Source organism: Wolffia australiana, chromosome 1 (genome assembly GCF_029677425.1).
Source record: "Wolffia australiana isolate 7733 chromosome 1, ASM2967742v1".
NCBI classification, from domain to species: domain Eukaryota; kingdom Viridiplantae; phylum Streptophyta; class Magnoliopsida; order Alismatales; family Araceae; genus Wolffia; species Wolffia australiana.
In genome coordinates, this window is record NC_135835.1 from 12,795,217 (window position 1) to 12,867,305 (window position 72,089).

General features: G+C 40.8%; 4 protein-coding genes and 1 long non-coding RNA gene across 11 annotated transcripts in view; 2 read left to right on the top strand and 3 right to left on the bottom strand.

Moving 5' to 3' along the window:
• Positions 1–2,539, top strand: part of LOC144707259 (TLC ATP/ADP transporter) — a 9,448-nt gene extending 6,909 nt beyond the window's left edge. For 2 of the 5 annotated variants that reach the window (XM_078580414.1, XM_078580416.1), the window contains 7 exons: positions 246–456; positions 545–676; positions 760–891; positions 983–1,063; positions 1,124–1,240; positions 1,332–1,442; positions 1,556–1,802. In XM_078580414.1, the coding sequence (XP_078436540.1) occupies positions 246–456; positions 545–676; positions 760–891; positions 983–1,063; positions 1,124–1,240; positions 1,332–1,418 (760 nt within the window). In that variant the 3' untranslated portion in view covers positions 1,419–1,442; positions 1,556–1,802. Of the gene's footprint in view, positions 1–245; positions 457–544; positions 677–759; positions 892–982; positions 1,064–1,123; positions 1,241–1,331; positions 1,443–1,555; positions 1,803–2,362 lie in introns of those variants that run through there. The other 3 variants (XR_013582435.1, XM_078580415.1, XR_013582451.1) reach the window with 3 other exon arrangements.
• Positions 2,540–16,427: 13,888 nt separating this feature from the next.
• On the bottom strand, positions 16,428–17,071 carry LOC144707378 (uncharacterized). 2 transcript variants are annotated; one of them, XR_013582470.1, is made up of 2 exons: positions 16,930–17,071; positions 16,428–16,704 (listed from the first exon to the last, which is right to left on the bottom strand). It is a non-coding gene; the product is annotated as an uncharacterized LOC144707378 (long non-coding RNA). The 2 variants fall into 2 exon arrangements; XR_013582469.1 differs by having other exon boundaries at positions 16,428–16,742; positions 16,930–17,016.
• LOC144707305 (uncharacterized) lies at positions 16,889–20,605 on the top strand. Its single transcript, XM_078580417.1, has 2 exons — positions 16,889–18,467; positions 18,930–20,605. Exons 1-2 carry the CDS (start codon positions 17,182–17,184, stop codon positions 20,380–20,382), a joined length of 2,739 nt encoding a protein of 912 aa, XP_078436543.1. The 5' UTR covers positions 16,889–17,181; the 3' UTR covers positions 20,383–20,605.
• LOC144707348 (elongation factor P (EF-P) family protein) lies at positions 20,600–23,108 on the bottom strand. 2 transcript variants are annotated; one of them, XM_078580459.1, is made up of 7 exons: positions 22,881–23,103; positions 22,720–22,797; positions 21,698–21,804; positions 21,448–21,525; positions 21,261–21,362; positions 20,879–20,960; positions 20,600–20,815 (listed from the first exon to the last, which is right to left on the bottom strand). In XM_078580459.1, exons 1-7 carry the CDS (start codon positions 23,014–23,016, stop codon positions 20,697–20,699), a joined length of 702 nt encoding a protein of 233 aa, XP_078436585.1. In that variant the 5' UTR covers positions 23,017–23,103; the 3' UTR covers positions 20,600–20,696. The 2 variants fall into 2 exon arrangements, with proteins under 2 accessions (XP_078436585.1, XP_078436579.1); XM_078580453.1 differs by having other exon boundaries at positions 20,600–20,960; positions 22,881–23,108.
• Positions 23,109–24,794: 1,686 nt separating this feature from the next.
• LOC144707333 (uncharacterized) lies at positions 24,795–26,967 on the bottom strand. The gene is made up of 7 exons (XM_078580429.1): positions 26,539–26,967; positions 26,369–26,453; positions 25,646–26,266; positions 25,506–25,568; positions 25,211–25,428; positions 25,032–25,138; positions 24,795–24,948 (listed from the first exon to the last, which is right to left on the bottom strand). Exons 1-7 carry the CDS (start codon positions 26,569–26,571, stop codon positions 24,837–24,839), a joined length of 1,239 nt encoding a protein of 412 aa, XP_078436555.1. The 5' UTR covers positions 26,572–26,967; the 3' UTR covers positions 24,795–24,836.
• Positions 26,968–72,089: the final 45,122 nt, after the last annotated feature.

Genomic DNA, 72,089 nt, shown 5'->3' on the forward strand with positions numbered 1-72,089 from the left:
AAACTACAAACAGATATAAGGCAGGCTCGACAATGAAATTTGTCTGTCTAATCATCTGGGGCTTCAGACCTTTGTTCTGTGAAGTTTTTGTTCTGTATTTTCTACAAGAACGGTTTTACTTCTGTATGAATATGTTTTCACTCAGGCTATTTATCACCTGAATACATCACTTCCCTCTATGCATTTGGTCAATAAATATACCTTTGTATCCAAGGTCATTTATATTTCTTTCCTTGCCCTTTCAGAGATGAGACGTCTGCTGTACATGTTGAGGCCAATGAAATTGAAACTCCTAGATCTAAAGCTAGCTCCTCTAATTCGCAGGAGTCAATGGTCAAACCACACATGTGTGTTATACTTGAAGGCCTGTATCTCATAATGAAATCAGCGTACCTGAGATACGTGTCCACGTTCCTGGGGCTGAGTGCTGTGATATCATCCTTCTTTTATTTCCAGGTAATTGAGCGAATCCATCATAATCCATTGGCGCATGCACTTCTTTCTCACTCCGGTAGTTCCTGGACGTGTTTTTGCTAAGTAAAAGGTTTATTTTCTCTGGAAGAAAGTGACAATTATTGCATCGAGCACGGCAAGTTCGCTTGGAAGAAGGAAATTATTTGCAGAGATCAACAGTCTTATTGCGGTTTTCATACTTGTCGGTCAACTTACATTAACTGTATGTCTTTATTCTTTCCCTGGCAACTATTTTTTCATTAATTTTTTTTTATCTCTCGTTTTTAAAGTACTTTTCAATTCCAGGCTCGCATCCTCACCTTTGCTGGTGTAACCACCGCCATCTGCGCCGCCCCAGTTGTTGCCTTTTCAAATTTGATTGTCATCGCTATCTGGCCAACGTGGATAGCCGTTGCGGTATCTGAGATTCTTAGAAAGGTTGGCCAAACTCAAATCCAGCCATTGACACATTCAGGTGGAGTATGATTCGAAAGGCTCATTTTCTCTGCATCTCCGTATATTCTTCCAGGTAAACACGTATGTTGTCACAAGACCAGGGAGGGAACTCCTTTTTACTGTTGTTTCAGAGGAAGAGAAGTACAAAGCCAAGGTGAGCGTCTTAGACTGAACTCATGGCCTAGGAAAGTCTTAGTGACATGAACTGGCCCAGATTTGCATAGACGTGATCGTTCAGCGGCTTGGGGATGCAACGGCAGCAGGGATGTTTAAGCTACTTTTCGGCACTCTAAAGGAGAGCGTTTCCATGATATCCCTGGCCATCTTGCCGGTATTTCCCCTATCCCTTTGCCCGCCCATTTCAGCCCATTTTCAAACAGCGTAATGGGCTCAATCAAAAAAAAAATGTTTCTTGTGTATAGTTTTGCGTTATATGGTTTTGCATAGCCTTTCACCTGGGGCAACGACAGTCTCATCTTGCCAAGGTTCTCTCTGGTTCCATCACATGAACTGCGCGAGTGACTGACCAGAAGGTTTCTCGTCTCTCTCTCTAGCTCTTCCTCTATTTATTTCTCAAAGAATTAGTGATTCTCTGAAAATTGGGTTTTCAGAGGTCGTTCAATCCTTGACTTTATGCTTATGCCAGTGCGCAGGCTAGAACTGATGCGGGTAGAGTCCTCCAGAAGACAACTATTAAAGGGCGCCAGGGTGACTCCTCCAGGGGCCATCCTTAAACATACGGTTAGTGGCTTCTCTGATCGTTTATGGATTTGATGTTGCTTAAATTATTCTTCAAAGCAGTCTACCATAACTAGCCTCATATGCTTCTTGGACGAAACCCTCAAATTTGAGTTTCTTGAGGATACAATTAGTTTTAACTGTTGATATGAGAATTATGACGTTCCATTTAAAACGAGTAAACTAAGGTTTGCGAAACACCTATTAGTCGGGGCTGATGTTTTTAAAAACAATTTTTCCATGAGATTGACTGTCACTTGAAGTACACATACTTAAACAAATATTCTTGATTTGATCAACTTGTGTTAATTTTATTCGGTTTTATTAACTGAGCGAATACAAACGAGATTTGAGAAAATATAAAAGAAGCCTTTTATAATATCGACTGCATAAATTTGAATCCATAAGATGCAAAATACTGTCTAACGTGTATTCTTCGCAAATTCAAGATGACAAACTAGAGCACTTGGTATCAGGCGTTTCCCCTTTGAGGATAAGGGGAACTAAAGCAGTGATCTAGAGGATGAACAGTGAAATTGACACTACATCTTTTATTGACTCTCATGAGAGATTTGTATAAATCCCATAAATAGGTATAAAAACAGGCAGTTTTTAGGCATCAAAACCACTATGTAGCGTAATCTTAAGCTTGAGATCGTCTATTTGTTGGCCATTGCATGGTTTGCCTAATGTCGGCCCTTTAATGAATGTGTAGGGTTGAGAGCAGCAAATCCGGCTGTTAAACCATTGGTAATGTTTTGAAGCCTAACAATGTTTTAAATTGATCTCAATTATCATGGATTTGACTTTCACACTGTACATGAATGTACTCTTGCAATACTTGAGTACTTGGAGAGCATGAATGTCTTGACTTTGGTTGTGATTGGTTGGATATCCATTTACTCTTGTTTGAAGCAGAAACTTGATGATTGCATAAATAAGTGGAAAAAATATGTGAATATATTCAGTTTAAGAGATTTAAGTATATAAGAATTAATACACACGAATCGTGGGATACACAATGTTACAAGTACCTTTTAGGATTTAATTATCTCAATTAATTGGACGAAAATAGTCCAATATCGAGCAATATAAATGTGCTATTTTTAGGGATGGGAAATTCCTTGTTTGGCGTCGAACAAAGGCTGTACGACAACAAACAAACAGAGGGAGGGAATACAGGTTTGTTCGTGAACCGTTCACGAACACTATTTTGTCCTCTCTTGTACTTGCTTTCCTCTCTTGTTCATGCTGATTGCTTAACAAGGGCATTGGAAATGTATAGGGCTAACAAGGGGTTGAACCTCGGAGTATGTGGTTTGAATACTGAACTATGTTGCCTTAGAGAGGAGGAAAATATTAGAAGACAAAAAATGTAGTGTAGCAAAGATGGAGAAGTGAAGAAAGGTTGGATTTAAATACAGTGTTGATGAGAGAATATCAAGGATGGAAGAGAAATAGGAATAGAAGAGCAAAATATCTAGAGATGAATTAGACAATGTTTGCGTTATTTTGTTGGTGTGAGGAAGATTAGGAGGTGCTTCTGGATTATCTGCTCTCACTAGGCTCGGCTCAGTATCTTTTAACAAAACATAAATTTTCCCCTCAATTTTTTTTCTGTATAATTTACTATTACTCCTATTTCATAGAAACCAGTTCATTTTATGGAGAGGATTTTAGAGTGTGATTTTCTTATCTGTTCACTGTGAACTTCAAGAAAATATTAAGTTCATCCTGTTCAAAATCATATTCTTCTATCCCTTAACAAAATTTCGTCAATGCCACTTGAAATCAGGAAGTTCTATACAAAAATTCAAGATCAACTTGTAGAAAGTATTTTTAGAATTATTTAAGACTTAATTCTAAAATTTAATTTAATTTCCATAAATAAATCAATGATTTCTATAGAAGCATTAAATTTAGTGAATATTATTATTTGAAATCAAAATTCTCCTAAATTCTAGAAAGTTTGAACTAGGCCGTCACCCTTCTTCCGTCACATAGTGGGAAACATTACTTTCAGAAATTTCTGAAATTTTTTTCTCAAAATTGTGAATGGAGTCATAATATATGTCTCTTTGACACATTCAAAATAAGGTTCAGCATGTCCCAGAGGGGATGGGCAACAAGTGACAAGGCAGATGAGGAGTGGCGCTGGACTGAGGGAAAAATATTTGAGTTGAATTAATTCATACTATAATGTTAGATCCCTTGAGGTTCAAGATTGAAATTTTCGTTTCTCTAACTTTTGGTACATTTGAAGGTTACCATTTACACTTAATACATTTATTATAGAAAGCGGATTAAAATTTTATCTTAGTAGATGTATTGAATGATAGTATTCATACAAATTACAATATGGCAATTTTTTAAATATTCATTGCAAAAGGAACTGGGAGATTAATTCAGAACAGAGAAAATTAAAAGGTTAATAGAGAATAATTTTAAATTCACAGAATCTGCAGCGAAAAATTGAAAATTTGTTTGGATTTTTTAGCATTGAAGTTGAACATTGAGAGTAGACTAATATGATTTGTAAGTTATCATATGGAAGGAAAATATTTCCTATTACCTATCTGATATTGGCGAGCAATTATTTTGTGATACGTTAATCATCATATAAAAGACATATGAATTCAACTAACATTGTGTCTGAGGTTTCAATATCATTTAAAAGGTGATTCAGAATTGGATCGATTCCATCTTTTACATAATAAAATTCACATTGTTTGAAGTATGTTGTAGGGTGCTACTATCATTAGCTGTCTGTAATATCCAATTTTCAATATCAGTGGTACCCATTATCTGAAATTTATGGAATGCAGATGATATCGGCTTCGGATATCAATAACGAATATCAATTTTTGATGCTGAACGGATAATGTTTGGTGGATACTGACATCAGATATTATATCATTTAGTGAATAGCAATAAAGGTTCTGATTATGATTCTGGAACAAACAGTGAATGCTGTGAGAAATATTGAATTGAGCACCAAAATAACTTAAAATTGGTAAAAATTATTTTGAGCCATTTTTAGGAGCATTTGTTTTAATAATATTTTTTGAGGATTATGAGGTTGTATTAGTAATCATAATATGTTTGAAAAAGCTTAAAATTACACGTTAATGGACTCTAGGTGTTGGGAGCATCAGCGCATCAGATAAAATGTTTTTGAGTTAATGATTGGAATATGATTAAGAATACTATATCAAAATTCTTTGACAGACACCTCGTGGCCATGGTTGTTCGACTGTTGATTTTATATATGGCAAGATTGGGAAAAAACATCCACTTGCAATTATAATCAATATTATTATACTAATATAATCAATATGATTATACTAGTACTATATTATTATACATCATCATCATATAGCTTATGCAAAACGTATGGTAGCATAAATATGTTTAGTGTATTTTATAATATTAATTAAGTTTAATGTAGATGACGTAATATTGTTGTTGTACATATGAAGGATACATTGGCGCCAGTTAAATATTTTTGCAGGAATTGAGATTCCAAACTAACTTCTGATGCTAAATAATGCCCCATGTTGAAGTTAATCTAGGAGACAATATACATAGAATCTTAAAGTAAAGATGGTAAGTAAATACAACGGGCGGGTTTTATCCCACAAGCTGTCTGTCACCATCGCAGTATTATTGCAATGAAGGAAGCAACCTACAAAGAGGCTGCGAGCAACTTGATTCAGCACAAAGGAAATCTTAGTAGAGAGAAAAGTTGTATCTTCTCAAATAGATGGGTTCAGTCCATGGGTTAGATTACGTATCATGACTAACTTAGATGTGTGGCTTGGCTGTGTGTTTAACTGAATTAAGGTGAAGTCTTGCAAGGATTCATTTTGTACTATCATGAATCTTGGCGACTTGCTCTGATGAGAATAGATGAGCATTGACTGTGGTGACTTCGTAAATTGATTCAGCCCTACCATTGTCGTTGTGTTCTGATTCACAATCTGAGCTGATCTTGAGGTTGCTTCGCTAGGGTCTATAGGAGCAGTTACACAATCTGGCATGGTATGCACCAAGATTGGGCTTTGGCTTCCTCAAGTGGGGGCATGACACGTGTCGTGTACTCCATGGTACCAGTAAAATTTGATCTAAGATTTCAAAAGAAAATGAAAAATTATTTTTTTTCTGGTAACAAATATCCTAGGCCTAAATAGTAACAAGTATTTTAATAATATTCTTGAGCAATACAATGAACAAAAGAGAATATTTTGCGACTACCTATGGATGACAGAAATTGCATATTAGAAACATTGTTGTGTCTCCAACATGAAGCTTCATGGACATATCCTTGTTCTCCCATTAAGCCATCGGGACATCTGAAATAATAGTGAAAATTTTGAAAAAAAAATAATTATTGTACAATCCATATGATGAACATAAACGATAGCTAAAGTTTACTAGTACCTGATTTTTATGGTTGGACATCAATGTCCCATGAAGAAAACTTTCATACTTTTTTTCATCTCGACACCAACGCTTAACACATAAAAGTTCCTTGACACTCAGACCCTCTAGTCGAGATCACTCATAGGTCACTACAGTCTGACTGGCTGTAAAATAACTATTAGTAATTTTTATTGAATCTTTGATAGTCCTGGGTAGACACGAGCACCTTTACTACCCTACTAGGTGCACGATTTCACCCCCTCCTTGGCATGTAGTTGATAAATGCAAACTTAGGGTTAAAATTACATCGTTGTATAATTGAGTGTAATCAATAATATTTATAAACCTATGCTCATAAATAATTTAATTAGCTAGTGATGAGTAAGGTCATCACCACCGGGAATGGATGTTAGGAAAGAAACTTTCTCAATTGGGCAAATTTAAGAAGAAAAACGAGTAGCGTGTTATTACTAGTAGTAAAAGGTAGAGTAAGATGAGAGGATGATGGTAGATGTGAGTGGTAGCATGAAATGAGGTTGTGAGATGAGACTAGAGTGAACGATAAGACGAGAGATGGCTAATTAGGATTTAATTATTTAGGATTTATGATAGATGAAGGTGGAGAGGTGAGATGGGATTATGACGGCGGCGTAGTGACGTGGACAGTAGTGGAGAGGCTAATGGAGGTAGTGAGAATGAAGTAGAATGATGGTAGAATTGAGAGAGGTGGTGATTTGTTTTTGCTTAAATGGGAAGGTGTGAGGTAGGTGAAGAGATCGTCACGGTGTAGGAGAAGATGTGAAATGAATGAGAGTGGATAATAATAGATGATGATGGATGTGGATGAATGATGGTGATGGATGAAGATGATGTGTGAAGATGGTGGATGGAGAAGATAATTAAACTAACTAAATGTGTTGGAGAAAACTCAATGTATGGAAAAAGGATAACCTTAAATCCCTAGATTCTGTCAGGATCAAGACATCTTCCTACTGCAGATCAACTTCATCACTTCTCTGTTGAACATCTCCAAGCACTAGAGACACTAAGGAACACTTGATGGACCTTCAAAACTTCACTTTCTTTCAATATGGATAGAGGACTGAAAGATGTTTTTTTTATAAACATCGGGGGATCAATTTTATGGATGGATAGAAGACTGAAAGACGAAGCTGACCTTAAAATTTCAGTTCAATCCAAATTCTGAATCTTCGGATATCAAGCCTGGAAGTTGGAATATCGATTCAGTGACCCACTTCATGACATCTTCCATGTGCCATGATAACGCATGTACCAAGAGGAGGATGTCTCTAATAACTAACTCTTTTGACAGGTTCAGATGATTTTTTGTGCATGCATATAGACCGAATAGGAAGGCAAACTCCTTGAGCAGCTCCCATTCTTTGTGCAAGATCTTCATCTAGCTCCCTCTTGATGTGAAGAATGTAACCCTAGCATCAATCCCATCTCGCTTTCCAATAGCTTCCTCTAGCATCTCATGTGTGCTACTCCAATGTGTGGAGAGTCCTTTGTCCACCCCTTAATCATTGTCATAGAGATCAAAATTCATGTCGAAATTGTTAATTTCATCAATTATGGGCACCTCAATAGGAATAACAAAAATCTTGAATGTCGGTAGAACAACAATGTTCACTATGTGTGCCACACATGGAACATGTCATCTTGCATCAACCCAGTTTCTTTCACATAATTTTCTCCCTAATATGTCCATCATTATTTTGCTACCTAATATGACCCAATTTCTATCACATCATTATTTTGTTATTGCACACACCAGCAATGGAAATTGTGTTATAGCAACACAACATCATCGGACATGCGTATTTATTTCATAACCTGGTTTCATTAATGGAAATTTTTTTATATAGTGAGGGTTACGAAGTAAATCATTATTGTTTAGGCAGTTTATATCATCCATACATAGTGTTTTAATCTAAGATGAAAATTCTTCCATGTTTCAGCAGTAGCATATTGTTCCATGGAGCTAAGGCGCGTAGCGCTAATCATTTATCAGAAATTAAAAAAAAAAAAAATTTCCACCCGCTCACTTAATCTCTTTTTCATGGCCACATATCGAGCTAAGGAATGGGAAAGATTTTTCCTGTTACATGAATGTTTCATCTGGGAAAAGTTTCTAAACAATGTCTTTGTCATTTGATCCAATAGCCTTCCGTTAGATAGGTTATTGATAAATAAATACTGAAAACTCTCGGATAGAGTATTAGAACAGAAAGATCTATTAGATAATGAACTATTGGTTTACGGCGATGAATCAACAATTCGAAGTGCTTTATCCGCTCCTAAAGTCGCGCACGCGCTTCGAACCTAAGATAGATGTAGTGTAGGAGGATTTTGATTTTTAAGTAATAAGCCCCTTTGACATCTCTTCATCTGCAAAGAATTCTCGACGTGAAAACACAGAGACTTTGGGCTTTTGAATAGGAAAAATAATTATTACATAACCGAAAGTTTTGAAAGCGCGAGGAGCGGAGCGGTTATCGTTCTTCAAGAAGTCAAGATAACAGAAGTCACTTATCGTTCTTCAAGAAGGTAACGTTATGTTTACATAAAGAAGTCAAAGAAATAAATCAGGTTCCGAAGGTTATCCGAAGGTTCAGCATTCATGAGTTTATGATGGACCGGATCTCGAAAGGTTATGAAATAAATACGTATGAGAAAGGTTCTGCTATCACGAAGTTATTGCACGATCCACCCGCTAAGCTAATAAATGCAGCATAAATAAGAGAGTGGGAGGCCGGCTCCTGCCTCGGAAGGAGGTGCACACCCATGATGGAATTCATTTACTTCGTAACGGTGGGTTCAATGGAGAACTCATTTGCTTCGTAACCTTTTATTGGTACCATTCTGTTATCGATCACAGCTGGTTGGTGAGTCACCCAAACGATAAAGGTCCCGCATATCTTTTTATATGATCAGCGGTCTCATTGTTGCTATGCCTGAAAAAGTAACGTGGAGAAGAGGAATCAACAAACAATCAAGGTTCCGACGAGGAATAACGAAGAAACGAAGAAGCTAATCAACGAAGGTTACGAAGTAAATGACCCCAAGAAGTAGAATACAGAGGGAAACCCTGTTACGAGTAAGCGGAGAGGAAAGATCTCCAGAGATTCCTATCTCATTCCATTCCAGTGGCTCGACCAGTAACCAATGGCGAAAACTAAAAAATCCATGGTTTCCCGGCTCATTTCGACCAAGAACCGGAAAAAAGAAGCGGTTTTTCGCACAGCTTGCTCATAGTGCGGGTCCTACTTGTACCTCGTATTTGACCGAAGAAGCATCGGACAGGTCGGAGTTCCTACCTTCTTGGGACTCCATGGACCAAGATCTACTTTCATTATATGGGTAATATCGATCTACTTTAGTAGATGATGCGGTACTAACCAATGCAACCGGGAAACCTTATCTCAATCTGAACTGGCATCCGAAGCTAGGAGGGAATGGCGGTACGCAAGCGCCTTGTATTGCTTGGATTAGGTGACGAAGTCAGGGCTTACACCATAACATAACTCGTTGATCTGATCTTCTATGCCGTCGATAGAGAGAGCTTCGGATCGAATGGAATCTCATCTCTAGAGGCTGCATCTTTATCTAGTTCCGCGCAATCCATGCGAATCCATTTGGTTCTTAAATCATTTTTTTGTAAGTAGCTGCTCCATGATGAAGCAATACACCTAATATTATTCACCATTGAGTCCAGGAAAAATTCCTCCGATATGTCAAAAAATTTTCTGGTATAGACTCCCCATCATTCTTCTCACAAAGCTTGTGAATGACAAGAAAAACCTCAATACAAATCAAATGATCATCAATTTAGTGAACATTTACACCCTAAAGTCCAAAACCATTCTCCACCTTCCACGCTTCTATTCTAACTGATATGCACTCAACATCGGATAGCATATGCGTAGAGTCCCCCTTCGCCCTCTCAAATAATTCATCATACACTGCATGATGCACTAGGAGAGGGAAACTCAACCTGGATCTGCATGTCCTTACTCACATTAATATCATCTCAACCTTGGTAACTCAGTGTGACAAACTGGCTGACTAATGTCGTCCTTTATCTCTTCTAGGATTTGACCCCTCAAGGGTCGGCTGCTGCTAAAGAGTCCTGACGTCCCATCATCCACGAACTTGTTTATAAAGCATTGTTTACAAGTGTTTGCCCTTTGACTTATGTTTTCTAGGTTGGACAAATCTGAAGTGATGCTAGGAGATACTTGTAATACTTTCTTCTGGTTGTTTCAAAAATGACTTTTGTCAAGTTATTGGCATGATAAATTTCACACTCTTATGTGAAATCCCCCTCGAGTATTAAATATGTTAGTCTTGGGGACCATTTGGCTTATCCACTCAGCTCTGACAGGTCACATGTATGCTCTCAGTGTAATTATTTGTAAGCTAAATCAGCCTCTATTTGGGGTAAGGCACTCTCTGTCATCAACATGCAGCAGGTTTGGTCAAGATTGTGTCCTATAGGTAATAAATATGATATAGTAAGAAATTGGGAAATGTGTAAATATACCCAAAATAAACTCTTTTTAGTAAGGATCATCTGAAACAAAATAACATGGTTAATGATAAAAATATCATATTAAACATACATCAAGAGAAAAATATCATTACTGAAAAATTGATCATTTTCACGAGCATGATACTATTATGACTTGGCCACATCATTAAAATCATCATCTTGGCCGGGAAAAGTGGTGTTGACACTGGCACCTTTAATCATGGACGCCAATGTAGGTGACTGAATGGATATGAAAAAAGTGCCATCATTATCCAAAACCTCATCATTGTCGTCAGCCCAAATGCATACATTAATTGTTTGTCATCATCAACATATCAAGCAATGGACAACACCACAGGAAAATGATGAGGCATCATTGTCATTGTCAACCTGGCGCTGAAAAATTATGAAGTGATGTCTTCTCTTCATTGCCCCATCATCATAGAGAATAACAAAATTGTACTCCATATGAAATACATAACCACAATTGAGAAAAAATTGAATGGAAGTATATAATCTACCATTATTATGTTGTCCCACATAGTCTTCATATCTGAATCCATTTACCTTGATTCATTGTATAAATGTAAGGATTATGACAAAGATTGAACACAAGTAATAGATAAAAGCACAGAGAAAGAAGAGAGGGCATTGTGACTAAAATTGATGCAAATCATGCAAGTTGTTCTTATATGTAAAGAGCGAGAGAGAATGTATATCTGCAAGCAATCTTGGTTGAGAAAGCCACATCTCTCTAGTATAAACGGAGTAGATGAAAGAATACTCACAACTTGGTCACCGTTGCACCTGTGTCACTAACTCGCCATCGTACCTCCATCTCACAGCTGGATCACTGATATATCTCTATCTCTGACTCACCATCACTCCTCCCTCTCATGATCAGGTCAGTATCTCACCTCCATCACTGACTCATTGTTGCACTTATGTCTCACCACCAGGTCCATTGCACCATCATAGCATTGTAAATAAGACCTAATAGGGCCTTAACTGATGGCCTTGAGCGTTTGATATGCATATTGTTCTAATTTTCATCCAAAAAGCATGTTGAACCAATAAACTCGAAAATATTTGCATGAGGTGTCTATAAATATATTATCGATATTCAATATGTATTGGATTATGTGCCTTGGTTCATCCATCGAAAACACGATGCCATGGATGTGGAAGCATGTTGATCGATTCATAATCGATCTTTAAAACAAACATTGAGTATACCTTGTGGGGAACTCGTTCCACCCTTGACTTTGCCGCTCAGAGATCGTTCTGAAGCCGTTAATGTGTTTGGCCTCTAGAAGTATCCACGTGATCACTCTGCGCTTGGATCTACACGTCTTCTTCTTGAACTCTTCTTGAAATCTAGAAGATATTCTCACCATGAAGACATTATCCTTGGATGAGTGGAGAAGAGAGTGGATAAAGGGAGGGGATCTCAAATCTGGTTGGCCTGGGTGCTTGAAATGAGAGCCCTTTCCGTCTTTATATTTCACTTAAGTTCTTATCAAAAACCCTACAAAGTAAAATATATCGACCAATGCCCTTATGACCTTGTGCTTGTGATCCTCTATGCCCATGTATCATTCTAGTTAATAACTTTAGTGGCCCAATAACAATTATTGACCAACCCTATTAATTAACTATATCGACATATAGATGAATTAACTAAGGATCGATTTAACCCAATCGATAGGTTATTGTCAATACCGAGTAGTGTTGAACTCTCTCATGGAACCTTTGTCTTCATCGGTTACCATATATATATAATCCATCATCCACGCAAGACTCTCGAAAGACTTAGGGTATGATTTATTGTCAAACCCTAATCCGTCATTCAATTAATACTGATGCGTTATGGGGATCATTCGATAACTCCTCCAATATCCTCACTACCCAAGCCAGGGATTTTTTGCATCGTCTTCCTTGAGTCGATCTCCTCTTATACCGAGGGTGGATGATCCTGTCTTGACCACAATCATCTCCGTGAGCTTCTTACAACATCCGAGCGTTGAATTTTTTGAATACCATGATTAGAGGCTCGTTAGGAATAGTCAAAATGTAATCGTCCATTCACAAGATGTCCTTGGTGTCTCAGGTCAGTGGATCACTTATACAACCATGACTTGAATCAACTTGATAGACATTTAGGTATAATACCATTCAGGGATTTTTACAGATCAATTCAGTGAACTCTTTCTCAAAAGATCACCCATTATCTGTCTTAGTGTCGCCGTACTAAAAGCCACATGATCAACTATACTAAGACAAATAATTCTTCTCCATATGGCTATTAGTACGCAGTAATAATATCTGTCTTAGTCCCATCCCGTCCATATTAAGCATACATAAATAATTCTTCTGCGTTTGTGTCAAAGCCCAGTCTCACCCAAGGAGAAATGTGTTCAAATAGGCCTAACATTGGGCAAACTTAAGGCTCATTCGATGACCCGAGGGGAGTTCTATGGTTTTCATATTGTAATAGGAGCTACCATATGAAAGAGACATGCTGGAATCTAGCCTTGAAAAATCAACATCAACCGAAGAAAGTTTTTCTAGCAGTTTTCCAAGAGCATGACCCAAGTAAACCATCTAAGTGTAAAGTGAAGGTGGAAGTTATGAAAACCCAAGTCTAAGAAGATGTGTGGAGAAAACTGAAGGAGTATTTTGACCAACTACAATGACTGATGCATTATATATCACTGGTGAAGTCAGGTGAGGGAACAAACATTTCTGAATTCAGTCAGAATCAGTGAATTGCGGAGTCTAGTGCAATTGATCAAGTGTATCCTACCAATATTTTTTTCTCTCAACTATTCACTTATTAATGAGCTGCACAAGGTAATTACAGCTGGTGGGGATCTATCACTAGTTCTATGAGTTGCTGAAATGGAATTAAATCATATTGGAGTGTTGAAAGTCATTCTCCATGTGTCACATTTGAGAACACACCTCTTATCTATACAAAAGTTATTCTATGATACTGGACGGAGGTTTGTCCTTGATGATCATAATTTATTTTTATATGAAAATGTATCTAATAAAAATTCTTTCTCTAGGAGAAATGGCAGCTTGCTACTTTCGGATGATAGTCCCATAAAGTGTTTCTCATCTGTGATGCTAGGTGGAATGGATGGGGAAAATATTTTATTGACACATCAACACATGGATCATCCTCTTGTTGATCTATCAAGGACAGGTTTCCGTATCTTTTTAAACAAGTGAGTGTAAAAAAAAATTCAAGTGAAGCATGTTAGTCGGCTAAAAACAAGTGTTCATCTGTTAAATATCCAAATGAATGGTGTTTGAACCTGTTTGATTGCATACATGGTGATGTGTGGGGACCATGTCTCGTTGTGATTTGGACTGTATGTTGGTGGTTTATAATATTTGTGGATGATTGTACATATGTAACATGACAAGATTGACTGAAATCAAAGGCACACGTGACTCTTTATACTGTTTTGTGATATGGTTAATAATCAGTTTGGAAATGGGAACAAGTGTTACAGATCTGATAATGCACGAGAGTTTCCCAACTCTCCAACAAAGTCATATTTCAGACAGAGAGGCAACATTCACAAGTCTCTATGTGCCAATACTCAACAGAAAAATCCAGCTGAGAGTATAATTGGCTATATTCTAGAAACAACCATTGTACTTTTGTTTCAAGCTCACATATCAAATACGCACTAGGGAGATGACATACTTAGATTAGCACATCTCATTTATTGACTTCGAATGATGATATTGAGGTTCTAATATTATGTCATATTTCCAAGGTCGGTGTATGGTAATAGTGGCTTAGTGATTTCATGATGAAATTGCCATGAGTCATAGAAGGAATAATTTTATGTGCCATTGTGGATTGTATTAAGTAGATAAAATGCATCTATAAATCCCGAGTCATGATAAATATGTTGAATACATGAATAGAGGTGACAGGAGAAATCCATACGGAGAATGTTAACTTGAGGATTTGAGATGAAAATAAGTGCATATAATGTGGACATTAAGGCTAGGACCAAAGAAGACCAATTGAAAAACAGAAAGATTGGGTGATGGAAGGTTTATAATGACCCAAGAACAAAGGAAAGATAAAATGGATAGTATAAAAGACAGATCAAACTATATACTAATATAAAATATATTGTAATTGAACTAATGGCAGAAGGGATAAACCATGAAAAAATAGCCTAAGTTTCCTCTGTAGAGTTGGCTAGATTTTTGTCAGCTCTCACCTAGGCAGCAATATTTTTCATGGAAGATCATTTTATTTAAGCTTTGATATCTTTCTGATATGTCCAGTTATTAACGTGATATTTTTCCAAAAGAATGACAAATATCCCTTATCTCCACATAATCAATAATGAACACTGAAATAGATGTACTGTTTCAGTCATTTGGGAATTTTTGGGTATGTGAATAATTTTAACAATGTTTGAAGGCCCTATTTATTGATCAGGGGCATTGATGGTAGAAGATATAAAGATAATTTACACCTCAAATTGGAGCACAAAACTTATAGACCCTTAGATATTGGATTAAGAAGTTAAAACAATATGGCCATTGATCTCTCCTTCAATCCATGTCAACGCTGCCAGATCATCTTAGATCATTGTGTCCTTGGTAGATATCAGACTTTTGTATATGCCCATGCATGGTGTTCCATGTATCATTGTCCTTGTTGATCAATTATGTATTTCATGTCCTGGCACACATAAAATAAATTAAATAATGAAACCATAATGATAATCTTTTTGGCAAAATGCAGCATGATAATGGTGTCCGTTTATCTATTTCTTGGCTTATCTCGTGTTTCACTTACATCATAAATAGGTAAGTTGCCACGCCAATTCCAATTGGAACTCTTCTGAAAATTTAAGTGATAACACTGTTATAGTATATAGTTAATCAAATGATGTCACAATTCTGATGAGGTTACTTGTACACAAGCCAATTTTTTCCCCTCCTATGCAATAACAAGCACACTTGAAAACTAAAAAAATATACATTTTATCATTCAACCGTCTCCCAATGAAAAAACTGTTCATTTCAAAATGGGAGAATTAGTCTTCATTGAGTAAGGTGCCAAAATCAAAAATGTTGGTGGCTAGACAAGTTGAATCTTGGAATAATCCATAAATCATTACACAGTATTAAAAACAATAGTATTGTTTGAATGCCTTTTATGGCTGCGGTAATTAATTCATCAATTGAATAAACACAAGAACATTCATGAAAATCACCAAAGCACCTATATAGTTTAATGCATAATATCTTCATATTCATCTGATACATAATATTTGATCTTGAATTATATTTAAATAATTTAAATTAAGAAATGATATTGTTATGTGCGACTAAATGCCATTTTATAAATGATGTCACAGAATAATGATAAATGGTGTGCAAATGCATCATAGGCATGTGGGTTACCAAAATTTACCATCCATAAGGATGTATACTGGGATTCAGATATCAGAATACTTGTCAAGTATTTCATATAAAAGAGAAGTGTATAGTTTCGGATCGCCCCGGACGTGGACGATGGACAGGATGGGATGAATTTTGTCCCGTCTGACGTCCGGATTCAGTACAAGGATGAAGGACGATATGAATTTTTTGTCCGACGGTACAAAAACCATCCCGTCCAGTCTTCCCCGGACAAATTTTCATCCCGTCCGGGAAGAAAACCGTTCCGTCCCTCGTCCCGGACGGGAAAAAACCCGTTTTACATTTTTAATATATCAATATAAATGTTTCTAAATTTTTAGGGAAATACAGAGGAGAGAGAATGCGAAGGAACATATGTACAATTATTTCTGAGCGGCGTCAGTTTGCGCACGCTTAAAAATACAAGGACTTTGATGCAAATTGTCATAGCGAGGCCACGTGGCTACATCTCAACCATCGGATATGAGTCTGGCAGTTTTTCGTCTAGATTAGTCTGCCAATCGTCCATGACCTCCGGGACAAATTTTTGCCCCGAATTTCGTCCATACCCTTGAATGGGACATTTTTTCGTCCCTGGACAAAAAATCGTCCCGTCCGCGTACCTGCACTAACTGAAGTGAATGGTTGGTTCTTGACAGTCATTTCATCCCTGAAAAAAACTTCAATCAGAAGCATCAGCAGAAATGGGCTATCTACCCTGGCCCTCAATTGAGGCCCAAAGGCCCAACAGGGCAGTCTCCCGGCTTCATCCTCGAGCAATGTGCACAGTGCGCAGTATACTAGAAATGTAGAGAGAGAGAGTGAGAGAGAGCTGGGCGGGCAGGCTTTGGTTTTACCTTTTTGGTTCTGAGACGGCAGGCCTCTGTTCTCTCTCCCTTAAACTGGTTCTGGGTCACTCTCCTCTCTTCTCCTCCTACTCTTCTTCTTCTTCTTCTTCATCTTCTTCCCATGGGCAAGGGTTCCGATTCGCAGCAGCCGCCAACCCCAACACCCTCTTTCCCAAAACCTTCGAGCTCGCTCTCAAACCATCGCTACTAAATCCTTCTCTTTCTCTCTACTCTACTCTCCCCTCCAACCTCTCTTTCAGAATGAGGGTTTCCCTGCTCTTTGCGCTGCTTCTTCCTGCCATGGCAATGGCAATGGCTTCTGAGCCGGCGCTCAACGACGATATCCTCGGGCTTATCGTCTTCAAGGCTGGCCTTCACGACCCAGAAGCCCGTCTGGCCTCCTGGAACGAAGACGCCGATAGCCCTTGCTATTGGGTCGGGGTGAAGTGCGATCTTCAGACGAAGCGCGTCGTCGAGCTCGCCCTCGATGGCTTCTCCCTCTCCGGCAAGATCGGCCGCGGCCTTCTTCAGCTTCAATCCCTTCAATCCCTCTCTCTTTCCAAGAACAACTTCTCCGGGGGCTTCACTCTCGACCTCTCTCATCTGGGCAGCCTTCAATCCTTGGATCTGAGCGAGAACGATCTCTCCGGCGAGATCCCCGACACCTTCTCCGCTCAATGCGCCTCGCTAAAATCGGTTTCTTTCGCGAGGAATCGGTTCTCCGGGGCGATTCCAGCCGGTTTTTCAGCGTGTTCTTCTCTCATTTCCTTGAATCTCTCCTCGAATCAGCTCACGGGGGGGTTGAATCCCTCGCTCTGGTCGTTGAGCTCTCTCAGATCGCTGGATCTCTCGTGCAATGGTCTCTCCGGCGAGATCCCGTTGGGGATAGAGAAGATGGTCAGTCTCAGGAGCATCTCTCTCAGAGAAAACCAGCTCACGGGGAGCGTTCCAGAGGGATTTGGAGGCTTGTCGCTGTTGAAATCCCTCGATTTGAGAGGGAATCTTCTCTCCGGCGAGCTCCCGGCGGCGATTCAGCGGCTCTCCGCCTGCGATTCTCTTCTCCTCGGCCGGAACGCCTTCTCCGGCGAGTTCCCTGCGTGGGTTTCTGAGATGGCCGCTCTCGAGACCTTGGATCTCTCCTTCAACAGGTTCACAGGCGAAGTTCCTTACAGTCTGGGCGACCTGCAAAGGCTGAAGCTTCTCGACCTCTCGGGCAATGGCTTCGGCGGTAGCTTGCCGAAGGTTTTGGGGCTGTCGGATCTGGATCTCAGCCGCAACGCTTTCTCCGGCGAGCTTCCTCTTTGGATCTTCGAGCAGGGGTTGCAGCGGGTGTCTATCTCGGATAACAAGCTCAGCGGCGCCATCAAATTCCCCAATTCTTCAACCCACTCTATCGTCGTCTTGGATTTATCGGGGAATTCCTTCTCCGGCGTCGTCCCGGCGGAGATCGGCAGCTTTCGCTCGTTGCAGAGCTTGAATCTCTCTCAAAATAAGCTCTCCGGCGGCATCCCGGCGGCGATCGGAAGCTGCTCCGCCCTCGAATTCTTGTGAGTTCTACCAAATTTCTTCTAACCATTACCGTCATCTTAACTAGGTTAACCAAGCGAGTAGACATGGTCGCTCTGTTCTTTTTGTGCGAATTTGTGCGAATTGTTTGTTCTGTTGGGTTTTCTGAACAGAACAAAAACAAATTCGAACAGAACAAGGCACATACCTGTGTGCGGTTCTTTTGTTCGCTTTGTGCGATTTTTGTTCTAGTTTTGTGCGGTTCTTTTGTTCACTTTGTGCGAATTTTGTTCTAGTTTTGTGCGAACGTCCGAATTTTGTCCGGTTTTGAGAAAAAAAAGCACAGAACAAAGAACAAGGTAAAGATCGCAGAACAAAGAACAAAGAACAAGCACAGAACAAGTTCTTTTGTGCGAATTTTTTGTTCGTTTAAAACGAACAGAACAGAACGACTTTTGTCTATCGCCATTACAGCATTGTCAAGTAAAGATCGCTTCTTTCAGGGTGCTGTCTGAGAACAACTTGACTGGCGAGCTGCCCTTGAGCTTGGCGAGCCTCGGTAACCTCCAGAGCGTTGACCTCTCTCAGAATCGCCTCTCCGGTGGCCTCCCCAGGCAGCTCGGCGAGCTCCCCCGCCTCCGCGTCTTCAACATCTCCCACAACCTCTTCTCCGGTGACCTTCCTTCGGGAAACTTCTTCAACACGATCTCCCCGTCGTCCGTCGCCGGCAACCCCTCGCTCTGCGGCGGCGCTGTCAACCGCTCCTGCCCCGGTGTCCTCCCCAAGCCCATCGTCCTCAACCCCAACTCGTCATCCGACACGTCGTCCCTGGACCCCTCCGCCCCCTCCCGGCACAAGAAGATCCTCCTCAGCATCTCCGCCGTCGTCGCCATCGCCGCCGCCGCCCTGATTGCGGCCGGCGTGGTCACGGTGACCGTCCTTAACCACAGAGTCCGGCGGCGGCATGCCGACCCGCCTCGCCTTGAGCCGGCCTTCTCCGCCTCGGACGGGTACCGGAGTGGGTCGCCAGAGAACAATTCCGGCAAGCTGGTCATGTTCTCCGGCGGCGAGTCCGGGTTTAGCGCCGGAGCACGCGCCGTGCTCAGCAAGGACAGCGAGCTGGGCCGCGGTGGGTTCGGGTGTGTGTACAAGACCAGGCTCGCCGACGGGCGGCCGGTGGCCATCAAGAAGCTCGCCGTCTCCGGCCTGGTGAAGTCCAGGGAGGAATTTGAGGCTGAGGTGAAGAAGCTGGGGAAGCTCCGCCACCCCAACCTCGTCGCGCTGGAGGGCTTCTACTGGACGCCGTCTCTGCAATTGCTCATCTACGAGTTCATCGGAGGGGGCAGCTTGCACCGGTGCCTCCACGAGGCGGCGGAGGCGCTGATGTGGCGGCAGCGGTTCCATATCATCCTGGGGGTGGCCAGGAGCCTGGCGGAGCTGCACCGGAGAGGGGTCATCCACTACAACATCAAGTCCAGCAATGTGCTCTTGGACAGCGACGGCGAGGCAAAGGTGGTGGATTACGGGCTGGCCAAGCTGCTGCCGGCCCTGGACCGGTATGTGCTGAGCGCCAAGGTGCAGAGCGCGCTGGGCTACATGGCGCCAGAGTTCGCATGCAGGACGGTCAAGGTGACGGAGAAGTGTGATGTGTATGGGTTTGGGGTGCTGGTGCTGGAGGTGGTGACGGGGAGGAGGCCGGTGGAGTACACAGAGGATGATGTGGCGGTGCTCTGCGACGCGGTCCGCGGCGCGCTGGAGGAGGGCGCGGTGGTCGGGTGCGTGGACCGGAGGCTCGCCGGCGGGTTCGAGCCGGAGGAGGCGGTGCCAGTCATCAAGCTGGGCCTCATCTGCACTTCACAGGTGCCATCTGCGAGGCCGGACATGGCCGAGGTGGTCAGCATTTTGGAGATGATCGGCTCCCCTCGCCAGAGCAGCGCAGGGGAAGACTTGGGTTGACTCCTCCCCTCTTTCCACTATCAATTCCGTTTTCCTTTTTGAGTCTTCTCCTATCGTCATCCTCGCTGGCGAGGGAGAATCCTGCTGGTTTGTGGCTCTGTTGTGCTTGCGAAGCTTGCCGGATTCCTCCTCTCCGGATCTTCCTTATTTTTCTGTATTTTATCTATTTCAAGTCACGGACCTGTTAAGACGATGCTTTGACTCCTGAGACTGTTAATGGGTTTCTCGAGGTGGGCAAGATTCAATTTTTAATTAAAATTCGAGGTGCCCAGAAAGCAGAAGTTCACCGCAAAACTTGGATTCAGAAGAGAGGCCTACGCCCGGCTCATGTACTGCCCGGTTCTCGTGTCCACCATTATCTCGTCGCCCACGTTCACAAAGAGAGGCACATTCACGACAGCTCCCGTGTCCAGCGTGGCTGGCTTCGACCCACCTGCCACGTCGGATCCAGAGTCAACGCTACGGGCCTCGGTCAAACAATCTCGGTCAAACGTACCTTGAGCGGTGTCTCCCCTTAGGCCGGGGTCCACTTCTACGACGGCCAGTTTGACTGTGATCGGCAGTTCGAAGTCGATGACCTGTTCATTGTTTAAAGCTTAATTCCTCGACCAGGGAAGCTCATAGTTCAAGTCTTGAGGACTAACCAAAATAATGAGAGAGGCTGGACAGAATTGGTGAAGGAATGGACAGGAGGACGGTTGTAAACTTAGCATAGATCATCGTGACCTGATGACGGAATGGAACGAAAGGCGTGAAAGCTTTCGTTCTGTTCTTGTTCCGAGATCAGGATGGATGACTGATGATGGTAAAGGACAGAACGGATGATGGACCTTCATCCGTCTACAAAGCTTATCGGCAGTAGAAAGACGAGGGCTTACCCGGCCGTTCCAGGAGAGGAGAATGCAGTCCATGCCCTCTTTCAGCCACTTCACCTTGTCCCCGACATCCTTCTCATTCAAACGAGCTTCTTCGTAGGATGACTGCACCCAAGAAATGGGTCATGTACCGCCATTGGATGAGCGTCGAGAGGGACAGCGAGACAAAGAGAGAGAGAGAAAGAGATACCAGATCCATGAAAACGAACTGATCTCCGTCTTTGTAAGTGTACTGCTTCGTTTCCTTCGACACGTTGGCTTCACTTAACTGAATGAAAATTAAGGAAAAGGATAATATTTTATTGAGAATTAACTTAACGAAAACAAGGAACCAGACGCAAGTTATGGACTAGTTTATACTTCAAGGATGATTAATCGTTCCTAGAAAATGGGAGCTGAAATTGTTAATCTGGGAGCAGTAGGCTGAGATGTGAGATTACCGTACTGCCAGCTCGAAACGTTTTCTCAACGACGTTGCCAGTAACGTAGTTGCGCATTTTTGTTCTCACAAAAGCAGCACCTTTTCCCGGCTTCACGTGTAGAAACTCTACAATCGTCACGCAGCAGCATAGCAATGAAGTGTGTCAAAACATTAAACTTATATATAAAACTTCTGCCCTGATATATCACCGAAAAAATTGGCATCGCTTAACGCATACAAATAAAGACCGACGAAAACCCTATGAAAATGGGAGGTTATGTAATTTTATTGATTATATGCTTCAGCAAAACGAGAGATAATACAAAGGAAATCTAGTACTTGATGTGGGGTCACCTGACACTTCCTTTGCTATTGCGGTCAAACATTCAGCTTAAGAGAAATCTCAAAAATATAATTTGTAAGGTCTTCTGGGGACTTTGGCACGCCAAAGTCAGATATTTGGCCGTGGGTACGATTTGGCGCGCCACTTAAACAAAATAACACTTAATGACGTTACAGTACCAATTGGCTGAAAGAAAGTGCATATACATCATTGCCTATTTCAATCTGGAAATGAAATATCAAGAATTCATGCGAGTGTTGACAAGGAGTCTTAACAAGTTTTGGAACCAAATATTTCCGATGGCCAAGACAGCTTCCGTATCAAATGTTTCAGGTCCCCAAAATTCAGCAGAAAACTATATATCCAGAGGTTTTATCTGATTCAATTATCTATCGAATGAAGAATAAGGTAAAGCAACAGGGCGTTTAGCCAGTTAGACATTGAGAAACGGTCATAACCAGCAACAAACATCAATAATGCAGGTTAAAAAAAATCAACATGTCAGTAGATCCCCTCACAGTATTTTCAATGCAGGTTATCCAGCAACATATGACCAAAAGAAAGAAACAATCATACAAGGGAGAATTATCCTCTTCTACATTCCTAAATTGCGTCCATAATAAAGCTAGAAAAATTATAATGCCACATCGTAGGAAAAAACTTGGGAGAAGAACGTCAAGCGAGAACAAGAAATGTACCTAAAACCCTCCACGGCGCCCCGTCAACTTCAACATTGACGCCAACCTTAATGTCATTGCTCGAAAGGGCATAAATCCCTGCATTGGGACACCACAACAAGAGGCAATTAAGGAATCGAGAATCAAAATCAGAGGTCGAAATCGGCGAAACAAGTACAAACTTGGGAATCTGGAGCGCGAGGGGAACCCAAAGTGCACGCGATTCGTCGTTGGGAGTCGCATGGGATTTAAGCTACTGGCGAAAGAGAAGCGCACGCGCGAGCTCGAGGTAGCCTGGAAAGAAGCGATTTCCGCCATCTCTTCTGTTCTCTTCTCTCCGAACAGGCGCAAAGCAGTCTGCGAGCTTCTTCGGGCCGAACCAGGTGATAAGGGACGGATAAACAAAGACGAGGGAGAGACGACGTGGCAGCGGCGGCGGGCAACTATATATTGGGCTTTAACGCAAATAAAATTTCCTGAAGGACAATTTGGTTATTTCTAAAATAACTTCCTAGTATGTATCAATTTATTGCCTTGATTTGTGCACCAAGTCAAACAGCTTTCACAGTTGCAACAAAAATCATTGAGCATATCAGAATTTGAGGATGGAGTAGCGGGGTTGGTCTAGCTACTATATTGCCAAAAGAATTTACACCAATGCGTCATGTACAGTTATAGTTCCGGATCATCCGGGACGTGGACGATGGACGGGACGGGATGAAGATCGTCCCGTCTGACATCCGAAATCAGTGCAGGGACGCGGACGGGACGGTTTTTTTGTCTGAGTGGACAAAAACTGTCCTGTCCGGAGGTCTTGGGACAAATTTCCGTCCCAATTATCGTCCAACCTCGCGGACGGGACGATTTTCTCGTCCTGGGCCAAAAAAATTGTCCCGTCCGCATCCCTGCACTATATGCACAATCTAGCACTTGGCCATTACATTAGTGACGGCGGGGAATACACTGAGCCTGATCATTGGCCGGGTTGGTCTCGCTGCTATATTGCCAAAAGAATTTACAGAGTCGGCTGCCCAAGGCTGCACTCTAATGAGTCATGTACAGTTATAGTTCCGGATCGTCCAGGAGGTGGACGATGGACGGGACGAGACGGAGATTGTCCTGTCCGACATCCGGAATCAGTGCAGGGACGCGGACGTGACTGTTTTTTCGTCCGAGTGGACGAAAACCGTCCCGTTCGGAGGCCTCGGGACGAATTTCCGTCCCGATTTTAGTCCAACCTCACGGACGGGACGATTTTCTTGAATTTGAGTACTTGAATTTCAAAATCGGAGTCTTGTTTCTAATCAAGCCTGGAATTCGCATGAATTAAGATCGGAGAGATGATAATGGTTTCGTCTCATGTGCGATGATTGATATTATCGCCTTATCCTGGACTGGTCTGATAAGACATGGATGCAAGCTATATATCGCTCCTTATTTTATTTTTCAGCCTTAGTGAACACTCTGGTCTCCTCGGATTGGCGGAGTAGACAAAAATCTGTGAGAATATGAAAGAAGTCTCTTCATTTAAACTTTTATCAGGGAAATCTATGAAAATAAATCAATTCGTTGCTTATCAGTCTCTACTCAGGGGTTGCGAATGATGAACGATTTGACCTTTTTGCGCGGTGATTTGAACCGTTTTATGAAGTTTCACGCCTAATCAATCGCCTGGTAGTATAAAGCGTGATCACGAGCAAATAAATTTAAGCCTTCAACTTCGCAGGGGAGGCCAGGTTCATGACATTTATTTTTTTCAATGACTTTTTGGGGTTTTAAAACGATCGCTTGACTGTTTTAATAATCTTCAACAACGCATTTTGAACTAAACCCTCGTCTCTCTGATTTTTCACTTTTCAAGCTCTTTTGCAAGTTGTCCGAATAAATCAGAGGCTTACTCGAACCAAAAAAAAGGTCATTTGCAAAAGGCTTGTTGGGACGCAGAATTGAATTTCGAAGTACAACGAGGATGATGAATGTATTTTATTCATCTAATCCTCAACTTAAAGAACCGTCCTTAAGATCAACCGTTAAGGGTGACGAGACACGGTTATGAAACACCTATTTTTACTCATACATGGGGGAAAACAGAGCAGTTTAAAGGTAGGAGACAATAACTGCTTCAATTAAGGAGACCCTTAAAAGCATGAAACGTTATCCGTCGTCAAAATAAAACTGCATACAGAATATAACGATGCAGCCGCAGCTCGCACCGCATAGTCTCCCTCCAAAGTAGCTTCCTGCTCAGACCTGCAAGCAGAAATAATTATGATAAATGAGAAAAATAGCAATTAGCTAAGCGAAGAAGTCGATAAAAAACTATGGTTTTATACCTGTTTTTTAACGAGGAACTGTTGCGCATTGATGACTCGTTTTTCACCAGTTGCAGTCCATTTTCGCATTTCATCTGCATTTCTCGCACCTGTGCGAGAAGCCGCTCCTGAAAAACAAGAACCCAGTCATTTAGCAATTCTTTTATTTCACATATTTATAAAACTTTTGTAATTCTTACAAGATGCTTTCCCTCCTCGGACAACGCCAAGTCCATATGATTAAAAAGATCCCTCCATTGATTCCCGTGGTCAGAACACGCCGCAAAGCTATCACAGCTTGTATCCGATTGCAGAAAGCAAGAGCTGTTCTCTTGACTAGACAAGGGCTCGGCCGACAGCAGGCTTGGCAGCTCCCTCTGAAGAACAAATCGCACTCTCTTCCTACTTCGTCTCAGGGCTGCAACAGACATTCAAAAAATCAATAAAAGCCATTAAGTTAAACATCTTGGATTATAACCTCAAGTCATTGATTACCTGCTAGACGACCTCGGGTATCCTGATACAGAAGCTCCAGCCATTGAGAAGCGACAGAGGCGGCTAAAACAACGAACACCCATTAACTCAAATGGATTTTCTGGAGTTTATCAATAATCTGAGGATTAAAAAAAACTTACCCTTGAAGGAAAGGAAGCCAAGATTATCTCCATTGGCAGGAACATCATCAGTAGACGAGCTGCCGACGTTCTCCGAAGCTCCTGCAGAGGACAACTTCAACGCTAGACTGTCATCTTCACTGTACAATTTGTTCGATGGGGGGTCGAGCTTTTGAGTCTCTCTCTCTTTTTCCTCTGCTTTCTCGGACTTGACCAGCGCTTCAATTATAGAATGAACTTGCTTGCTGTTCCTCACGTGGTTGATAATCCCGGGATTCAATCCAGAGAGAAGCCCGCTCGGGGATGTGACTTTGTGAAATCTACTGATTTGCTCTCTTTTGGTGGCCTCGAGCTTCTTCTTCTGCTCCTCTTCCTTTCTCCTCTTCGGAGGACGCCCACGCTGCTTTGGAATGGGAGGAATTCCGCCGTGTAATGAAGTTATGAAGCCGTTCTGCTTCATCTCTCTCCATCTTCTCAGCGGCTCGCTCTCTTCCGGAGGGCCCGTTGTGCTACCGCACTCTGAAAGGTCCGTGGATCGGGTCTGAATCGGGTTTCTGAAGGGATTGTGCTCGGTGGAATCGGAGTTGTCGGCCACGTTGAGGTCTAGATCGAGACGGATCGACGGCTTCCGGAGATCCCGTTCTGGTAGAGTGGGAGAACGATCGTCCCCGTTAGATGACAGGCGTTCTTCATCGCATTTAGAAATTTTGAATCCTGAATCACGAGTAGAAGAAGCGCACGAACCTTCGGAGCGGAGGATCGAGTCCAAGTCTCGCATTTTGACCTTTTTGGGTCGCATTTCCTCGACATTTTGTCGGTCCGCAGCGATCTGCGCAAGGACAGAAAAGGGGAAATTCCTGTGAGCGGAGGCGAAAGAGAAGAACACGCGCAGAGAGGAAATCACGATTCCGAACCTTGGAGCAAGATTTGAGGGGGCCGAAATCCATTTCTTTGGGCAAGAACCGGGCTTTTTCGATCCGGAAACTCGAAACGCGGCAGAGGACGAGGACGGAGAGGAAAAAGAAGGCGAGAGGGGAGAACAAGGGAGCGGAGGAAGAAGAATGCCGGAAGATCGCCAGTCTAGGGTTAGAGAGGGATGCGCCCTGCGAGGGCTTTACAATGCCGCGCCCTCTCTAGCTCTTGCTGTTCTTCTTCTTCTTCTTCTTCCCTCCCACGGCAGTCACGACGGGGATTGGGCTGGAATTCAAATTCGAAACACGGCGGAGAGCGCAGAGCAGGCGGATATTTGAATGCGGATCTGTCCGCTTCTATCCCGCCGTTTTAGAAGGAAACAAGTCGTGAGTCTTGACGTCAGTCTTCGTCGAACCGGCGCTCCTCCCTCCCAGATCCGACCGGCCGGTTCACTGAACCGGGCTCGCCATTCAACCGGCTATGGTGCAGGGACGCGGACGGGACGGTTTTTCCGTCCCAGGAAGAAAATTTTGTCCCGTCTTCGATATTGGACGAAAACCGAGATGGGAATTCGTCCCGGTACCAACGGACGGGACGGTTTTCCTGTTGTCGGACGAAAAAACCGTCCCGTCCAGAGGTCTCAAGCAAACAGATGGACGGTAAGGGACGGACAAAAATCTGTCGGATTCGCTTCCGACGGTTGAGATCTTGCCACGTGATATGCTTAATCAGTCCCTTGACATTTTGCATCAAAGTTCCTACTTTTTTCTGCGCGCGTTCAAACTGACGCCCCCCCAAAAGTAATTGTATATATCCCTAAGCTCTCTCTCTTCTCTATGTTTCCTTAAAAAACATAGAAAAGTATATTAGAAATTTAAAACGTGATTTTTTTTCGTTGGAGACGATGGACGGGACTATTATTCTTCGGATGGGACGCGGACGCGGACGCGGACGATTTTTTTCTTCAATGGACGAATCCCTGGATGGGATAGTTTGGAGGAAGTTGAAATATATGGATGTCGGACGTTATGTTTTTTTGAAATAAGCAAAAGATTCACACGAAAGAATTGCACAGGGCCTTGTTCTTTGTTCTCTTCTTTTTTTGTACGAAAATTAGAACAGCTTTTCCCACAATAAGAACAATTTGAACAAAATTCACACATTTCGAACAAAATTCACACAATTTGTAAAATTTGCACAAATTGCTTTAAATTCGCACAGAATGTGCATAATTTACAAAATTCTTAGAAATTCTAAGAAAAGAATGTTTAGAGTACTACTTCCTTACTAAGTGTGGATGTATTATTAAAGAAATAATCTTAGTTATTCAAATGATCCTAATAATAAGATTAAGGTAAGGCGATAAATCATTTATAAATGAATCGCTCAAATAATAGCATAGTAAATATAGTATACATACAATCAAATAAAAAAGGCAAAAAAATAAAAATTGACAAATTGAATACTAAAAATAAAAAAGTGAATAATCAAAAAAATAAATAATAAATAATAGAATAATCAAATAATTGATTTTGTTGTAGAATAATCCAATCTCATTTCACATTACCTAGTTACCCATAAAAAGTCAAGCACAAAGTAACACTATAGTAATTAATTAAACATGGATGATAAGAACAAAAACCTTAAATACTTTAAACTCATTGTCTAAATAAATGATGAGTGCAATACATCAACCAAGGAACTATATCTATGTCATTAGATGGAAAAAAATAACAGAGACTAAACGGTGGGTGCATCCTTATTATCGTCATTACAGTGACGGTTATGAATCAGTAGAAAAGAAGAAGAAATGAAGACTAATTTCTTTTTTTAATTTTGAAAAATAAATTAAAGAAGATTCATATCTTACCGTGATTCTTGAAAAATGAAGAGATGAAATTGTCTAGTCGCCAAGGGAGAGAGGAAATGGCCGAGGAACTGAGGAAGAGAGGAAATTGCTGAGCCGTCGAGTGAGAGAGGAAATTGTCGAGCGAGAGAGGAACCACCGAGGGAGAGCATCCTTCAAAAGTTTGAAACCTAACTAAGTAACAATTTGCATATGCATATTTTTTAATATGGTTTTAAAGAATAAACATATGTTTATTCTTTGAAAACATATTAGAAAAAATTCACACAAATTGAACAATTCAAACCGCACATGGGTGTGTGCAATGATCTGTGCCAATTTGTTAATGTTCTGTTCAAAAAACTGAACAGAACACACAAATCACACAGATTCGCACATAGTAAACCAAACAACCATGTCTATATACCGTGTTAGGCCCCTAACTAGGCGACATTCCTTCCTAGAGGCCTGTGTGCTTATTGGGAGTGAATGTTCGCATGTTAGACTCACGATATTTAATGATTGAGTCCTATTTAGTACAATTTTACAACACACTAAGGGTGGTGACACCCAACCTAAATCTTTCAGGCCATCGACCCTATAGTGGTAAGACGCTATGGATGCGTGCATGCCCATCGACGCTCGATGTGGCAGATCAGGGTGACCAGTGCGGGCTGGCAAGAACGCGCGTGCATGCGCAGGACGCGCAAGCCAAGTGGTAGTGTCACGGTTTGGCGTGGGGAACTGCAAAGATGCGCATGGGCATCGCGCTCATTGTGTGTGCGGGGTGGGGGCACAGCTGGGGGGGGGGGGGGAGGCGTCCAGCCAAGAGACTAAGGCAGTGGCGCACAATGAATGCTGAGCTGTCTTGGGACGTGTGGCGCCCCAACAAGATGCGTTGGGCACGCGGCGTCTAGCTTCATGCACCGAGCACGGTGACATCCAAGTGGACCGAGCGAAAGGTGTCAGCGCGGGTGCTGTGGCACGTGTGATCGCCCAAGGCTCAGGTAGCGTGTGAGATCACCACACCCACGAGTGCGCAATGCGTGGCCTGGAGGGCACGCATGTAGCGAAGGTGCCGACGGGTGTGCACGCAGGGATGTGGGCCTCATGGCGCAGGAGCGCCCTACCAAGGAGCGCAGCGCCTCATCTCATTACTTCGGTATCAACCCTGGTCTTCCCCCATGTAATGCTTGTGAAGACTATGTAACCCTTTGATGATTAGTACAAGGACCCCATTCGTCGACGGAGCTGCGTTCCCACCCTCTCCTCTAACCCCTTCTATGCGATCTTAAGCTATTGCAAAAGACTTCCACTACAAGAGATCAAGGACGCTCAATGTTCTGCTCCAAGCACTGATGCCGACACGTGCCAGATTCAAGCAATTGTCCTAGCTCGGAATTTGACTGCGCGACAATCGGTATCATAGCTAGGTTGTGTTCCTGAACCCACTTGGAGGAGAGATAGAGTTGTCAAGACACTCTAAGTTACTTAAAGAGAAATGACGCAAGGAGAAACAACATAGGCAAGAATTCCATCTACTGTAGAAGAGCTTATTGGGTTTGAAGATCCAAGTGGACACTAACAAGGATGAAGCAGATTTGAACTTCGAAGACTTGAGGACTTAGTTCAGGGAAAGAGAAGAGTACCTGCAAGGCATGGTACACAAGCTGACGGATAGGGTGATGTCTCTAAAGCTTGAAATGACAGAATTACGACAAACCGGGAGTCCCAAGACACATCCTAGCGGAGGAGGGGAAAAGATTATGCTGCCTCCACCAAAGTTTAATTGCGCCCGTCGGTAGGTAGATGTGGCTGATTTCTTGTACGATTGTGAAAGGTATTTTGAGATCTACGACACTCCAAAGGAAAAGAAGGTCCTCCATGCCAATTGTTTCCTCTCGGAGGATGCCAAGATGTTGTGGCGCCAACGTTTGGAGGTCAGAGATTGGCCACCAGATACGTTTGAGGAATTGGTACATGAGATTAAAGAGAGCTTCATGCTGCACAACACGACGTGGGTAGCAAGGGACGAGCTCGACAACCTCCGCATGTCTGGTACTCCAAGAGAATATGTAAACCAGTTTGTGTCTATAGTCAGGAGTGGGGTTCACCCAACTGATATCCATCCGTCATCTGTTATCAGACAACCGATATTCGATATCCGAGAAAAAATGGACGGTGCCAGATATCGGATATCGAATATTGGACGATATCCATCTCTAATGGGTAGACGAATATCAGTACCAGATACGGTAGGTAGAGGGACACGACGGATACCAGATGCCGGATATCGGTTTTTTATATCCGGATATCAGAATCAGTATTCGGATATCGGTACCGGTATCGACTGACAAAAATTAAGCTATCTATCTCATTCATTGGTTTATTTAAATCTAATGACTTACATTTTGATATTTTATCAACATCGATTAATATATACAGTGAAATATTTTTATTTTCTTCCATATGGGATAACATGATTTGCAGTTTACATTAAAATTCAAATCATGTTATCCCATATGGAAGATATTTTAAATCGTGTGCTGTATATTTTACACAAGGTATTTATATTAAATGAATTAATATTATATCGATAGATTTTCTTTATATTATAATCGACTTATATTTAATATATATTTATGATATTAATACTTCATCTAATAAATACATGCCGAAATTTCTTTTATCTTCCATAGGGATAAAGTATTCAGAGTTTTTTAATCTCGGAATCCTGCTGTTATCCCATATGGAAGGGAAAAAAGTTTGACTTGTATATATTACGGCGCCAATAAACAAATTAAAAGCTCTAAATACCCTCTACTGCAAGTTGATTCGCCTAATTGCTCTTTAATAATGAATGAAATATATTTTTTAAAAAATATATCGGTGTTGGATATCGAAAACCGATATCCACACCCGATATCTGATATCATCATCCTTCCCCCTGAGACAAAAACATATCTTGACATCGAGACAGATATTAGTATCCGATATTGGCACTATAGCAACCGATATCATATACCAATATCAGATATCTGGATATCAAAATGAACGGATATCAGAAATTACCTTTTCGGTATCCGATACAACATTTGTCCCGATACCGTCATTTGGTACTGGTATCTGGATGGGCGAATACTAGTCATGAGGATTACCGACATGTCCGAGGGGGACAAGCTCTGCCACTTCGATAAAAGGACTCCTGATGGGGGACCATCATGACGACATAGACTCGGGACGAGTTAAACTGCACCGAGCCGCTCACGTCGACGTTCGCAACCCCACCTTCAAGTATCCAACGTAGATGATTTCTTCATTTTGCATGTTATTTTGTTGTATTTTGTCTCGCTAAACTAGTGGACCGGGCCAGCGTGTTTGGGCCTTGTCCACGTAATTTTCGTTTTCTCGTTGTAACGGTTGTCTAGGCAAAGGACCTCATCTCGCGATGGTTTCTTCCCCTAGAGTCATTCACTTGGCACCTATCCCCCCCTATATAAGGGGATAGGGTGCCTTAGTGTAGGTAGGATTTTGAAAATTGAAAGTTGAAAGTTTCTTCTTCGTGTCTTTAGAGAGATTATGATGTAGGACGACGAGGAAATGGGCAACTGGAGGGATGGAGAAATGATCAGGACGGATGGAAGGTAATGGATGGATTGGGTAAGGGAGGGATAAAACAGACCATAGAAATCCACACGGTCGAATTCGGAGTTTAAAGCCGATGAAATACTGGTGGTGCAGCTCTGATCCTCGTCAAGGGCGGGAGTACTGTCTTCACCCACAGCGACGATGCCGAAGCACCAAAATCAATACCCGAATTCACGTCTCGATAGAAACTCTTGAAGAGAATGGTAGGAAAATCCAAATCAAATCAAATCTGATGACGGTGGAGACTTCTCGTGAAATACTGGATGGAGAACACTTCGACACCAAAGACTTCAGGCGTACCTCGGCACCGTAGTGCATAAGAGGCTATGGGGAATTCTGATCGTGACAAGTCTGGGTGAATCTGGGCGTTGAACGGCCTACTGGACGAAAGAGCTTGGGCATTCCGGGCGTTGTACGGCCCTAGTGGAAAGCAAAGCCGACGAATGCAGGCATGAACTAGACGGGCACGCTCAAACTGGCCGGGGACGACTGACCCAGGACGGGTAGCTTGGGCGGCCCTGGACGGGGGGGCCTGGGCGGCCTAGGGGCAGCCTGAAGGGCGGCCTGAGGCTGCCTAGGGTAGCCTTGGGCGGCTTGGGGCAGCCCTGGACGGGGTGACCTGGGGGCGGCTTTGGGCAGCCCTTGATGGGGTGGCTTGGGGCGGCCTTGGGGCAGCCCTAGAAGGGGCGAGCTGAGGCTGCCTATGGCCGGCCTTGGGCAGCCCTTGATGGGGCGGCCTGGGGCAGCCTTGGGCAGCCCTGGACGGGCAGCTTGGGGCAGCCTTGGGCAGCCCTTGATGGGGCGGCCTGGGACTGCCTGGGGGCGGCCTTGGGCAGCCCTTGATGGGGCGGCCTGGGGTGGCCTTGGGCAGCCCTGGATGGGGCAGCCTGGGCGCCCTAGGGCAACCTAGGGAGGGAGAGAGAGAGAGAGAGAGAGAGAGAGAGAGAGAGAGAGAGAGAGAGAGAGAGAGGGAGGGAGTGGGAGGGGAAGAACGGGGGGCAGGCCGGCAACGCGAGGCGGTGGCGGCGGCGGCGGAGGCGGCGGAGGTAAGGTTGAAGAAGGGATAGGGAGGCTTGGGCAGTCCTTCAAGAAGAGTTAAACAAAAACTCGATTCTTGAATAATGACTGCCTAACTATTTCTTGAAACAATGGCCTATACATATAGGCCTTGGAGGAAAGAGAAAATACAACTTAAAGACGAGAAATTAAAGACGTGAGACGTGCTTCGTGTCACGCCAAGGGGCAGTTGTTGATCTGCCGTTGGCGACGTGTCATGATGCGTGAAGGAGCGTACGTGCGTGGAGACGGTTGCAGCATGTCCGTGGCATAGGCGTTGACGTCGGTTGACTGTGGCGGTGTGTCCGTAGCGGAGATGTTGACTTCGGTTGGTGGTGGCGGCGAGTACGGTGTCGATGTGTTGGCGTCCACGCCACCAGCTTAGCTAGTAGTTAGAATTCTAGAGAGTGGAGGATGTGAGCCTTTGTTGTCGTCTACACCACCCACGTCGAGATCACTCTGTGGATCGCATCATCGCCAACCGGTCTCCTCCACGCCCCCGTTTCCTTGGAAGAACCACGATTCAAGAAACCATGGATTCTTGGTAGTTACTCGCCCAAGAATCCTCAAGAATCGAACAATCTGACTGAAACTTGAAGGGATTTCGATCAACGCTGCCGCCACCACCCGTGCATGCCACCCTCTGTGCGCCTCATCCATTGACGTACGTTGCATCTCAACGCACGGCGGTGCCCTTTGCGTGTCATGCCCCGCCCGCATGCCACTCTTGTCTGCCGCTGTTGCCACCCGTGCCTGTCGCCTCTTGTCCACTGACGTGTGCCGCGCCCTCCATGCGCCACGCCCTGGTGCGTGTCGTGCCCTGCCACGCACAGCGCGCACCACGCTTCGCCGCGTGCCATGCTCTGTCGTGCACCACGTCGTGCCATGCGCTGCACCCTCCGTGCATCATGCCCTACTGCGTGCCGTGCCCCATTGTGCACCGCGCTCACCGAGCGTCGTGCCTCGCCGCACATTGTGCCCCGTCACACGCTGTGCCCCTTCGTGTGCCACGCCCGCCACACGTCGAGCCCCATCGTGCCTGCCACCCTTGTCTGCACCCTCTGCCCTGAAGCACGCTGTGCCTGCCATTCTCAAGCCCCTTGCTGCAAACCGTGCCCTACCACGCACCAACCCATCCAGTCATTGTGCGTCGTGCTCTGCTGACACGTCATCGCACACCAATGAACCAACGGTTGACTTCTGCCAGGTCCTACCTCGTTGTGCCCCATTTTTAATTCAGTATTATTACATTTGTATTGTGCCGTCATCCCATATCATTTCCTCTGCCGCCATTACTCATAAGCTGGTCGGATAGGATAGCCACTGTTTGTTGAGAGGTAGGGTGTTCTGTTGAGGTAGAAGATTAGTTCTCTGACATAAAGGTGTGAACATCTTCGAGCCGTAAAATGCTCCTTGCAATCTAGGTGTCTAGTGATTTCAACGGTCATTGAGAGTCTATTTTGACCAATCTTTTCTTTCGAGAATCAACTGGATTGTTCACCTTAATCAGCCGTGCCTATATTGCTCAACTAAGAGTTTTCTGTAAACAATTGCACGTTCTCATTATTGTCATATCGTGGATTACCCTTACATCCTGTGTTGTAATACGAACCGTCGATCCGGGCATTCTTTGTATTACATCAACTCCACCATTGGACACAGACATATCTAGAGAGAAGGCACTATCGAGACCTTTAAGATGCTTATCAAATTGTGGAGGGAATGGTCAACCTTCACGCCAGCAAAGTTGCAAAACCAGAAGAGAAACCCTGGAAGTGGAACAATGATGGGGGACCATCGCGATGACATCAACATGGGATGCGTTCAATCACATCGAGCTGCTCGAGTTGATGTTCAAAATTCCAGCTTCAAGTATCCCGCCTAGATCTTATATGTAAGTGTCGCATATTATTTCTGTATTTTAATTTCCATGAACAATCAGATTGGGCAATCATGTTTTGGGCATCGTCCATTATTTTCTATTGTTTGTAATGTAAGTCAAGTGGAATATCATCTCGCTATGGTTTCTCCCCTCGTCGGTGACATGGGCAACCTCCCTCCCTATACAAAGGGAAGGCGTGTCCAAGGAAAGACAGGTTGTCAAATTGAAATTTTGAAAGGATTTGTTCTTAGTTTGCATTAGTTTCCTAGAGAGAAATTATAGGAGATAGATCATGTGAAGATCGTGGACCCCCTTCATCCTTCGTGCATGTTCAATTGCGTAGAGATCACTCTGAGGAGGTTCGTTGTCGATGACGACTCCATCTTCGATTATTGTGTGTTCTTGAATTGGAGCAGAATGATTAATTAACTATATCAAATAAATTGGCCTTTATTTGCCTTCCAATTAATATAACTATATCAACATATAGATTAATTAATATCAGATTGATTTAAACCAATCGATAGGTAGAGTCTCCAACACGTGGGGTATCAAGCTACACCTCGTGCTCTAAAAGATACAAAGGAGTGTGTATCGACTCACTTATGGAACTTGTTCGTCATTGGTTTGGTGTATGTATAATCCGTCATCAACTTGACACTCCTTGGATGACTCAGGGTATGGTCAACTATCAAACCTTAATCGGTCCTCCGAGTTATTGCTAATGCATTTGGAAATCATCAGAGAACTCTTCTCTAATATTTCACTATCTTGGCCAAGGACTTTATCGCATCGTCTTCCTTGAGCTGTCACCTCTTATATCAAGGGTGGACAATCCCATCTTGACCACTCAATCATCTTTGTGAACTTCTTGATGTTCCTGAACGTAGTCTGTTTGGAATCCCATGATTAGAGATTCGTAGGCCATAGTCAAAGTACAACCGTCCATCCACAAGGCGTCTTTGGTGTCTCAGGTCTAAGGACCACATACACAACCATGACATGAATCAACCTGATTAATAGTTTGGTATAACACCACTCAGGGATTCATACGGATCAATTTAGTGAACTCTTTCCACTAAAGAGCATCCACTATCTATCCTTAGTGTCTCCACACTAATGGCTACGTGACCGGACATACTCATCATATGAGTGATGCTAGATAATGTTGTTCTAGCAGGATATTTCGATGTCCTTCTCGCGTATCCTTTGAATAGGAATGTTTAGAACACATGCTTAAAGACTAGTGATCTCTGTATTACGATATCATCATAATTCACTAAGGTCAATGATATATTCATGGACTTCATTAAAAGCATTACACGTGCACTATAATAAATATGTTTTATTAATGAACATGGAACGAGATGTGGACGTGTGATTGGCTTGCCAGCCACATATATTTCCATTAGCTTTGACCCACTTCTCGGTCTGGAGCCATCCTCTAAGGAAAGGACGTGAACCCCTGTTATCGATCACACACACGACATCTCAATCGGACGTCGAACAACACCATTGCCCTCTCTGTGAGCAAGGCCCGCACACCGCGGGCACCGCGCAACACACACCACTCACACACCTAGCGATTGCTACACATCGCGATTATCGTGCGCTGCTCCTGCCGCGCACAAAACTTGCCGTGCACCGTGATGGCCGTGCACTATGTCATAGGTTGCCACTACTCAGACACACATCTACGTGTGACCACATCTCTGCACCCCCAACACAGTCTTTGTCACCAAATTACACAAAATTTTGCCTTTCCACAAATAATCTTCTTCGCGAATTGGACGATTATCAACGTTGTGATCACTCTTGGTTAACCGCGCCACACCAGGTTCTCCTCACCTCCTCCTATTTATTAGTATTATTATCTATTGCAGTGATGTCTCCTGTTATATGTTCCTCTGCCGCGATTGAAATATCTGCGCACAGGCTAGCCACCTCGTCGAGTGTTAGGACATTCTTGTGGTATAAGATTAATCATTTGATAACAAAGGTTGTGGACGCCTTTGGGCTGATAATCTCCTTGCAACTTAGGTATCTACTTGGTTTAACGGGTCATTAAGAGTCTGATTGTGACAAGTTTCTTCTCTGAATATAGGTGGATTCCCCTGCTGGTTTACAGTTGCTTTATTCATTCGCTAAGAGTTATTTTCCAATACGCATTCACATCATTTAGGAGTATTGTTACTACTTCCTTGTGTTGTAATACTTGCCGATCGATCCCAGCCACTACGTATTACATGAAACAAGCTGCACTAGGAATGCACTGAGACAGCGGCAACCCTAGCTAGTCAAGGGCATGCCTAAAGAGGAAGTTGAAACTGCGCCACGACAGGGGCCGCGACAAGGGCATGAGTGCAAGGTTGGGGAAGGCGACTCTAGGTGGTGGGGGTAACAAGTTGATCTGCTTTGCATGTGGAGGCCCCCACTTCATGAGGGATTGCCCGAGGGTTATAGGGGCGGCTACCAACGTAAATGCAATGGTCGTGCCCCACCAGGTTCTCCTCACCTCCTCTTTATTAGTATTATTATCTATTGCAGTGATGTCTCCTGTTATATGTTCCTCTGCCGCGATTGAAATATCTGCGCACAGGCTAGCCACCTCGTCGAGTGTTAGGATATTCTTGTGGTATAAGATTAATCATTTGATAACAAAGGTTGTGGACGCCTTTGGGCTGATAATCTCCCTGCGTCTTAGGTATCTAGTTGGTTTAACGGGTCATTAAGAGTCTGATTGTGACAAGTTTCTTATCGGAATATAGGTGGATTCCCCTGCTGGTTTATCCGTTGCTTTATTCATTCGCTAAGAGTTATTTTCCAATACGCATTCACATCATTTAGGAGTATTGTTACTACTTCCTTGTGTTGTACTACTTGCCGATCGATCCCAGCCACTACGTATTACATGAAACAAGCTGCACTAGGAATGCACTGAGACAGCGGCAACCCTAGCTAGTCAAGGGCATGCCTAAAGAGGAAGTTGAAACTGCGCCACGACAGGGGCCGCGACAAGGGCATGAGTGCAAGGTTGGGGAAGGCGACTCTAGGTGGTGGGGGTAACAAGTTGATCTGCTTTGCATGTGGAGGCCCCCACTTCATGAGGGATTGCCCGAGGGGTATAGGGGCGGCTACCAACGTAAATGCAATGGTCATGCCCCCTCCCCCATTTAGATGTTTCCACGGTTAGCAGTTCAATTACACTGAACCCTCTATAGTGCCTAGCGGCATTTTAGGGGGTGCCTCAGTCTGGTATGAATGTTTGGACCTCTTGCACGTCCTAGTACTGATCAATGGTCAACCCACCATGGCCATGATCAACACGAGGGTGATGCATAGCGTCTTGATGGAAAAGGAGGCAAAAAGAATGGGCTTGAAGCTCTCCCCAAGAACAGGGAAGATCAAGGTCGTCAACACAGAGGCGCAAGACATCGTTGGCCTGGCCAAGGGGATATTGCTGCAAGTGGGAACATGGGAGGGTCAGACCAACTTCATGGTGTCCCCTATGGATGACTTTGCAGTTGAGCCGGGTCTCTCCCTCGTAATGGGAGCCCATGTGGTTGTGTTCCCTCAATACCGCGGCATATTGTATCCAGAGGGATCTCACCCATGCTTCGTTAGAGACAAAGGGGTCCAGAAGCCGTGGAACACCGCTTTACTACCCGCAATGTAAGTCAAGGATGGCTTAAGGAAGAAGGACGAGACCTTCCTCATCACCATACGAGGGTTGACACTTCGGAAAAAGGGATGAAAGACAGGGATGTACATCATCCCAATTGGCTGCACTTAGTTGGGGTTATGACGATGACAATAACCCTGGTGCCGCCGCTGGTGGATTACCAGGGCTGATAGTGGAAGTGGTGTGGGAGTTTGAGGGGGTGATGCCTGCACAACTCCCATTGAAGGTACTGCCCTGGCAGGACGTGGACCACAAAATTGAATTACTCCCTGGTACGTGTCCGCCTACGCGTGCACCATACAAGATGCTGCCTGCCAACCTAGAGGAACTGCAAAAGCAACTAGAAGAATTGCTGGAGAGTGGATTGATCCGCCCATATCAGGCACCCTTCAACACACCAATCCTATTCAAGAAGATGAAGGATGGGTCGCTTTGACTTTGCGTGGATTACCAAGTGTTGAACAAGGTAACAAGGAAAAATAAATATCCTGTACCGAATGCTTAACAGTTGTTTGACAGGCTTGGGGATGCTCGATTCTTCTCACGGATGGACTTGAAGAGTGGTTACCACCAAGTGCAGATCAAGGAGGGGGATGAACCAAAGACGTCTTTCATGACGCGCTATGGATCCTTTGAATTCTATGTGATGCCTTTTGGGCACACGAATGCTCTGATGAAGGCGAAAATAGGGTGTAAATTTTGTCGTCGTTGTTATTTTTGCTTCGATCAAATAAAATTTAATAATTTGTAAACTTACTCAGGAATGTATAGTTGTGAGTAAGGTTGTCTCCACAGGGATTGGCACTTAGAAGTAGAATTAACTAATGAGTAGGAGAGTCAACAAACACCGCTAGGTGTTTGTTGTAATGTTTAAGAGAGAATAGGGAAGAATTTAATAATGATTTTTATAGAGGAAGTCATCCTTATAGATTTTATTTTGACCTCAGATTGTCTGTATAGGAAGAGGAAGTAGATTAGTGATTTGAGGATATTTTTCTAGAATTTTTAGAGGTCAAATTATGAAGTCAACGTGTTTGATGAAATGCTTAAAATAAGTTTTTGGATTTTTATGATTTTTTATAAGGAACGAGATAGAAATTTTAAGGTATTTTAACAGAATATGGATGTATATTAGGAAGTATATCTTCCTTGATTTATGGTATTTTTTAGATATTTTTAATTCGATCGAAAGTATTTAAAATGATTTTTAAAAAATTGATTTTAAAGACCGCACATGAAGTGTTTGAAGAAATGCCTGATAAAATGTTTTGTTCTGTTGATTATGTTTTGACTCGAAATCAAATTTCTTCAAATTCGAGAAATGGATTGAGGATAATTCATTAATACTTTCTTTTTACTAAATGAGCTATTGATTGAGATGAATGTAAAAATAACGTTATTACCAGATTTGGCAGAGGATGGAGGTTGCCGACGGCTTCAGAACTCAGTTCCGACCGCGTCTTCCTTCAGGTAAGGAACATTCACCTTTCTTTGAGTAGGTCCCTTCTTTTAGCTCTCTCTTTAGGTCGCGGACCTGTCACGACCGACGACTGAGAGCACAGGAAAGAGAGGAGGGGAAATTGGCGCTCCGCTGTGCAAACAGAAGTAGTTTTTATAGTTTTCAATTCTGCGGCAAACGATCACCTTTCAGACAACTTAGAGCAATTTTATAGGTCAAGAATGGTCGGATGACCTTCCTGACCGGTATGGGACTATTCCGACGATGTCTCCGGCGATGAATCAACAAAAATCTGCCTTCTCGTTGCTGAATTACCGTTGCCGGTGACTGTGACGGTGGTGGCACGAAGAGGACGATCGAAGGTCTTTCTGACCGTTCGATTTTCTATTTAGAGGGTCCAATGGCTACGATTAAATCATAGCCGTGGACCCCTTTAGTTCTGGTAGACCCTTGCTCCTTCAGCGGCGCCACGTCAGCTTCGACTGCCCGCGTGTTCTCCTCCAATTCTTCCACAACGACGCTTTAGGACTAGCTGTCGCCTGAAATAGAATAAAATATAAGGACAATCTTGACCGTTCAATCTTCATAAGGAAGATTGATGGTCAAGATTATAATGTGCTTTTAATGAAAGCCCCAACTGACATGGGCGTCGGGCCGGGTTGGCTCAAAGCCCAGTCTGGCTTTCTTTTATTTCACTTAAGATCATGGCCCAATGGGCCGCGATCAATCCCGTGCGATCTCTGGCCCGGCCCGCTCTCACCTGAGATATGGGGATTTTGCAATCCCATATTGCCCATCATAAAATGAAAGAAACATGCATTTTTATGTTAAATCCCACTTTTATGCAAAGATTCATTCATTATTTAAAATGTCACATTTTTAATAGGTTTTTGCGTTGATAAGGATAGAATTGAAATAACGCATACTTAACTTGGGCACTGAATGAGTGAATCCTTGGACTGCTTTGAGGTTCAGCTTGGGCTGTGCTTGTGCTGCGCATGCCCCCTACGGCTGCGGCCTTAATTGCGGCTGCAGGTGGTGCCTGCGGTGCGCTCGGCCTTGGCTAGCCTTGGTGGTACATAAAAGCCCCTTTTTATTTATTCTATTTATAGTATTAATATTCTTTTTCTGTTATTATTTTTTATTTGTTTATTTTATTTCTATTTAATAATCAAATTTCATACTATGCTTATCAATGGAAAAACCATTTAAAAATGTGACGTAATGAATGAATCTTTGCATAAAAGTGGGGTTTAACATAAAAATGCATGTTTATTTCATTTTATGACTTCATAAACTCCTAATGAATGTTGATTTACACACCTGATTTGTGACTCATCACGCTTCTACTACGTTTTGGTTTTTAATGAACAATATTTTCTGGATTATATCGATAATTTTGTGGTTGTGTACTTTGATGATATACTCATATACATCTGAAGTTGGATGACCATGTGAGGCACCTAAGGAAAGTGATGACTAAGTTGAAGGAGCATGAGCTCTACCTCAACCCGAAGAAGTGTGAGTTTGCCTTGCAGTAGATTGAATCCTCAAACACCTAATCGAGAAGGGAAGTGTACGCATGGATCCCTCTAAGGTGAAGGCCATCCGAGATTGCATCGCGCCGAAGTGAATACCCCAGTTGAGATCCTTTCTTGGGCTAGCCAATTACTATCGGAAATTTGTCAAAGGCTTTCCTTGACTAGCTGCTCTATTGACGGACTTATTGAGGGATTCAAAGTGGCAGTGGACAGACCATTTCCAAAGAGCATTCGATGAGTTAAAGAATGCAGTCTCTAGTGAGATGGTGCTCCGATTGCCCATATTCCACAAATCGTACAAGGTACACACTGATGCTTCTGACTTTGCACTTGGAGGTGTCTTGATGTAAGATGACCATCTTGTGGCTTATGAGAGCCAAAAGCTGAATGATGGGGAGAGAAGATATTTGGTACATGAGGAGGATATGACAACAATGGTACATTTCTTGAGAGTATGGCGCCACTATCTCCTTGGAGGTAAATTTGTGGTCTAAACTACAAATGTGGCCACCAGTTGCTTTGAGTCGTAGAAGAAGCTGACCTCGAAGTAGGCCAAATGGCAAGACTTCTTGGCGGAGTTTGATTTCAACTTGAAGTAAAAACCAGGGCATGTCAATCAAGTTGATGACGCCTTGAGCCACAACGAACCAGAAATTTTTGTGGCGGCACTTTCAACAATCTAGGGAAGAATCCTAGATGAAATTAAGCTGGCGCTGAAAGAAGATCTAGAAGTTGTTCGCCTTATGAAGCGTCATTGTTGTGGACGAGAAGAGGAGATTCTACATTGAAGGGGGTATAATTTATGCTAATGGGAATCAACCATATGTGCCGCGTGCGGGTGTGTTGTGCCGTAGGCTCCTCTACGAAACATACAACATGCCCCATGCCTAACACCTAGGACAAGCTCGCACGCTTGCTCTCCTGTCCAATGGCTATCAATGGTTGGGAATGGAACAGGATGTGGAAGCACACGTCTGTTCATGCCTGGTGTGTCAACAAGATAAAATTGATAAGGCTAAAACTGTAGGAATACCGGAACCTCTCCCAAGGGCGAGTAGATCGTGGGAGTCCATCTCAATGGATTTATCACCTATCTTCAATGCGCGGGTGGACATGATGTGATCTTGTTGGTCGTGGACCATTTTTCCAAGTATGCTACATTCATCCCTACCACAACGGAAGTGCATGCCGATGGCGTGGCTTGACTCTTTATGTCACAGGTGGCGAAGTACTAGGGTCTTCCATTGGACATCATTAGCTACCATGATACAAGATTCACGAGATGTTTATTGAAGTCAATGTTTTCAATGAGCTTCCATCCCCAAATTGATGGCCAAATGGAGCGTGTGAATGCTATGCTTGAAGAGTATCTATGACACTATGCCTTGGTCAATCAATATAATTAGGTGGAGTTGTTGGATGTAGTGCAATTTGCACAAAATATCAACTCGAGCTCAACTATGGGGCATTCGTCGTTCGAGATTGCGACAAGGAAGGAAGCCGCTAACCCCTCCAGAAGTGGTGAAGAGGAAAGGGAATGGTCATTTCCTCACGGCTCCACTTTGCACGTGACTATCATGCCCGCATTTAGGAAGCCCACAAGGCACTTGAACATGCTGGTCAAAGAATGAAGAAACATGCAAATCAACATAGAAGACATGTGGAGTTCCAAGGGGGTGATCTGGTTTGTTGAAGACAAATGCCCAAATGTTAAAGACAAAATAGGTGAAGCAAAGGCATAAGGGTCTGGTACCACGCTACCGTGGGCCTTTTGAGGTGGTAGCTAAGATCGGACGAGTTGCCTATCATCTCAACAAACCCTGTCGGCTAGTGATCCATTTGGTCTTCCATGAATCGATACTGAAAAAGTATATATCAGACCCTGAAGATGCAACAAGGAACCGGCCCCAATGAGCGGCGCCAAATTTGTAGGCGCATTTTGACCAAGAGGTAGGGGTGGTCCTCACAAAAAGAGAGATTGAATGGGGAGGACATCACGGTTGCTACCACAAGATTGAGTACCTCATCAAGTAGAAGAACAGACATGTTGAATCCGCGACACGGGAGCACGTCTCAGATTTGTGGCAACTCGAGGACCTACTATGTGTGTATGAAGCGGCACAACTAGCGTTAACATGGGTGTTGACAAGTTCAGGCGGTGGGGGTGTGTTAGGCCCCTAACTAGGTGGCATCCCTGACCAGAGGCCTACATGCTTTTTGGGAGGGCGTGTTCGCGTGCTATGCTCATGATGTTTAATGACTGAGTCCTATTTAGTGTGATTCTACAAAGCACTAAGGATGGTGACACCCAACCCTGATCTTTCAGGCCATCTCCCCTATAGTGGTAACACACTATGGATGGTGCGCGTGTCCGTTGGCGCTCAACATGGCGCATCAGGCTGACCCACACGCTCTAGATCGTGCGGATAGGCATGAGCGCGTGTGCTTGCGCGCCAAGCGCCGCATGCACACGGGGGATGCGCAGGCCAGGCAGTAGTACCACGGTTTGGCACGGGCAGCTGTGCGAAGAACGAGGCTGCGTGCGGGGCGAGGGAGGGGGGGCGATTAATGAGCCTAAAATTGCGTGTAAATATGTCTTTGATTTGATATTTAGACTTATACAATAAAATTTATAAATTCCCTTAATCACTAAATATAGAATATAGAGCAAGCAAGGGGTCGAACCATAGGGAGGCAGCAAGTAAGAATTTTTATCTATTTTTAATGAATTAATTAAAAGATGAATTAATTTTGCAATTAATAAACCTTAATTATGCTTAATAATGTTTCTAATTAATCAAAATCAAGTAAAAAACTTAATTTTGATTTTAAATATTTCGATCAAAAAGCTCAAGATAGAATTATTTCAATTATAAGATCAGATTAATTCGGATTATTAATTTCCCAAATATTATAAAATTTAAATAAAATTTTTATGAATTAAAATTGGGAATTTAATAATCAAGAAAGGGATTTTTAAATTGGACTTCAAGATGAATGAATTTTCGAATCAAATTTTTTATATATTAAATTAAATTTCCAAAAAATAAAAATTGAAATATAGAGAGAGAAACTAGATAAATTAACCTAGAGAGAGAAAGTGAAGAAATTGGGGAAAAGGTGAAATCCGACACTAAATTAAAAATCTAATAACACGAAAATGTTCAAAAGTGATGTAGAATTAAATATTAAAAACCGTACCGATCGCCTTCGACCTCTTACCCCGTCTGAGTGTTTTGGCAAGTTTATCCTCTCGCCAACTCGCTCTGTACGGAGCCCCATCCTCCCCATCACCATAGCTTACCTGCTATGGGAGATTTGGAAAGGGCAAAATTCCTCTCGTTTTGCAGGTACACCCATGCGTGCAGCGGACATCATGAGACGAGTTCAGTTGTGGCTTCGGCGGATTCATCCTCTTCTGCCCCCCGAGTCGGTCGATCAGAGTTCGCGTGTAGGCTCCTCCGCTCCATTGGGATCTTGGTGACCCCCGCTGTGACCCGCATCCAGTATCGAGTTATCCATTGGCATCCACCGTCCATAGACTACCTCAAACTAAATGTAGATGGTGCGGCGAAAGGGAACCCGGGGCCCACCGGAGGCGGAGGCATCCTCCGAGATCACACAAGGAGTTTCCTTTTTGCCTTCTCTTCCTTTTATGGTGTACAAACTAATACGGTAGCCGAGGCTATGGCGATACGTGACGGTCTCCTCCTCTGTGAGGAACGGAACCTTCATAATATCGTCGTGGAATCGGACTCACAGCTATTAGTTGATATGTTTCGTACAGGCATATGCTCTCAGTGGCGACTACATCGAGCGTGGAGAGACATCACGCGGTGCCGCTCGCGTATCGCGTGCTTTCGTCATCAGCTGAGAGAGGGCAACCAAACAGCTGATGCCCTCGCCAACCATGCGGTACAAGCTTGCACCCCCATTTCACTTTTCTATTCTTGGCAGGAGCTTCCACCCATGGCCCGAGGATGCCATCGGCTCGATCGTCTTGGCCTGCCCTCCCTTCGCACATGCTGCCTCTGCGTGAGGACAGGCCCGCGAGATTGGAGGATTGCCTGGAGCGCTGGCGTACGAGGCATGGACCGCGCCTGTCCCGACTAGAGCGTCACTGCGCACTACTTCCAGCACACATGACGACGGCCAAGACCCACCCCCACTAGAGCGCCGCCAAGCGCTACAACGACCTCGTGCAGCCGCCCTAGAGAGACGCCGACGTACACTCTTCCCCAAGCGTCCGTGAGGTACCACCTATGTATCTTTTCTTTTCCCTAACTATGGGCGTGGACGAGTGGGATCCGCGTGTAATTGGGATATATATACTCGATCCACGCCCACAAACATTGAAAAACACTACACTTTATAAATAAAATCTTCCTGGGTGTCATCTAGGGCACGGCTGGATCGGACTACGGGCACAACCCTAGGGTTGGCTGTACCCGGCACCGTGATTTTTGCTAAAAAAAAAAATATTAAAAACCAGATCTTGAATCAGAATCGAAATGCAGTGCTAATTTCATTCAAAACCACTTCTAAGGCATGTACATTTTGCCCATACCTTGGCATTTTTTAGAATCATTAAAGAAGAAGGTTGAAATAAAAATCAGAAACTTACAAATTTGAGTGCAGAATCAAGAACTGTTGACTTCCAAAGCAACTCTTGTGTCCTACCTGGCCAAATCCTTGGAGAGAGCTTCAAAAAGTGATTTTCTCCCTTTTCCTGACCTCTATTTAAAGATCCAACTGTAGGGATTGTAGAAGGGAAAAGACAAACATGCCCTCAAAATTTCAGCCCAATCGGATGGCTAGATCTCAAGAAATCATCGTTTTATTGTAGATTAATCTAGGCCGCTGGATCATTTCATTATATAAACAAAACCGAATTTTCTGATTGGCTGAGCCTCTTTTTCCTTGCTTTCACCACCGTTGGATCGCGTGTCGACACATGGTTGTCCGCGTCCGCCGCCCGCAATGATTGGGAAGCGATTCTTGTATTTAAATGTCTATAAAAATGCCACGTCACCCCCTTCTCTTTATTTTTCTAAAAAATCATAAAACGACAAAATCAGCTGCAATATTTGATTTTTTTTTCAACCCACGTGTGTCGGTTGGCGCGTGCATTAAATGCACGTGGCGAATCGACACTTGCATGTGCATGGAGTTACGTGTGTCGTTAGCGCGTACATTAAATGTACGCGCTAACGACTAAAATGTAATCATAAATGCACGAAAAAAAAACATACCTTTTCTTCTTTGACGGCGCCATGTCGTAACGGTTTTCTAACTAATGATTGGCTCGTTATGGCATCACGATTTGCGATGCCATAATTAGCCAATAATGCTCATTACTATTTCTCTCTCCTTATTATTTAAATAATATGCATCATTCATTCACCTGAATTTCGGGCGAATGATGTGGATGCCATTTAATATTTATGTAAAAAACTTTTTAAAATGTCATATAAATAAAATATGTATTATTTAAATAGGAAAAAATCATTTCTTGGCTAAATATTGGTCAGAAAATTATATAAAAATATGGAAAAACTCTAGAAAAATTATAAGAACCCTTACCAACCTTTAGGCAAGTATTTAAAGCCCTGTAAAAAATATTTCTTCAATAAAATGAGGTTAAATACCATGTAAAAAATAAAAAAATTAGAAATAATAGTAAAATCAAAGTGTAAGTCATTAATCTTCATTTTTATATGATAACATGCAAATATGGTCATTAAAACACATAAATATAATGTAAAATTCATCAATTAATCCTGTTAATTTGCAAGTTATCAGAGATATCCTTCCATGATTCTAAGGCATTGGCGCATAATGAGCCCTGAGCCGACTTGGGGTGTGTGGTGCCCCCGCAGGTAGCGCTAGGCACCTAGGGTCGAGCTAGAGGCACTGAGCATGGGGTGTCCGAGCGGACCAAGTGAAAGGTGTCAGCGCAGGTGCTGTGGCATGTTTGATCGCCCAAGGCTGGTGTGGCGTGTGTGATCGCCATGCCCACTAGCGCACAACGTTTGGCCCGAGGGCACATGTGTAGCGGTAGTGCCAATAGGCAAGCGCGGGGCTGCGGGCATCAAGGCACAGGAGCACCCCTACCAAGGTGCGCGGTACCTCATCTCGTTACTTTGGTGTCAACCCTGGTCTTCCCCCATGTAATGCTTGTGACGACTATGTAACCGTTTGATGATATGAATGCAATGACCCTATTCCTCTACGGGGCTGCGTCCCCACCCTCTCCTCTAACCCCTTCTATGCAATCTTAAGTTATTGCAAAAGACTTCCGCTGCAAGAGATCAAGACTGCTTAGTGTTCTACTCCAAGCACTAAGGCTAACACGCCCCAGATTCGAGCAATTTTCCTAGCTCGAAATTTGCCCGCGTGACAATCGTTGATAGATTATTTTATTCTATTTATTTTCATTATTTCCATATTTATATAATTTTAAAATTTTTCTTATTTTTTATTTTCTTTTATGATTAATATTTCTTATTTTAAGATCTTACATTTTACATTTCTTTATATTATTTATTCATTATTTAAAGTTTATCTGTCATTTTTTATATTTAGTTGTTATTTAATTTTTAAAATTTTATAGTTATTTATCTTTTCCTATCTATTTAATTTTATGAATTTATTTTAAAACTTAATATTAATTTTAATTTTTTACTTATTTTTACATCTATATTTTAATTGTATTTCTGTCTCGTATTCCTATTCTCGTTCAATATCTTTTTTTATATCTATCTTTGTATCTTTGAATCTCTATTTAAATAATAATTTGTATGTTTATTTATTGTAACTTTTATTGCCAATTTTATTTTTATTTTTAATTCAGCTGTTCACTCTATTTGTATTTTAATTTTATTGATATTATTTTTATTTTATTTAATTTTAAGTTTTATTTATATTTTTTTCATAATGATAACTATATTTAAGTCAATTTTCATTTTATATCTATTTTATTATTTATTTATATTTATATTCAGTTTTACATATACAAACAATTATTTTATTTATTTCTTTATCGAATATTATTTTAATATTTTTCCTTTTTTTTCATTTGGTTATATTTACTGTTTATTTATCATTTTTTGTTATTATTGTGATTTAGTTTACATTTTTATATTGTTATTAATGTTATATTTAAATATGATTATATTTAATTAATATTCCTTTTATTCCGTGTTGCATTTGTATTTCTTAATTTTTATAATTTTTTTATTTTTTTATTTCATTTTTTAAATTTTTTTTGTTTTTATTTTTATTTATTTATTTATTTATTTATATAATTATTTATTCATATCTTTTTAGATTTATATATATCTATTTTCTCGTTCAAGCTTGTATTTCATTTTTCAATTTCTCAAGCTTAGATTATGAGTTTTTTTCTGAAGCATGTGGATTGTATCTAACATGAAGAGGGATGAAGCCATGGATATCATGTCACATATATCTTCTCAATATAACACGTGGATGGAACAATTTTGTGCTTATTATAGATTTGTTGCCTTGAATGCATTCATAAAGAAGTTGGGAATTTTGTGGCCTGGAAGTCATCCATACTTTAATGATTTTGGTTTTTTATTGGATTAAACTTTTTTCATCACTCTTCATGAGTGATGTTTATGATCTTCATTAATACATAAAATTGTTGGGTTCGGTGCCTTGATTCATCCATGGAAAACATGTTCCATGGATGCGGAAGCATGTCGATCGATTCACAATTGATCTTTAAAACAAAATATTGAGATTACCTTTTGGGGAACTTATCCCACCCTTGACATGCTCACTTTGAGATCATTGTGAAGCCGTTCATACATCGGGCCGCTAGAAGTATCCACGCAATCACACGGTGCTTGGATTTCTGTCTCTTCCTCTTCAATGGATAGTCGAGACAAATATCGAATAATCCAAATAGAATAGCACCAGCTGATTTTAATTATACGATAAGTATAGTTGATATTGTGGCTATTAGTATGGCAACACTAAAGACAGATAGTGAGTGCTCTTTGGAGAAAGAGTTCACTAAATTGATCCGTATGAATCATTGAATGGTATTATACCCAAACGTCAATCAGGTTTATTCATGTCGTAGTTGTATAAGTGATCCACTGACCTGAGGCACCAAGGACGCCTCGTGAATGGGCAACTAAATTTTTACTACAACTTATGGGCCTCTAATCATGGGATTCAAACAAGTCATAGCTTGGATGTAGTAAGAAGCTCTTGGAGATGATTGAGTTGTCAAGACGGGATCATTCACCCTATGTATAAGAGGAGATTGACTCAAGAATGATGATGCAGAAAATCCCTGGTCAGGGTAGTGAGGATATTGTAGAAGAAGTACTCTAGTGATCCCCATTACACATCAGTACTAATTGAATGATGGCTCAGGGTTTGATGATAAACCATACCCCAAGTCATTCGAGACTCTCGCGCACATGACGGATTATACATATACGCTAATCGATGATAGTAAAGGTTCCGTGAGAGAGATCAAACGCTAGTTGGTATATCTTTTAGAGCACAAGGTGTAGCTTGGCACCCCACAGGCTTAAAAATTAACCTATCGATTGGGTTAAATCGATCCTTAGTTAACTAATCTATAAGTCGATATAGTTAGTAAATAAGGTTGGTCAATAATTTTTATTCGGCCACTAAAGTTATTAATATGGATGATACATGGGCCTAGAGGTTCACACCCATAAGGTCATAAGAGCATTGGTGGATTCATTTTACTTTGTAGGGTTTTTGAGAAAAACTTAAAATATAAATAGGTAAGGGGCACTCATTTCAAGAACCTAGGCCCGTCATAATTGAGAGCCCCTCCCTTTTTCCACTATTTTCTCCACTTAACCAAGGAGAGTGTCTTCATGGTGAGAAGATCTTCAAGATTTTCAAGAAGAGTTGAAGAAGAAGACGTGGAAATCCAAGTGCTGAGTGATCGTATGGATACTTTTAGAGGCTGGAAACGTGAACAGCTTCAGAATGATCTCAGGGCGGGAATGTCAAGGGTGGAAAAAGTTCCCCACGAGGTACATTCGATGTTTGATTTTAAAGATGGATTATGAATCAATTACCACACTTCCGCGTCCATGGAATCGTGTTTTCCATGGATGAACCAAGGCACCGAACCCAACAGAATTATCCCAAAAAAATAGTTTAAAATCATTTGAAGAAGTTTTTAGTTGGTACCCCCAAAAGATAAGTTCCCTCTACAAAGTACTTCCGTTGATTTAGTACTATCCGACTACATCGATATGAAAATTCAATCTCTAAGAAGTGTTTGGTTCTCTCAAATGTTTAATAGATACATAAAGTTGCAAATATGCCTTGGCCCAAGGAAAAAGAATTCCCTGATTATGTCATCTTTTGAAAAATTGTGGGATCCATAATGCAAGATAATATACTATACAATTGTGGGATCCATAATGTAAGAAAATATACTATCCCCTCATAATGTAAGTAAATGTATCAAAAAATGATAGATGAGTCTACTTTAGATGATAAATAACACATTTTAGCCAATATGCTTTAGAAGTCTCCCCTTGTGTGACAAAACCCATAGGTTGCTCCATAAAAACAGGCTCAATCAGGTAGCTGATAAAAAATTGTGGTGTTAATTTTAGTGTCGCTGTAAATTCATGTTTCCTAATTCAAATATTTTTTTTAAAGAAACTCACTCACAAATGTATAATGATGGTGTCGCCGTCACATGGACTGGCCTTTAGAGATATGTTTAATAATTAAGTTAAGGTTAGGGAAAAAATAATATAATAAGTGTAATAAAAGAAAATACTTAAAAGAGTTTAGTAAGATAAGGTATGGGATAAGAAGGAGAAGAAATTGATAATGGAGAGCTAAGAAAAAATAAGCGGTGATAGTTAAGAGAGAAATAAGGAAGATATATCTAAGGTATTTATAAGATAAGATATTAATTAAATTATTTTTTGAGTTAATTTTTTATCAATATTTCAGACAGTGAGTAACTGGAGAAGGAAGTTTATTTATATTATTATAATGAAGAAATATACTAATAATATGATTAATATTGATACTATTCTTAGTAGAATTTTTTTTTGAGTTACCATATATTTTTAACTCATATTTAGATTATATGTAAGCCTTGAGATAGATGGAGTAATGATGGATATTAAGATTTAGGTTGGTAGCGAATAAAGGATTTTGTTTTAGTGAGATATTATAGGAAGAAGAAATAGGAAATATGATACAAATTAGAATAGTAGGTGAAAGATATATATATTTTAATTTTTAGCAAAAAACACGGCGCTGGGTACGGCCAACCCTGTGGTTGTGCCCGTAGTCTGATCCAACCGTGCCCTCGACGCCACCTAGGGGGATTTTATATATAAAGTGGAGTGTTTATCATAGTTTATAGGCGTTGAGCGAGCATAAATATCCCAATTACACTCGGATCCTACTCGTCCATGCCAATGTGCATGAAAGGAAAAGATACATAAATGATACTTAGCAGGAGCTCGGAGAAGTTCTCGTGTGCCGACCTCACCCGTCCATGCTCCCTCCGAGTGAAAGTGGAGACAGAGAGTGCGATTGGCTGCGGAGCAGCCACGATGGTGGAAGTGTGCGCAGTCCACCCCGCCATTGTGAAAGTCGTCCAATCAGGCGAGAGGTTGGGCGCGCCCACCTCGAGTGTTCCACGCAATCCGCCACTCCTGCGGGCCCTCCTTCGGTAGTATCCCCGAGCTGAGGGACAAAGGGCCTGCCAAGAAAGAAAAGGAGAGGACGGGTGTCGTGTGTGTACCACATGGTTGGCCAAGGCATCTACTGTTTGATTGCCTTCTCGCAGCTGGTGACGTATACTTGTTGTGCGAGGGTGGTACCGCATGATGTCTTGCCATACGCGATGTAGGTGCCCCTGGGAACATGTACCTGCACGAAGCATTTCAACCAACACCTGTGAGTCTGATTCTACAACGACGTGGTGAAGGTTTCGTTCCTCGTAGAGGAGTAAACCATCACGTATCGCCATAGCTTCAACTACTGTATTAGTTTGTATACCATAGAAAGAGGAAAAAGCAAAGAGAATACTCCCTGTATGATCACGGGGGATACGACCTACCCCTGCTGGCCCCGGGTTCCCTTTGGCTGCACCATCTACATTCAGTTTGAGGATGCCGAGTGGCTGTGGAAGCCAACGCATGACCTATAGCTGAATGTGGACAGGGGTGATAACATGCATTTTTAGTGCCTTATATTATTATATTTATGCGTCTTTATGCATTAAATTACTCACATTTGCATGTTATCAACCTTAAAATGATTAAATCTATTTTTAGAACAAATTTCTGAATTTTCTATATTTTTAGGATTTTTCTGATAGTATATTCTAAAATAATATAATTTTTTGAGAAAGAATATGATTTTTTTGGAATTTTTGGATATTAAATTTGGAAAGATATGATTTTTCTGATTCAAAAAATATATTTATAGGTATTTTGTGGGCTTTTATTTGATTTAATATGAAATTTTAAGTATTTTGGTTTTTTTTATGGCATAGTGTGACGTGGTGTGCGGATGCGCCGCCACGTCAGCGTTGAGAAAGAGATTTTTTCTTTGTTTTTTGTCATTTTGACATGTACATGTGGCACGGAATATGAAAAGTCGCGGAATACAAAAAGCCACGGAATACGAAAAGCCATGGAATATGAAAAGCCACGGAATACAAAAAGGCATGGAATATGAAAAGCCACGGAATACGAAAAGCCACAGAATTTCAAGTGCTTTGACTTCTTAACAGGCACAAACTGATGACATTGATGAGGAGAGAGAAGATTTAAAGGCTAGGATTGCTTCAACTTCCAACGGCCATAACTTTTCATCTTCCCCTCCTCTTTCTATCCATACCCTCTAATCTATAAATAGAGGCCTGGATCATTGTAAAAACCATCTTGAACTTGCTTCCTACTTTTGTAGGCTGATTGAAAGAGAGTGAGTTTTGAGATCCATCAAGAGTGGTCTTGGTGTCTTGGGTGTGTGGGAAGAGACAAAAGAGAAGAGACATGATTAGAAATCTCAACACAATTGCTTGTATTAAATTCAACCAAATCTTCTTCAAAGCAGTCCTCATCTGATTCTTCAAAATTATATGAATATGGTCTAGCAAAACAAATCTCCAATTTTATCTTGTTAATTTTTCTTGTGAAATAAAATACCTCAATGTCACTGCATTCTTCGAACAATCTCGACAATAAAGAATTGACATCTTCTAAAAAGTTCATAATTTTTTCATAGTATTCTCCTTTCTTGTAAATGTCAATTTCAGGAAATATATTTCTAACCATATTATGAAGTACTCTCATTTTGAAAATACATTTATATTTAAATTCCTCATTGTACTTCTTAAAATATTCTATTAAATATTGATCACTTTCATCCGAATCATCAAGTTGTGAAATTCTATTTTGAATCGATGCATACTCATTATTCACACTTTTAGAATATTCATGCATTTGGCTATTATGACAAGATTGAAGATGACGACAGTAAGAAGTTTCATGGTTTTCAAAATCTCTAGGGACATTAGTAAAATTTTGTCGAGAGGAATGAAAATCAACATGAAATGGTTCACGTAAATGTAGATCCAAATTTCATTCATATATCCTCTTCTGAAATTTATAATATTGATTAGGAAGATTTGAAATCATAATATGGTATCAAACACAAAATTCCAAAAAGACATCTAAGAGTTATCTTCAGCATTTGGAAAAAAATTCATACCTGAGAAAGATGATTTCCTCGTCCTTTTCATACTTAATAACCCTTGGAAGATATTAGTGTAAAAAAAGTTACTAGAAAGAAAATAAATCCCTAATGGCCACCGTTCCCCGGCAACGGAGCCAATTGATAATCTCAATTTTAGGGTTAAAATTTGTCATTGGTGATTGAGATTATTCAATAAAAATATATTTAACCGTACTTAAAAATACTTAGTTAGTGATGAGTACGGATCGTCTCCACAGGGAACGATGATTAAGGAATTACTTTCTTAAACTAGTGATGATCAATGAGCGATCGACAAAAACACAATTCAAGGATATGAGCGAGTGATATCGATTAAGTACTTAATTTATATGTAAAGTTAACTAAAATAAAAGAGTAAGTGATTGTGACGGACACGATAATGAATAATGGTATGAATGAGGATAGCGGTTGGATATGGAATGGCACGATGACAAGGATGGAGAGATGAGAGAATGGGAACGTATGAAGTGATAAATGAAACGGTGATAATAAAAACTAGAACTATGATAACGATGATGTTGGGAGAGAAACAACGTAAGGCGAAGATACTTACCTTAGATCCTTACGTTCCGCCAGGATCACTGCGATTTGTGAGTGCCGGTTGATAATGAAATTTCTATTCCAAGTGATATGATCTCAAATGAAGAAAAGGAAGTTTTTTAACATAAAGATGAAACTATTTCATCTCCTTTTGTTGAAACTTTGAACGTTCAATTTCTACTTTCAGATGTTCCTTCTATGGATAAAACTTATGAAAATGATATATGTTCAACAAAAGAATATTTTGATGAGAATATTTTGTGCCCCTTTGGTGATACCTATAATTTTTAGATGTTATTTTTTGATGATCACAATGTTATTTCTAAGGATGAATATCATGGGAAAGATACATGCTCAAGAAAAGATGAAAATGTGGATTCACATAGTGCATATAATTCTGATGATAATTTTGATATTCAGCTATTATTTATGGATAATCAAGATGATACTTCAATTGATCAGTCTTGTGATAAACCTCTGAATATAACTAAAAGTTTTGAAGTTTTTGATGAATTTATTGATGAGATACATGATCATGAAATTAAAGTCTTCATTGAGCGAGGAGAAGTAACCTTAAAAAGGGGTTGGAAGCAATACTAGAGAGAATAACTTTGAAGAAAATCTTTTTCACCGATTGGCATGATCATATATTTGATATCCATTTGAAAAATATTTTCTTTGAATATTTATGGAGTACGAATGAACATATGGTTGAATTGAATGGGTATAACATATATTTGACATATTGGTATTACAACTTCATGGATTTTGAAAATATTTTTATGAGGTTGTATTTGTGCTTGAATTATGTGTTTCATACATATATTACATTGTTATCCAAATCAGTATCAAAGCCAACCTTGAAATATAAATTTATGCACATTGGTGTTGAAAATCTCATACGCAAGATTAGTGGTATCATAGTCATGATAACTTTTGTTTTTATGGGGCTTCTAGCTTCTTTATTTTCAATTTAATAATCACTTATAGTAATTTGCTTTAAATAATACTTTTTGTCTTGTTGCTTTAAATAATTGGCTATCACATAGCCAAGATGATCTCATTGACTCGCTTTCTAGATAATATTGGTTTTTGGAGAATAAATTACGCGGAGGCAGCCGTACTAAGCACAAGGATCCATGGCAAGACAATGACATCGGACGCAAAAGAATCACGGGGACCCATAAGAAGCGCCAAGGGCAGTCAAGGCTGGGCGCGCACCGCAGGCACCACCCACAGCCACAGTAAGGAAGTAGCCACTTTTTTTTCCTTAAAAAACAGGAACGATTTCCCAAAACCAATTCTCAATTATCTTGATCACGTCATTATCCAGGGACCCTTTACCGGCTGCTGTCAAGTCTATCATAGAAGAAGGCTTGGCTCTTTATAGGCTCCACACCAACAAGCACGACAGGTAGGCGGTGTGCTTCTAATTAAGAATCGATGATGCTTCTCCACCTTGTCACTGTCTTTCTCATTCATTCAATTACTGTCATTATGAAGGTTGGAACCGTCCAAGGGGGCGTATACCGAGGAATGGAGCCAATGGGAGAAGCGCCTGCGTCAGATCATGCTGTAGAATGCCGATCATCTCAACGTAATTCAGGTCCCATTCGAGTACGTGGTAGAGCAAGTGACCGAGCAGCTGAAAGCCGCCGCTAGGGGCGTGTTCTGACCGCCGCCGCGCGACGTCGAGAAGAGGAAATTTGGGTCCATTGTCTACCCCATCGTCGCCTAGCCCCCCGCCGACGTCACCGCGGCCCTTTGCAAGGTAGGAGGCACCCATCAGAGCATGGCACCCATTGTTCTTTCGCTCCCTCCGGTCGTCGTGAACTGAGCTCAGCAGCGGAGTGGTTCAAGTGGCCGAGGCGGCTGAGCGAGTGCAGACGTGGCTGGCCGCGACGGACTTGCGGCGCTGAGCAAGGCCCATCTGATGCTGGCCCACAAGAGGAGCCATGGCGTGGCGGCAGTGGCCGGCTACGGCGTGTTCGCCGGGAGGCAGGTGCCAGTGGAGGTGAAAGATATTATTAATTATATGTAGATTATTGAGTTAGAGAAAGATATAAGAGTTAAGATTAATAGAGTTAGTGAGTGAGTATATTTAATTTTATTTTAGAGGGGTTTAATTAATTTTATACAAAGGGAGGGAAATAGAATATAATAGGAATAATATTAGTAATTAATATTTTAATACTTATATTATTATGTGGTTGGGGATACCTTATAATGATATAATATGGCTGATAAAGGTTTGTATAATATGGCTGATACCCTATAGTTGCTTTTTTGTACTTTTATAAGGTCAAATTGAGAGAGAAAAATGATTAAAGTACTGAAAACACACATTAAATATACACACCTGTATAATACATGTATACTTAATAAGTGTTTTTATTACTTTTATGAGGTCTAATTGAGAGAGAAATATGATGAATCAAGGGGAATTCCTTGATGCTTGGTTGGTGCTCGATATTAATGCCTCAAAGAAGCCATCGATCAAATCTCAATTATTTCAATCTTGAAAAATGATGCTAACCAAAACTATGAAATCAACTACAAATATCAACTAAATATCCACCAAACTCGACTCAAAAATCAACCTGGATTGCTCGGATTCAGAGGAGCAAGGGTAGTAGTGCCAATATCTACCCCCTAACTTTGTTATGCGTCCATGCTCATCTTCCTATGGCTGGTGCACATCATAAGCATTCTGGACTTCCTTCTTCCTGAGGGAGCCAAGATGACTTGGAGGTAACCCAATCTTAAGTATGGCTAGAAAAGCTTCGGACGGATCTCCTGCCACCTTTTGGTCTAGATCAGAAGATGCCAAATTAGGGATTGGAGACCCAATTTTTAAGGCCGGTAAAGACCTTCAATTGTGGAAGGAAGTATTTACTGGCCTGGGTTCCTCTCCAATTTTTGGATTTCATTTGGCAGGTTCCTTCTGCGAGAAACAATCATTTCACTAGAGGAGGACAATAACAAGTGGCACAAAGGGATGCATTTGCTCTTGGCCATTAGATATTAGTTCAGGAGGGGTTTGCAATTGTGATTAAATCATAGTCATGGATCCCTTAAAGGTTTTGTGCACCTCTCAACACTTCAGCTGCAGCATCATTAGCTTCGTCTACCCCTTTTTCCATTTTTATTTGTCGCTCACGTGGCCATGTTGTCCCCTTCAGCGACTATGACCAATCAAAGGGTGGAAAAGAGACAGAGAGAAAAAATACCTAGAAGTCAGAACGTCTAATCTTTCTGAAGAAGATTGAATGGCCGAGATCATATTAGAGCACTTAAATCAGCTTGTTGTAACATGGGGTTTGTGCCAGGTTAGCTAAAAGCCCGGTCATGGCTTATTTCTTACACTTTCTAGGTTGTGGCCCATTGGGCCACAGTCCTTCTCTCCTCTTGTTATTGATAACATGCATTTTTAGTACCTTAATCTGATCATATTTACAAGTTTATTTGCATTAAATTACTTATATTTGCATGTTAGCAAGCTTAATATGATAAAATCTAATTTAGAATGATGTTCTGAATTTTCTGCATTTTAATGTATTTTTTGGGATTTTTTATGATAACACATTGTAAAGAATATAATTTTCTGGGATAGAATATGATTTTTACAGAATTTGTCGACATTAAATTTGGAAAAATATGATCTTTCTAAGTTGAAATATATATTTATTTGTGTTTTCTGGGCTTTTATTTTATTTAATATGAATTTTAGAAGATTTTTTAGCTTTTATTTTATCTCGCGTCGCCATGTGTCCCCATTCGATTCATTGAATAGCGACGATTCACAGCTATTGGTTATAATTGAAAAAAACCAATCATTTAGCCGAGCAATCATGGCTTCACGATTCACAAAGCCATGATTACAGTTCTGACTAACACATTGATTTTCAGATTTTTTTGACACAGGGGCGACGCGGACCAATAAAAAAGGGGACGGATTTTTTTGCAATAAATGCCGCGTGGACCAAGGCATAAAAGAAAAATTTTCAATTTATTCTTCTTCTTCCCTCTCTCATCGTTCCAACAAAGGTGGATGTGCAACTTGGCTGCACGACTCGGCGCCACATATACACAAGGCCCGCGTGTACACGTGGCGCATAGCTGTCAACCTTTGATTGGATAAAAGAAAGGTAAGTGCTGAATTGGCACACGTTGATGCAACACCACGTCAAATGCGAAGAATATTGAAACATAATGTTTTTTAAATAATCTATTCAATTATTCTCTTTTGTCTTTTTACCCTAAAGGTACATGTGGTGACTCTAGAAAATGTGAGCATGAAAGATGAATTCGGTGGAGAATTTTGAATGATGTGACACTTCAATTGAAAAATGGAAAAGGAGGAAGTGTCAGAGACGATGATGAGGCGAGAGAAAAATAAGGGCTAGGATTGCTCCAACTTCAAATGGCAATATCTGAAGATCTATAGCTCCTTTTGAGCTGAAATTTTCAGCATTGCTTCATCTCCCCCTCCTATTTCTATCCATGCCATATGATCTATAAATAGAGACATGAATCACTATGAAATTCATCCTGAACTTACTTCCTACTTGTGTGGGCTGATTGAATGATAGTGAGTTTTGATATCCATCAAGTGTGTTCTTGGTGCCCCAGGTGTGTGGGGAGAAGCATAGGAGAAGAGGGAGAGCTTACCAGCACTCACAAATCCCCATGATCCTGGTAGAACATAGGGATCTAAGATAAGGGTCTTCGCCTTATGTTATTTCTTTTCCTGTCATCATAGTTAGCTTAATTAGAGTTTATCATCGTCTTTTCATAATAGTTTCACTTGCTTATATCCCCATATCTCGTCTCTACCATATCATCATCCATCCACTCGATCATCATCGTTTCCTTCACATTCTCTATCTCACCACCTTACCGTTTCATACAATTCTACGTTCACTCACTTTTTTCTTTACTAAGTTAAGTTAAAATAAAACTATTACATCCTTTTACTCGATATCACTGGCTCACATATTTTATTCCCATCTTCATCTCTTCTTGCGTTGATCATCAATATAATAATAAATTAATTCCTTAGTCATAGTTCCCTGTGGAGATGATCTGTACTCATCACTAGCTAAATATTCCTAGGTACACTTAAATATATTTTTATTGAATAATCTCAATTACCAACGACAAATTAAATCATGTAAATTTGAGATTATCAGTTATCCATGTTAATGCAAGGCTGAGAGAAACCGATTAGGCAGATATTCCATATAAATAATCATATTTAAGGGGGATGGTATATAAATCTCATGGGGATTGTAGTTGTGAATAAATTAAACACTTCCCTAGGTGTATGCGAGCCGATATATCTTTTGTAGTGGGCCTTCTGTGGGGGCTTATTAGGGCTCTCCATGTGCTAGGCTCTACTACTTGTGTGTTGGTGCTTATCGATTGAGGCCAAGCTTGAGCTCTTTTGTGCTCATCTACATGCGAGTGGCCGCTATGCTGCTATGCCAAGCTTGAGCAATTTTTTCTTCTTATTCTTTCTATTCTTTATTTTCATTCATTTATTTCTTTTTAGCACACCAAAATGTATAATAATCTTTAGAAAGTGATGGATATTTTGTGTTCATCAAGCCAAATCACACCATCGTATTTTGTTTAAGTTCATTGAATAAAATGTTACATTCATTATTATTCAATATGTACAGTGAAGTCCATGAATATATACAATGACATAGTGAATTATGATGAGATCATAATACATTGATAGCTAGTCTTTAAACATGTATTACAAATGTTACTAGTTGATGGATACTCGAGATGGACATCAAATTATCTGGATAAAATATAACTATCTAATCTTACTTTTATGTTAAATATTGTTGATCCTATGGCCATAGAGAGATACTTGGTGCTCTTTGGAGAAAGAGTTTACTCAATTGATCTTTATGAATCCTTAAATGGTATATACCTAAAAGTCAATTAGGTTGATTCATGTCATGTTTGTATAAGTGATTTGTTGACTTGAGACATCAAGGACATCTCATGTATGGTTGACTACATTTTGATGACTTATGAGCTCTCATCATGGGACTCAAACAAGTCATCGCTCGGAGGTAGTACGAAGCTGATGGAGTTGATTGAGTGATCAAGATGGGATCATCCACCCTCAGTATTAGATGGGATCATACTCGAGTGATATTTACTCAAGGAGACGATGCTGTTAATGAGGATATTGGAGAATGCATTCTCCAATGATCCATGTTATGCATCAATAATAATAGAATGATGGATTAGGGTTTCACGATCAACCATACCCTTAGTCCTTCGTGAGTCTCGTGCGGATGACGGATTATACATATACGGTAACTGATAACAGTAAAGGTTCAATGAGAGAGTTCAAATATTACTCAGTGTCTCATAGAGCATCAGGTGCAACTTGGCACCCCACGGGTTGAAAACTTAACCTATCCTCAATTATTTAATAAATATGTTTACATTATTAATTAATAATGTTGGATAATAATTTATACTAAGCCACTTAAGTTATTAATTAGAATGATACATGGGCATAGAGAGTCACATACATAAGATCACGAGACCATTGGTGAATATATTTTACTTTATGAGGTTTTTGAGAAAAACTTACGTAAAATATAAATAGTAGAAGGACACCCATTTTAGGCACCTAGGCTAGACAAACCTGCCCCCCTTTCCCTATTTTGTGCACTTCTTCACTGATAAACCAGAATTTGGGTTAAATAAGTAGTTTTAAGGATCTTATTTATGCAACAATATTTATAAAATTTTCTTTCCCTAGAATTATTTAAGGGTCGAATCCACAAGGAGCAGGCAATGAGAGAGTAAATTGAATTTAAAAATTATTTTAAAATAAATATTTTAGGTGATTTCATATTTTCTGGATTTGAAATATTTTTAAAATAAGAAAGCCAATGAAATAAATGAAAAATAGCAAAAATTATTTTAAAGAAATGACATATATGTTTTTTTTGTTTTAGATAAGTTCTAATAATAATTTTTTATTTTTAAAGGAATTTTTAGAGAATTTTTGGGCAATAAATAAGATTTAATGTTGACAAATGTGTTCCGTCGTAATTTACGGGCGGGGGCCACCCCCCTTGTGGGAGACTTGGGCACCAACAGGAAGTAGACGGAAAATGCTTTAAATTTTGCTACATGAATAATTTTTTAGGGATGTTTGTTGCCTTGGAAAGATTGAAGTCTTGACAATCCACTGGAATTTTTTCTAGAGTAAAATTTCAGAAAATTGAAACTCAAACATTCAGGAGATCACACAAACCTTGTTGCCACTTTCCCAAGGGTCAAGTGGTGCTATTTCTCGAAGCATCTTGATCATTCTTGAACTCTGTCTCCCATAATCATGTATAAAAATAATGGAGAAAATAAATTTGATGCATTAGGCCTCCAACAACAAGTTGGGACAAGAAATCTATGATGAGAAACAAAGAGAGGGGAGAAGAGAATAAATAGAAGTCCCCTAACTCTCCCAGCCATTGGATTCAATTCCAAGGGCTTGGAGGGCTAGTATTTCCTTATTTTCAGCATGGACCCATGTGCCCTTCTCATATTTGAAAATAAACATTTGAAGTTCAAATTGTGGGTTAATTCCATAGTTATTGCATTCAGTTGAACTGGTCCTTAAGGAGGTTTTAATGGGATTCTAGATTGGGATTATTGTGTATTAGTCCTCTTCTTATTATCTATTAGATGACTAAGTTTTTTATTTTCATCCCATTTGTATGTGAAATTCACTATTTTATTTACCTAAGTCCTGTTGTTTAAATAAAAATCTAAGAAGATGTGATAAATCTACTTATCTCTAAGGATTCAAGTAGGAATAGTCTCAAAAAATAGTAAAATATATTAAAATAAAGATTAGGAAAAAAATACCAAATTTCTTATTTTATCCTTAAATGGTAGTGCAAATCAAATGTGTTGTAAAAAAGAAGTACAAAAGTATAATTTTATTGATCTAATTTGATGTTATCATTCACTTAACCAAAGGAAATAGTCATCATATGGAGAAGATCTTCAATATTTTAAGAAGAGTTGGAGAAGAAGTGGAGATCCAAGAGCAGCATGATGGCATTGATACTTCTAGAGGCCAGACATGTGAATGGCTTCGGAACGATCTCAGAGTGAGCAAGCCAAGGATGGAACAAGTTCCCCAAAAGGTACATATGATATTATTTTGAAGATCAATTTGGAATTGATAATCGCTTCCACATTCATAGAAAAAACCAGTTTTCTATGATTGAATTGAGGCACTAGAACCCAACATAGAGCGAAGGATTGAATCCACTGAAATTAAAACACATTTTTCTTGAAAATAATCAGAATTTAAAAATATATAAAATACATATTAAAAAGTGATGTTGCAACCAAATGGTCCATTTAATGCGTGAAGTGAGAATTCATATCAAAAATGAAGATAATATTAGTAAAATGTTGCCAAAATGATGTTAAAAATATGCATATTTTTTAATTCCTTATTTTTTGGTTTATCAGTTGCCTTCTAGAAATATCTTCATAACATCCAATATTTGAATGTAACTGTCATAATTGATGGACAAGGATAAGAGTAAAAAGATGGAGTTGAGAAGAACCATACGAGAGAATGTGCCAGTATAATCAGTACCATAAGTCTGAGTGAAACCTCGCGCCACTATCTGGGATTCATGACAACTCAAAACATCATGAGGAACCAAATCCCAAGTTTGGTGAACCACAAGTGTGTTGTATTCCAATTCTGTCACAGTTATTCATGTACATAAAGTACAAGATATGATTTGGAATTAGCTCAAAGGTGATATAAGGTCAAGTCATGATTGGAGGGATGAATATTCACATAGAAATGGGGTGAATTGTGTGCGAGTGTTTACATTTTTAATGGGCAAAGGGAAAATGAAGGTCTCAAGAAATACATGTGATATAAAAGATGTCGGACTTGAAAAGGAGGTTTATCAATTGAGAAGAGGTGACACACGATGATGATCAATAAGAAAATGAGCAGAATGTGCGGGCATAGAGGATGATGGTGAGGTAAAAAAGGTCAAAAAAGCAAAAGGAGATTAACAAGTGTACAAGGTATGAAAATGAGATGCGGCAAGTGATAACATGTATTTTTAGTATCCTGTATGATCATATTTACATGTTTATTTGCATTACATTACTTATATTTTCACGTTATCAATATTAAAATGACTAAATCTATTTTTATGAAGATGTTCTGAATTTTCTGTATCTTGTGTATTTTTTGGGAATTTTCTTACCTTGGATTCTATAGGAATATAATTTTTTGAGAAGAAAAATCATTTTTATGGAATTTTTCAACATTAAAGTTGGAAAGATATGATTTTTAAAAGTTAAAATATATATATTTACATGTTTTTTGGATTTTACTTTATTTAATATGAATTATTAAAAATATTTTTAGCCCTTTTATCTCACGCCGCCACATGTTGCCGCCGTTCAATTTGTCGAACAACAAAGAATCACAGTTAGCGCTGACGATTGGTGAAAACCAATCATTTACTTAGTTAATGATTGGTGTCAGCCAGTAATTTCACAACACAATCATGGCTTCACGATTCGCAAAATTATGATTCCAATTATGATTGAAAAATTAAAATTTTGATTTAAATATTCCTAAATACAATTAAATATATTTTTATTCAATATTGTAAATTAATAACAACAAATTAAAACCCCTAAATTTGAGATTATCAGTACTACAAGTATTATCAAAGAACATTGATTAGGAAGCTAAATGCAATAGCCCTCTAACATATGATAATAAGTGGCAAAAATACATTTGCAAGCACAAAGGACTTATTTGAAAAAGTTGACTCATTGCGGAAGATAAAATGGGGAACAATACATAAATATGTGACAATAATTGAGGATGAAGGACACAACCAAAGACTCAACCAGAAAGAGAGAATTTTTCATTGTCCAGATGGAGATGGTGAATGCAAAATTCACCACCAAAGGAGATGAAGGAAGATAATTTGAAATTTAGGAGCCAGAAAGGAAAGCATCAATACAAAGATACTCAGGAAAATTCATTTCAAATAAAAGAGTGTGAGTGATGCCAATCAATTGACGGTGTTTGTGTTCATAAACATGGTTCTACTGAGATGTATGCTGACAAGACATCTGATGGATAATGTCAAGGAAATAACAATAGGTTCTTATTCAAATTAGAAAATACATATAAGAGAAAGACTGAATATTCAATGGAGATTTTATGAAAGAATAGAAAAAGTATTTGATTATTTCATTATATCTTTAAGAGATGCACCTAAGATAATCTACAGTATTTATCAACGAATACATTATAAGGGAGAACCCAAAATAAATGTCCAATCTAATGGTTCCCACACATTATAATGGATCAAACCTTAATACTAGAAGCAATACCATGATGATGCTAGTGATTCTTTCCCAAATGAAAGTACTCTCAAGCAAAGTCAAAATATAAATATCAAGAAGTGCACAAAAAGTATAGAGATACTTGGAAGTCCAACATGCTGATACTAAAGAAGGTAGACTCTAATGAATGAGGCAAGTTAGATAGGCAAACAATCCTAAATAAGCTTACAGATGTCGTGACTATATCACATCCATAACTAATTGATAACACCCTAAATTCAGTCTTTATTTCAGGTAATTTTATACATTTCATACATTTAACAAGATTAAAAGGGTTTGTTATCATATATTTACATGAAATTAATGTTTTCAGTGATTTCTGATTTTTTCCTAATTTTCTATTAATTTTATGGCTTTTCAGGGATTTATTTGAGCTTGAAATAATTATTTTTAAATGAAAACGGGAGGTTTAATATTTAATTTTGAGTTTAATTAGTATGGGGATGAACTAATTTATAAGCCAAAAATAGACACATTATATAAAAGTTGCAGGGATTTAATTGAAAATATACTTGGTATTTTTGTGATTTCAGGAAAAGATCAGAGGAGAGAGAATGCGCAATGGGCATATTCACAATTACTTTTCGGCAGCGTTCAGCAGCAATTCCACGCTTTCTAAAGGATTTTTTTGCAAAAAAAGAATTCAAAATGCGCCCGCCAATGAGAGGACGACACATCATGGCATGTTAAAAAAGAAATGAATAAATAAATGAATTTAAATCCAATGGCTTAAATTGGTTCAAAATTCATTTATGAATAACTTTTGATCCAAAAGTCTGATTGAGACGATTTTTCTATGGATTTGCTCATCTTGATCCCTTTTTTCTATTTTGGTTGGATTATTTAGATCAAGCCTACATTGATAGATAAAAATTAATTACTAAATGGGGGTAAAATGGTGATTTTCACCACGTAACCTAAGTATAAAAGCTAGATTTTGGGAGTGGGAGCTCATTCTTGATGGTGCTCTATCACAGCTGCAAAACAGAGAGGAGCTCCAGCTTGGAGCAACTTATTTGGTACTTTTCCTTCATTGTATTTGAATTGTTGGTGCATTTTGGATGATGTTAGTTTAATTTCTTGATTGTTCTTCTTGATTCTGGTCTGAACTTCTAAATCGCTTGGCTTGAGCGGCATGTACAAGCCCTTACTAGGATTGAGAGGATAATTTGAGAAATTTACCTAGCTATTCCAAGTTCACATTGAAACAAAACTATAAAAAAACTTCAATTTCTAGGAGATTAAATTTCCCTTTTAATTATCCAATAGAGTAGTTATTTTTGAATTATCAATCCTACAGAATCAGCCAAAGCAAATCAAAATATTCTCCTCTCAACCTCTCTAATTGACCCCTTTGACCCTTTTCTTCGGATCAAAGAAGCCAATTTAGAGCCCCATATTATTCTATTCCTCTCATCTCTTCTACCCCCCTCTCTAACCTCCTTGTCTAATTGGAATGATTTGATCTTCATTAAAGATCAAGTTAACTCTAATTAGGGTTGAACTATCAAGAAATTCATCAAATTGAATTCCTTACTAGCTTCCCTTGGACGATACCTTTACTTATCACTACACATCTTAAGTAGGGTTTTTATAAATTTTATTGTATGAGCTGAAATTTACAATGACAAGGGATTAAATTTGGTAAAATTAACCCCTATTTTTGGCTTATCACTAATCCTTTTTCTCATTATCAAGTCTTGAAAGGCACATCAGTATAAAAAGTCAACATAATAAACTAGGACACATGTCAGGGAACTATCAGATAGAATATTGACGTGGAAATTAGGAGCATAAAGAAAATCAAAAAATGGTAAAGAAGAAGTGGAAGTGGCAGTACCTTTTTCCCATGACATGATAATTTCAATGGATATTGATGCGGGTTTAGGTAAGTAAGAAAGGTGGGTGAGGAGGGTGAACTTTACTGAAAAATGAGTGTACTCCCTTGAATCAATGATCAAAGAAGTTAGGTGAGACACAAAGAAAATAATAATCCATAGGGAGGAAGTGGATACAGGAGTCACCATATGGGCTAATGGTTTATCCTTCGAGAAAAAAAATAATACAAGTGAAGGAAGTAGATGCAAGGGCCACCATATGGGCCAATAATAATACATATTTCCTCTAATCATAGTCCTCATAAGAGATAATTACTTTAATTGTCTGGGCTGAATGTGTTGAGTTATTCTTCATAGGCCCATTCATCGGCACTCATCCAGGCATATGGACAGGCACACATGCTGTATCATGAATTGGTGCACAGCTAGGGTTGGGAAAAAATGTTTTGTTCATTCGCGAACAGCGAATGAACAAACACGAATACAAACAGTCAAAATGGGACACAAACATGTTCACGAACGGTTCAGGAACAGACGAATCATTCGCAAACAGGTGGCATTCCCAAAGTGATGCAGGACAACAATGGGCGGAGACGATGCGAATGACGTACACGGGTCGTCGCAAGGGCGAGGAGGCGGGTTTGCAGTCCGAGCAGCGGCGCGGCGGTAACGCAGCGGCAGCGAAGATGGTAGGGGTGAAAAGAAACCTCTTTGTATTCCAAAATTCACCAATTGTTCATGTCAAGGGAGGGGGCTTTTATAACCTTCCATATTCTGTGCTCAACAGGAGGAGGAAATGGCTTCTTCTATTCTTAGGAAAGAGAAAAGGCTAATGGAGAGGCAAGTACTAGGTGGCCGCCACACCGGGAGAGAGTGATCTTGCTCGCTAGAGATGTGAGGCCAGCTGCACATGAGTGGAGAGAGTTTACCTGAGGAGTATAGCGTCATACCTAGAAACAAGTACACTCCCTTCTCATCCACTTAGGCATCCAAGCCAAGGAGAAAGAAACCCCACATTCCTGAAAAGGTCGGAGCTCAAAATGTCATTTAGTGTTTTAGTTCGGCTTGTGATTGATACACTTAACACTTCCCACACTTGTTGTCTGACCTACAGGATGAAAGAGATGATAATTCAGCAAAGTACTTAGATGTTGCTAAGGGACTAGCAATGTCTAAGTAGGGGGGTATATGATAACACCCTAATTTCGGTCTTTATTTCATGTTATTAGCATGATTTATGCATTTAAAAGGCTTAAAATTGGGTTGTTATCATATATTTACACGAAAATAATGCTTTCAAGTAATTTCTGATTTTTCCCTATTTTTTTGTTAATTATATGAATTTGTAATGATTTATTGAAGCTTGAAATAATTATTTTTGGATGAAAATGGCACATTAAAAATTTTATTTCGACATTTATCAACATGGGAATGAATCAGGGAATTTTCTAGAATTTTATAGAATTTTCTAGAATTTTCTAGAATTTTCTAGAATTTTCTAGAATTTTTTACGAATTTTTAGGAATTTTCTGGGATTTATTTCAAGAAGAAATGCAATTATTCTATTAAAAAAGGGCATATTTATAAGAGAAAAAAATGTATTTATGCAATTTCTAGACTTTTCGGGGCCTTTTTGCAACGTTTCGTTGCAAAAAGATCCTGAAAACAGCTCTCGGTCGCCATGGCAGGCGTAAAGATCCAATTTAAAATCATTCAGGGTTTATTTGCAATTGCATTATTAATTTTAGAGAAAATCGGAGGAGAGAGAGTGTCGAAAGGACATATATACAAATACCTCTGGGCGGTGTCAGATATCAATAATCTGTTTTATGAAGGGCTTTGTTGAAAAAGCGCGCCGGTGCCTTCCGCCGTGTCGACGTGGCGAAATCATAGCCGTTGGATTAAAATCCAACGGATATGAGATGTGCACTACACGCAGGAGGTAAGTACACCGCCCGTGCAGCGCATACAACGCGCGTGCACGGGTGGTGACGTGGCGACAGTTTAATGGATAAGGTATAAAGAAACGCGCGATGCGTGCGTAGCGATGCATATGCAAATCCGCACCGATTTTCTTTTGTTTTTCTTTTTCGCAGGTGGTACGCGTGGCGCACTGAGAGAGCCCGCCAAAGAAATTTGAAATGCGGCAACCAATAGGCTGCCGACACGTCATTGCGTGAATTAAGAAATAAATCAATTTTAATCCAATGGTTAAAATTCGTTAAAATTGATTTATTAATAACTTTTGATCCTGAAGTCCAATTGAGATGATTTTTTATGGATTTCTCGTCTTGATCCCCTCTTTCTATCTGTATGGTTGGATCATTCAGATCTAGCCTACATTGATAGATAAAAATTAATTACTAAACGGGGGTAAAATGGTGATTTTCACCATGTAACCTAGGTATAAAAGCTGAATTTCGAGAGGAGGGGCTCATTCTGGAGGGTGCTTCATCACAACTGCAAGACAGAGAGGAGTCCCAGCCTGGATCAACAGTTTTGGTATTTTTTTCTTTCATTGTATTCAAACTTTTGTGCATTTTGAATGAAATAGGTTAAGTTGTTTGTTTCTTCATCTCCATTCTAGTCTGAACTTCTAAATCGCTTGGCTTGAGCGGCATGTACAAGCCCTGATTAGGATTGAGAGGAGAAATTGAGAAGTTTTACCTGGGCATTCAATTGCATTACAAAAGAAAATTCTAAAAAAATTAGTTTTAATTCTTAGAATTCTCAATTTCCCCATTTTAGTTCTGAATTATCAATCTGCAAAAATCAACCCAACTCATTTTAAGAACCCTCTTTCAACCTCTCTAAATGACTTCTTGGATCCTTTAATTAGGATCAAAGAAGGAAATTTAGAGCCCTTAATTCTTCTAGTCTTCTCATCTCTTCTATCCCCCTCTCTAAATTCTCACCTAATTAGGGTGACTTGATCCTCATTGAAGATCAAATTCACTCTAATTAGGATCTAAAACACCAAAAATAAAATCAAATTGAAATTCCTACTTGCCTCCCTTGGACGACACTCATACTTATCACTATACATATCAAGTAGAGTTTTATAAATTTTATTGCATAAGCCAAAAATTCACAACGACAAGGGCTAAAAAAATTTGCGTAATTTTCACCCCTATTTTCGGCTTATCAGTGCCCATCATGACCCCTATATAAGGGCATGATGGGCGCCCTAACTTGTTAGCCAAGTTTTTTTGTGAAAGTGAATTAGGTCAAAGCGTTGCTCATCGAGATAAAAGAAAAAGGAGAGGGCGAAGAAGAAGAAGATAACAGGAGGAAGGCAGATGAGGAAGGGGAGATGGGACCACGCCCTGCCAGACCACCACCAGTGCTCCCATGTCGCCCAACCCCCCCGCATGCGCTGAGCCGCTAGGGCAGACCGTTGCTTCGCGTGTTCTCAGCGCGTGCTGACACTCGTCGCGAGGCCTAGTGCTGTTGTGCGACCATGGTCTTGTGCCGCCACCACATTCGATTAATGCAGCTTGCGCATGCGCCTGACCCCGTGTGCGCCAAGCCGCCGCCTTGCGCGCTCCTAGTGCGCGTTGACGCTCCACGTGACGACATGCGTTGTCACGCGACTGCAACCTAGGTGTCGTTACCGCTCGCAATGCCTCCACTACTGCCACGTGACTAGTGCAACCTTCTGATCTGCTGAGCTATGCCGCCTGATTGTCGCTGAGCCGCCATGCCCCACACGCTTGCTTGTTCATGCATACAACATTTTGAGTCGCCTAACCATGCCGCTTGGCTGCAACTGAGTCGCTCTGCCGCGCGTGCCCATCCATTTGGACATGCACCCCTCTGAACTGCCTACCCGCACAGCTTGATCACTACCGAGCTACCATGTCACGCGTGCCGCATGTTCAGCGGTGCACCACCTGAGCCGCGACACCCGTTGTTCCGTCGAGCGATGTCAGCACCTGTGCTTCCGTATCACGCCGTCCAGATGTGCATTCGTGCCACTCCATAGCATATGCACGCTACCTACCGTGCTCCGTGTCATGCCACCACAGCTCTGCCCCTACCAACCCAACATTAAGGTAGTTCTTGCTGAGCTACGGTTACTCGTCGTGATGACTCGCCACCACACCTTCCCTCCCTCTAGCCTTCACCTTTCAGTATCACATCTCCTGTGTGGCACCCCGTCGCCAATCGAGCAATGCATTGCTGTCTCAGCATGCCTTCGTCACACCTGCCCACACCGGCTATTGCACCGATGAGTACATTGATAAATGGGGACACCACCGACGAGGTGCGTCGTTCCCCTTGCTCGCTAGTTAAATTATCTTCTTCAATATACTTATCGGTTGCACTCCACCGGGCTCGGGCTAGAAAATGTGAGAGACCATTATATCCTTAAATTTTTGTCTTGAGTGAGTTCTTAGGTACGGGCTGAGCCCGTCCATTTCGTGTGGGTGCTAACGGATCTAATCTGCTCATCGCCCGGACTAGGGTCAGAAGGTCACCGTCATCATCATCTGTCGTCCACCTCGGAGCTTGGAGTTTGGCGAAACCCCACGAGTCGGGGCCTGCACGTAATTCCACCTAGGAACACTACATCATGTAGTTTCATATCCATAGGAATTTACGCATCGGGTGACATCACCGATGACGTCAAGCATCAGAATGAGAGAAAATGTGAGGGAGACAGATATAGGCAGAGAGAGTGAGAGAAAAGGTGTGAGAGACAGATAAAGATAGAGAAGATATGTGAGAGACAGAGTGAGAGAGACCGAGTGAAAAAGTGTGAGAGAAGGCAAAAGATAGTGACTCGGATAGAGGAGAGAGAGCAA

Coding starts and splice junctions, on each gene's coding strand:
- LOC144707305 (XM_078580417.1), top strand. CDS start 17,182: ATGAGGGTTTCCCTGCTCTTTGCGCTGCTTCTTCCTGCCATGGCAATG. Junction 18,468..18,929: donor TGCTCCGCCCTCGAATTCTT/GTGAGTTCTACC, acceptor CGCTTCTTTCAG/GGTGCTGTCTGAGAACAACT.
- LOC144707348 (XM_078580453.1), bottom strand. CDS start 23,016: ATGGCGGAAATCGCTTCTTTCCAGGCTACCTCGAGCTCGCGCGTGCGC. Junction 22,798..22,880: donor CTCGCGCTCCAGATTCCCAA/GTTTGTACTTGT, acceptor GTCCCAATGCAG/GGATTTATGCCCTTTCGAGC. Junction 21,526..21,697: donor CGTTTCGAGCTGGCAGTACG/GTAATCTCACAT, acceptor ATTTTCATTCAG/TTAAGTGAAGCCAACGTGTC.
- LOC144707333 (XM_078580429.1), bottom strand. CDS start 26,571: ATGGATTTCGGCCCCCTCAAATCTTGCTCCAAG. Junction 25,569..25,645: donor TGGCTTCCTTTCCTTCAAGG/GTAAGTTTTTTT, acceptor TCGTTGTTTTAG/CCGCCTCTGTCGCTTCTCAA. Junction 24,949..25,031: donor AGTTCCTCGTTAAAAAACAG/GTATAAAACCAT, acceptor TTCTGCTTGCAG/GTCTGAGCAGGAAGCTACTT.